Source organism: Lycium barbarum, chromosome 3 (genome assembly GCF_019175385.1).
Source record: "Lycium barbarum isolate Lr01 chromosome 3, ASM1917538v2, whole genome shotgun sequence".
NCBI classification, from domain to species: Eukaryota; Viridiplantae; Streptophyta; class Magnoliopsida; order Solanales; family Solanaceae; genus Lycium; species Lycium barbarum.
In genome coordinates this window covers 81,301,433-81,373,521 of record NC_083339.1, presented here as the reverse complement: position 1 = coordinate 81,373,521, position 72,089 = coordinate 81,301,433, and the positions used below count along the sequence as shown (strand labels likewise).

The 72,089-nt window shown below is 40.0% G+C and overlaps 1 protein-coding gene and 1 long non-coding RNA gene across 2 annotated transcripts; both read right to left on the bottom strand.

The window, feature by feature from the left end:
* Positions 1-35,644: 35,644 nt before the first annotated feature.
* On the bottom strand, positions 35,645-38,043 carry LOC132633935 (uncharacterized). The gene is made up of 3 exons (XR_009579947.1): positions 37,747-38,043; positions 36,934-36,984; positions 35,645-35,732 (listed from the first exon to the last, which is right to left on the bottom strand). It is a non-coding gene; the product is annotated as an uncharacterized LOC132633935 (long non-coding RNA).
* An 11,371-nt stretch (positions 38,044-49,414) lies between these two features.
* LOC132631600 (thioredoxin H9-like) lies at positions 49,415-60,928 on the bottom strand. The gene is made up of 5 exons (XM_060347222.1): positions 60,701-60,928; positions 60,267-60,353; positions 51,399-51,554; positions 50,262-50,384; positions 49,415-49,961 (listed from the first exon to the last, which is right to left on the bottom strand). The coding sequence occupies exons 2-5, from the start codon at positions 60,282-60,284 to the stop codon at positions 49,800-49,802; spliced, it is 459 nt and encodes a 152-aa protein (XP_060203205.1). The 5' UTR covers positions 60,285-60,353; positions 60,701-60,928; the 3' UTR covers positions 49,415-49,799.
* Positions 60,929-72,089: the final 11,161 nt, after the last annotated feature.

Sequence of the window (72,089 nt, the reverse complement as noted above, 5' to 3'; positions counted from 1 at the left end):
CTTGCTAAGCCCAGAAAGCTACGAACCTCCGTAGGAGTTGTGGGCCTTGGCCACGTCTTCACGGCCTCAATCTTTTGACTATCCACTCGAATACCATCGGCCGCAACAATATGCCCGAGGAATGCCACCGAGTTCAACCAAAACTCGCATTTGGGAAACTTTGCAAACAACTCTCGAGTTCGAAGAACTCCAAGGACAGTACGCAAATGATCCGCATGTTCTGCCTCGGATCTAGAATACACCAAGATATCGTCGATGAATACAATCACAAATAAATCCAGGAAGGGCCTGAACACATCATTCATCAAGTCCATGAACACTGCCGGTGCATTAGTTAGCCCAAACGACATTACTCGGAACTCAAAATGGCCATATCTTGTTCTGAAAGCTGTTTTAGGGATATCTTTCTCCCTAACTCTCACTTGGTGATAATCGGACCTCAAATCGATCTTTGAAAACCATTTGGCACCCTGCAATTGATCAAATAAATCATCGATCCTCGGAATAGGATATTTGTTCTTAATCGTCACTTTATTCAATTGCCGATAGTCAATGCACATTCTCAAAGAGCCATCTTTCTTTCGGACAAACAATACGGGTGCTCCCCACGGGGATGAACTAGGCCTAATGAAGCCTTTATCAAGCAAATCTTTCAATTGCTCCTTCAACTCTTTCAATTCTGCGGGTTCCATTCTATAGGGAGGAATAGATATGGGCTTAGTGTCTGGCAACACATCAATAGCAAATTCAATCTCCCGCTCGGGAGGAAGGCCTGGAAGATCTTCCGGGAATACATCCGGAAATTCATTCACTACCGGAACTGACTAAAGAGTCGGCGGCTCAGCTTCTACATCTTGAACTCGCACTAGATGATAAATACACCCTTTTGTGAACATTTTCCTTGCCTTTACATAGGAAATAAACCTACCTTTTGGTGATGTCGTATTTCCTTTCCATTCTAAAACTGGTTCTCCCGGAAATTGGCAACGAACCATTTTCATTCTACAGTCAACATTGGCATAACAAGAAGCCAACCAATCCATACCCATAATGACATCAAAATCTGTCATCTTTAGTTCATGCAAGTCAACTATAGTACGGCGGTCACATATCACAACTACACAATCTCTATATACTCGGTTAGCTATTATCGATTCACCCACGGGTGTAGACACCTCAAAAGGTTTGATCGACTCCGGCTCGACTTCAAATCGACCCGCAATATATGGAGTAACATAGGACAATGTGGAGCCTGGATCAATCAAAGCATATACATCATGAAAGAATACTGATAATATACCTGTGACCACGTCAGGAGAAGACTCAAGATCTTGGCGTCCAGCCAAAGCATAAATACGGTGCTAAGGACCGCTAGAAGTGAGGGCTCTCCCTCTGCCTCTACCATAGCCGGCTGGCGCATGTGAACCCGGCCCCGTAGGGCGTACAGATGCTGAAGATCCGGCTGCTGACCCTGATGGCTGGGTCCTATCTCTACATGTACTGAGGGGCAATCACGCATGAGATGGCCTGGTCGACCGCATGAATAGCAACCATCTGAGCCCAATCGATATCGACCCCAATGCAACTTCCCACACTGGGAACATCGTGGTGCGGGTGGCCTTTCCTGACCCGAATCATCTCTAAACTGAGACCCCGAATAACTCTGACTCGGCCCGGAATGAGTAGACCGATCAAATCTCTGGCCCGAAAACCGTGAAGGTGCACTAGTCATAGAATGGCCTGTATGCCTGGGAAACTGTTGCCTGTGCCCACATCTAAACTCACTCGTCGGACCCGAAGATCACACCCTAGGACTGAACTGCTCTGATACCACTTTCGTCACGACCCGACTAGGGGGCCCCGACGAGCACCCGGTGCTAGCCCACCCGGGCACCCCTTAGCTTACACTTATGCTTACATTTAGGTGAGCCACATAATTAGACATACATTTCCTTTCATCCATCAAACTAGTCCCATTTGGACAACAACATCTTTATATCATCATAGGCATCTATGCCACATCAATGTACATGGGCCGACGAGGCCGACAAAATGATATACAAAACATAGGCCGACAAGGCCAGACATATCTAACCACATACACGTGACTACGAGCCTCTAAGAAGAGTATAACATATCACATGAGCGGGACAGGACCCCGTTATGCCCATATTTATGTACACAAAAGAATAAGTACCCAAAAGCTACGACTCCGAATGAAATGGAGCTCTGCTATGTAATCTTTAAGAAAGCTGCTATGGGTCAAGCCTGTCTCCCTGTGCACCTGCGGGCATGACGCAGCGTCCACAAATAAAAGGACGTCAGTACGAAGAATGTACTGAGTATGTAAAGCATGATCAACATCGATATAAAAGCATAATAGACAACATATGAAGTAGCATAGGAGGGGAGACAATAATATCATCATCATGGTGTTATATCCCGTATTATATACGTTCGGAGATTTCAAGGTAGTCGTGGCAAAGTTAAGGAAATGACCATCTTCCAAAATTATTTTAACGTACAAATTGGTTATGAATATTATTTATGAATATTATTGTATGAAAATATTGAGAAAGGTTAAGGGTAAAAATGGAAATTCGCAAAATGGTTCATGGTAATATTGTAGAAAGGCTAGGGGCAAAATGGGAATTTCACAAGGTGTTCAAGAAAGTTCTTGAAGGACCAAAGTGTTCAAGAAAATTCTTGAAAGGGCCAAGTTGGCCGTGCAAGTGTGTGTGTGTGTGTATGTGGGCCCCACTCTTTTTATGGCCATGTGATGGAAATATATGGACCAAAGTGTACATGGTAAGACAAATAATTCATCTTTTATTCTTAAGAAAAATTCAAGAAAAAGGGGGGAAAATCTAGAAAAATGGAGAGAGGGGCATGTGCCCCTCACATGCTTGTGGAATTATATATATATATATATATATATATGAGTTCATCATTTAATTCAAGACATTGGAGAGAAAGCAAGAACCAAAAAAAAGGGGAGAAGGAGAAGAACCCATAGGCCTATTCGGCCATGACTCCAAAAAAACACCCCATGGAAATTGATCAAGAAAAATTTTGTTCTTCTAGTATTTCCACTAAACGGAAGGCCCTCATTAACATGGAGAGGTTGTTGGAGTAATTCAATCCTTTAATAGTGCAATATATGCCCCTAGCCGAGTGAAAAATCAAGTAGAAAAAGGTATGTATTTAATCCTCTCTTTATATGTTTTGGATAGTTGTGCATGTTGTGGTATGTGGAAATGAATGGAATTCATGGAAATATGGAAGTTGTGAATGTGACCGAGTGTGCATGGTGATTGGCTGTGTGTGTGTGTAATGTTGTGCTAGAAGAATGAATTAATTTTATGTAGTATGTTGGCCGTTGTTGTAATGTATAGAAATAGATGAAAAGTTCATGAAAATATGTATGATGTTGTGGTGGCCGAATAAGGGTTGTGATGGTAAGATAAGATAAATAAATGTTATTTAGTGTTTTGATTGTTAAAGATGTGGATTTCATGATGAAAATGAGGATTTAATGATTCGAAATGAAGTTGTTAGTGTAGAATGTTGGTGAAGTCCATGAATTTAGGAGGAAGAAATGTGTTGTCATTTCCTTGTTGCATCTTGGAGATTTCGGGTAAGGTAGCATGTTGGCTAGACCAATTTGAGTGTCATGTGAATTACTTGAAGTGATCTTGGATATCATTTGAACGGTTTTGAAATAGTACTTGAATATGTAAGAGATTATATTGGCTTGATCGCATGCGGTTAAATTGAATATAACTGTTGGTATTGTTATTGATAATGTGGCCGAGTTCCATTCTCGGATTGTTGGTTGATGATTTGGGCCGAGTTAAATTCTCGGGGATGGCCTATTTACAGGGGAGATGCTGCCGAAATTTCGGCAGATCATACGTGAATTTATTTGAAAGGCTAAGACAAGTATATGTCGATGAATCTAACGATAGTGTCGATCTTCTTGAATGTAGACTAACAAGTTGGACGAATAAGCGTAGCTAGTAAGGCGCGGCACAGGTATGTTAAGGCTCGTCCCTTTCTTTCAAAGGCATGATTCCTAGGTTATGATTTCATAAGTATTTCCATAACTTCCTTGTTTTCAAAAGTTAGAAGTTTATGATCCTATGGCATGATTCTCTTACTAGTAACCCGTAAACGTTTTCCAAAATGCCTATACTTTTCCAAAACAAAGGTTCATGATTTTGTAAGCTTTTATGACAAAAACAATGGATATGTTTTACGACGATATTGATGATATTAAGGATGAGAATATTTTTAAGAAGACCATGACAAGAATGATTTTCCAAAAATGGCTTCTGAAAGGATCGTAGAAAGTTCTGTACTTTAAACGCTCATAACTTTCTTATACTAAATTGGATTGACCCGAAACTTGTTTTTGAGTCTTCAGAGTCTGTTTACGTATGCTGTTATTCATTGCTCGTCTCGCCTTATAATACTAGTTCCTTCAAGGTGAGACATGACGATCATGATCATCCCATAATGTAATCGGAGGTTTCCGACCTTACGTCACTCCGATAAAGTTATAACGTTTGGTTGGGCTCTTACGCATGCTTATGATGGATAATAACACCGTGTCTATATGGCACGGGCATGTCACCGCTAAGGCGGGCTGCTATGTTTACACCGCGCCTAGATGGCCGGGCATGGCACCGCTAAGGCGGGCTGCTATGTTTACACCGAGCCTAGAGGGCCAGGCATGATCACCACTAGTGGGCGGCATGAGATGATTACCCCGGACGCGGGAGGCCCGGACACGGGCTAATGATGTTATGTGATTCAGACAGGTTATGTATGTATATAAAGGTAAAAGTAAGCATGCATGATTCCGCCTTAAGAGGCAGGCAGTTACAGTCGTATCTTTTCTTATACCTTCCATATGTTTTTTACTATGTTGTTGTTCATGTTCTGTCTATTTTATTATGTTATCATTTATGCCTTACATACTCAGTACATTATTCGTACTGACCCCTTTTCTTCGGGGGCTGCGTTTCATGCTGCGTAGGTACACCCAGATGAGTTGAAGCTATTATAGAAGATGTTCCAGCGAAGTTGGCGAGCTCCATTTGGCCCTAGAGTGTAGCCGAGTCAGCGTACTATGCTATGATGTCTTGTTCGAAGTTAGAGACTTTGCAGACAGAGTTGTGGGTAGTGGTTGTCAGTTCAGTAAGCGGCTCTATCAGCCGATGCGTCATTCATGTTATGATCTAAGTTTCATATAATTACATATTTTAATTGATGTGAAGAAACAAAAGAATATTTCAGAAAGCTTTATTATGTATTTCATGTTTATTTGATTTAGCGGTCCAGAAAATTATGTATGTAATAGGAGTCGGGGGGTTCGCTCGGCCCTAAGTAAGGGTCGGGTGCCCATCACACCCTAGTAAAGTCGAGGTGTGACACATGGCACTTACTTGTTTTCCATAGGGACATTCCGTTTCTATTGCGTATCCGCATACATATAACCATATCTATACTTAAGTACCCTCAAAATCATTTACATCTCATTTACATAACATATTCATATTCTTAATGATGTCATAGACATAGCACATACACATATATATACATATATACATAGCGTGCCCGGCCCTGAAGGTTCGGTGTTTCATACATACTTGGCCAACCAAGGCTCAAGGTTATATCTACCTGGCCCTACCAAGGCATCAGGGTTATCTGTACCGTCTGCAGACGTGCACGCGCGTTACGTAATCATATACATACTCTATATACATCCATTCACATATATTCTACCCGGCATTATAAGCTCGGGGTTTCATTATAGCCCTTCATAGGCACACATACATATAATAGCTCATAAGCATCTCTAACATCATTTTACTCTCATCATCATTATCGTTACGTCTGTATTATAGGCTTACTCGTCATATGAGGAACGTAGTACAATCGTAGTACACATCAAGGATCATAGGCTCAGTAGCTTTTGTGAATAGGATAATATGGAGCACATCGTGAGCTCGTAGAAGGACAAATGATTGGCCAAAGAACCATGCCTTGTGAAAGAAGGGTTAGCCTTACATACCTTTTCGTTGAACTATTTTACACTTGCACGTTCCCTTTCGAAGCTTGCGTTTATACCTTCATCAAAGTCATACTATCGTTAGAATCGACAACCAGCATAAATGGCTAAAGCTAGAGAATACATCAACAATACATTTACAATATCATAACAATAGCCTTTAGTCACCTATATTATCCATATTCTCAATTCACTTCCAATTTTCCATATTCAAGACCATAACACATGATTTCGTCCATTCACATACAATGTCTATCTCATGTTCTTAACGTCATCTATAACACATTCATACCACAACACAACAACAATCATGATTCAATTCAAACTATTTCTCAAAACGTCACTATTCATCATTCATGACCCATTTTGCTATACTCTTCTAATGTCCAAGCATTTTAACTCTCAAATACCTTAAACAACATATAAATATCATGTATCTTACCTTAGATGTTGTAGGAACGAGCCTTAGTTGATAATACTCCACTTGAGCAAAAACCCTAGTTTTCCTCCATTTGGATTTCTTGACTTGAATGGTCTTTAATGGGTTTCTTTACTCTTGATTCACTTGATTTATGTCGTTGATGGCTTATAATCCTTGAAAACTTGTGTAATAAATGTAGAGAGATGTTTTAGAGAGAAGGATGAAATGTGGAAATGATTTCATGAACTTGGCCCCTTATTTAATAACCCATCACTGATCTGTCGGGTTCATTATACGGTCCATTATACGGTCTGTATAATCATTATACGGTCCGGATAATTGACTGTGAAATGTGTCTTTCCTTCACCCTTCACTGTGAACGTTATACGGGCCGTATAAATTTGTACGGTCCGTATAACTGACCGTATAACTCCACCAGCGAGCAACCTTTTCTGTGATGGTTCTACGGTCCATTATGCGGCCCGTAAAACATTATACGGTCCGTATAATGAGCCGTATAACCCATCAGTCCACTGCACTTGTTCTCGTTGCTTCGCTTGATCTCTAAACCTTATGGAACCTTCTTAACACTTGTTTAACACTTCATTAGCAATCTAAGGGATGTTATAACTCTTTCCCAAAACGCCTTTAAGTCATCATTAACGCGTTACTCGTATTTTTCACTAGTTCATTCACTTGCGTACCAACGGAAGATTTTCCGAGGTGTAACATATTGACTTGGATCCGGGCACTCGAGTTGAGAGAGCTTAAGGAGCAGTTATAGGATTTATTGAGCAAGGGGTTCATTAGACCGAGTGTTTTCCATTAGGGTGCTCCTGTGTTATTTGTGAAGAAGAAAGATGAGACGATGAGGATGTGCATTGATTATCGCCAGCTGAACAAGGTTACTATTCGGAACAAGTTCCCTATGCCTCGTACTGATGATCTATTTGACCAGCTTCAGGGTGCCTCAGTGTTTTCGAGGATTCACTTGCGTTCAGGGTACCACAAGTTGAGGATCAGGGCGGAGGATATTCCGAAGACAGCCTTTCGGACGAGATATGACCACTATGAGTTTCTGGTGATGTCTTTTGGGCTTACTAATGCCCCGGCAGCATTTATCACTTTGATGAATGGCATCTTTAGACCATTCCTTGATTCCTTCGTGATTTTATTTATTGATGATATCTTGGTGTATTCCAAGAGTAGAGAGGAGCATGATGTCACACCCCGACCTTACTAGGGTGTGATGGGCACCCGGCCCCATATCCGAAGCCGAGCGAACCCACAGACCTTTGGGACATACATAATCTTAGTAGACTTTTTAAATCAGATAAAAATAAAACATACAATAAACTCTCAAGATATGCTTGTTCGATGCTTTCCAAATCAAACAGAATCTGTGATCATACAGAACTTAACACGTAATACAGAATGACATATCGGCTAATGGAGCCGCATGCACAACTGACATACTATACCCATGACTCTGTCTGCAAAGCCTCTAACATCAATCCAGAAAAACATACGTATAAACTCTGACTCGGCAGCACTCCAGGAGCAAATGGAGCTTGCCAACTCTGCTGGAACATCCTCTATAATGACTTCATATCATCTGGGTGTACCTGCGCGGCATGAAATGCAGCCCCTGAAGAAAGGGAGTCAGTACGGAATGTGTACTGAGTATGTAAAGCAGGAAGCATAATAAACAAAATCATAACCGAAACAGGAAGTACAGAAAATGAGTGCAATAATCAGAATATCGGAAATGCTTACTCATATAACATAGATAATGCATGTCAAAACATATGCCATATCTGGACCCATTATGGGACACGGTGAACAGAACGTGGTCGCCACCCCGTCACTGGCGCCACAACACAGCATAATTTCAGAGTAGGGAATATCTCCGTAATATATCATAACATATCAGATGGCCATATCATATCAGATATCAGAGTGTGCACATATTATATCATATCATCAAATGTTAGAATATATGTACATGGCACAGCATAACTCCACAACCCATGTACACGTGTACCTGCCCCCTCACCATCGACGCATGGCGAACAATGCAGTGGAATACGCGTGATAACATATCCTGGCCCGGGCTCAGTGAAGGAAACATTGAGGCATCCACGAATGGAGTAGTGAGAAACTAATGCATCATAAAATATTTACAAAGACTCGACAGAATAATCCGAATGATAGGTCATTTAGGAAAGAAATCAGGCGATAGTCATAGCACGTACCTTTCGGATGTCGCGGGGGATTATATCAAATTAAAGCTTTTGGGATTGTTTGAACATATAAAAATATAAAACATTTACAGAATCTCGATAGCATAACTCAGATGGCAATTCATATATATATATATATATATATCTACATATAAAAAAGGATTGAGCGACGATCATAATGTATGTCTTTCGGAGGCCACAATGGTTTATGTCAACATAATCCTCCTGAAATCGTTGTCATATTTCAAAACATATTTTGAGAGTCAATAAAATAATTAGGGCGACTGTCATATAGTGGGTAGAAGAGGAGCTAAGAGTTTCCCTTTGGATTCTATTAAAAAATAAGTCAAACGGAACAATAAGGATAAAGTCGGGAATAGTGGGCCCACCTCGGACCAAATGAGGTGGCGTACTCATATTACGTATATTAGGCTTCATGACGTCACTGATAAGAGTTTTAAGGTAGTCAGATTCAATTAGCACAAAATCTAGATGTTCAAACAATTTTTCCAACTATTTACAAAATATTTAATTCAATTCTACTGAATGAAAAAGGGGTAAATTTGGACGTAGATTCCAAAGAGTAGAGTTGTCCTCGAGGTCCGAATTCAATCCTATTACATCTAGGACATGCCAAGAGAAGAATAAGTAAAGCTTTACATACCTTATTCGCTCCTTACGCCTCTCCAAATTCAAATCCCGTTTCGTCCAAAATCTACATTTGGTCACATTTACCAAATATTAATCATAAGGTTTAAAAGTTCAATCTTAACCAATACTTGTCTATAGAAATTTGGGCAGCATCTGCCCTGTAAATATAACCATCCCCGAGAATTCAACTCAGCCAAATTATCAACGACAATACCAACAATCATGATTGCAACTCCAACAATTAATTCAAAATGTATTCTAATATTAGTAGCTCTTTTCTACATAATTTGACAACATTCCCTTTTTCATTCAAATCAACCACATACGATAAAGCTAGCACCAATGCTCACACATTTAGGTACTAATCCAAACCCACTCAAACAAGACTTAAAAACATTTCATACAATCCATACAATGTTCAAAATAGCCCACTAATATACCATTCCACCCAAAATCTTCCCAACTCCATAAGAACGACAATGACAATACCAACATCTATAAAATCATTTCCCATATCAAATTATTCCATAAAATATCCCATATGGTGTTTGTTCCATAGTTCCACCAACGGACTTAATTTTTGCAATTTACAGCACCTTTTCCATAAATAAACCAATATTAACGTTAATGGCAAGAGATTCATACCTTTATCTTGATAATAATACTATATCTTCACTCCTTCACCTTGAATCCAAGCCAATTCCGCCGCAAGACAATACTACAATCACCACCACACGTTGCTTGGACCTCGATTAATACTCCGTAGCTTTAATTTAACTCAAAATCCTCACTTTTGGTGATATGAGAACCCTTTTTCCTTTGCTGAAATTTCTGGAAGGTTTTGGACATTTTTGATGATGAAAAATGGGGTTTTGACCCCCTTTTATAATAAGTTGGGTCGGTTTTGCTGTAGCTACAGTACTGCTACAGTACTGTAGCAGTGCTGTTTCTGCGCGACAGTTCAGTTTGTAACGTCTATAATTCTCTACTCCGACGTCCTATCGATGAGGGCTTTGTTGAATTACAAACTAGACTCGACAAACTTCATTTTAGGCTTTTGAAACGCCTTAAAAATACAAATATACATGGAGATATACCCCTGCAAAGTTGACCAAAAATCTGTCCAACATTTCTCAAATTTTCGTCGAACTTATTTTCTTCAATTTGCTCGATCTCGAAATCTTCCGAAACTTTTCCTACATGATATTTATCATTTATTATACTAATAGTGGCCTTGTACTTAACTTCTTGCAATTATCTTAAATTATCCGAATATACAAAATACGGGATATAACATCCTCCTCCCCTTTAGAACATTCGTCCTCGAATGTTCAACTGGCCTCATGGGGTGTTATAATACTTCGGGAGGGTCCCTCTTATAGTTGTCCTTTTCTTCATACTCATTCCTTATCTTTATTCTTTGATTCCTCCACTGAAGCTTGAAGCCTAATATAATATGTTCTCTCCCCCCCCCCCCCCCTTTATAAGGGGTTCCTTATATGCCAACAGTCTTCGAGTATCCTCGTCCACGATAATTACCCGATTCTGTGCATAACAGATCAGAACTTCTTACCCTAAATTTTTCTTTCACTTTCTGTCTATATCATCATTCTGTCCATATTTCCATAGTCTTTCACCCATTTAATTCACATACTTGTAAGTCTTCTTAACTATGCATTAGTGCCACAGTTGTGCATCCATGTTGTCTTGAGCGTCCTGCTACTTTTGCTCTTAACACAGAATCCTTATAACTCACACACCCTTTGTCCGCACTCATCGAGTCTTTAACTATACTTATGGTGCTATGACCGGGCGGTCTTCCATACACATTCTTTGTATTTTACTCCATTTTCTCCAAAATTAAATCTTACCCAAATAGTCTCACGCTTTGCTTGTAGTCTCTCTCTCGGGAGATTCACCCGCTGAGATTTCTTACCTTTCACCTTCTTCCGACACTTTAATCTCTTTATTTCCGATTTACTCACTCACTTCCTTTTTCAAATATCATAGTATTAAGACTTTTCTATCCTTAAACTGTAGTAAAAACAGCGGATTATCTCATAACACATGCGCCATTTATTTTCTTACTACCACTCAGGTTTCGATATCCTTTACTCGATTGAGGCCTTCTTTACCGTAGCGCCGGTCGTTGGGACACACATGTCCATTGATGCAATCACAGATGAGATATCATACATATTCATATATATATATATATATATATATATATATATATATATATATATATATATATATATATATACATATAATTATTATCAACTAGCCCACAAAATACTCCCAAACGCTATTCAAGCCTATCTAAATTCCGAAGTTGTACTGCACTTTCTTTCTCCTCACCAGTCTAGTCTGTCGCGTGCTGTGTGGTCATTCATGGTCCCCAATCATCCCGCATACTCTAATTTCCCTTTTTGGTTACTCTGGCTTTTCATTTGTCTCTTATGGCTAAATCTTCGAGATTTCTTGCATACTTCCCAGAGGGTCACCCATCCTAAAATTACTCCCACCTTAGCACGCTTAACCAAGAAACTTTGGTGGAATCCGGTGCCTTAATACTGATATAATCGCATCCGCTTTCTCGTACGGCCTTTATTACATGATTTGAGGCCAGTCGAGATCTCACAGGTTCCGAGACATTTTCGTATTACGTCCTTCTTTGTACAATTACTATTTTACCCTTTTCACCTATGTGTATGATTATTACTTGTCCTGGGCTTCCAGATTACTAATGGTGGCGGATATACCTTCGTCGCCATTACCTATAAGTACTCAGGTATCCGTATGTCCAGATGTTTCTCTTACCATCTGTACATACTAATCTACAGCAAAACTGATTATTAACTTTCTCTGAATCATCCAACAAACCTTGTTCTTATTAACCTCGAATTTTTATCCATTTTTAACCCTTCGAACTGTTAATCATCTTTCTTACAATCGTTCTTCACATCGTGCCCAAATCTGTAGCTTCTCCAAAATGTCACATCCCACATATCGTCTATTTACGATGTTCCCATTCCATACTTTTTCCTGTTAGGTATACCTAGTCAAATGACCACATTTTGAATATTTGACCGAGTCTCCTTTACCATCCTTACTATTCAGAATCTGTACGCGACAAATATCAACAATACCTCACAAAGTATACACCTATATAACACATTCCAGCCACCCTGAACTTTCAATTTCAGATAACAAACAAATACTTCAAGACTTACCTTTTTGACTTTCCATGTCATCCCTTACCTTCTCCGTCGTATGTAAGGCTTATATAAGGAATTTCACTTTCCTATAACTCAACTCTATCGCACGATCTAAGATAGCAAGAAGGTCAACAATCCCTAAATGCCCCGTAGCCTCCTATTTATAAATGTGGCGCGCTTCACACCATAAACAGGACTCTACCGGACACGACTTTGCAGACGACCCCTAGGACAAACCTGCTCTGATACCACTTTGTCACACCCCGACCTTACTAGGGTGTGATGGGCACCCGGCCCCATATCCGAAGCCGAGCGAACCCACAGACCTTTGGGACATACATAATCTTAGTAGACTTTTTAAATCAGATAAAAATAAAACATACAATAAACTCTCAAGATATGCTTGTTCGATGCTTTCCAAATCAAACAGAATCTGTGATCATACAGAACTTAACACGTAATACAAAATCACATATCGGCTGATGGAGCCGCATGCACAACTGACATACTATACCCACGACTCTGTCTGTAAAGCCTCTAACATCAATCCAAAAAAACATACGTATAAACTCTGACTCGGCAGCACTCCAGGAGCAAATGGAGCTTGCCAACTCTGCTGGAACATCCTCTATAATGACTTCATATCATCTGGGTGTACCTGCGCGGCATGAAACGCAGCCCCCGAAGAAAGGGGGTCAGTACGGAATATGTACTGAGTATGTAAAGCATGAAGCATAATAAACAAAATCATAACCGGAACAGGAAGTACAGAAAATGAGTGCAATAATCAGAATAGTCAAAACATATGCCATATCCGGACCCATTATGGGACACGGTGAACAGAACGTGGTCGCCACCCCGTCACTGGCGCCACAACACAGCATAACTTCAGAGTAGGGAATATCTCCGTAACATATCATAACATATCAGATGGCCATATCATATCAGATATCAGAGTGTGCACATATCATATCATATCATATCATCAAATGTCAGAATATATGTACATGGCACAGCATAACTCCACAACCCATGTACACGTGTACCTGCCCCCTCACCATCGAGGCATGGCGAACAATGCAGTGGAATACGCGTGATAACATATCCTGGCCCGGGCTCAGTGAAGGAAACATTGAGGCATCCACGAATGGATTAGTGAGAAACTAATGCATCATAAAATATTTACAAAGACTCAACAGAATAATCCGAATGACAGGTCATTTAGGAAAGAAATCAGGTGATAGTCATAGCACGTACCTTTCGGATGTCGCGGGGGATTATATCAAATTAAAGCTTTTGGGATTGTTTGAACATATATAAATATAAAACATTTACAGAATATCGATAGCATAACTCAGATGGCAATTCATATATATATATATCTACATATAAAAAAGGATTGAGCGACGATCATAATGTATGTCTTTCGGAGGCCACAATGGTTTATGTCAACATAATCCTCCTGAAATCGTTGTCATATTTCAAAACATATTTTGAGAGTCAATAAAATAATTAGGGCGGCTGTCATATAGTGGGTAGAAGAGTAGCTAAGAGTTTCCCTTTGGATTCTATTAAAAACTAAGTCAAACGGAACAATAAGGAGAAAGTCGGGAATAGTGGGCCCACCTCGGACCAAATGAGGTGGCGTACTCATATTACGTATATTAGGCTTCATGACGTCACTGATAAGAGTTTTAAGGTAGTCGGATTCAATTTGCACAAAATCTAGATGTTCAAACAATTTTTCCAACTATTTACAAAATATTTAATTCAATTCTACTGAATGAAAAAGGGGTAAATTTGGACGTAGATTCCAAAGAGTAGAGTTGTCCCCGAGGTCCGAATTCAATCCTATCACATCTAGGACATGCCAAGAGAAGAATAAGTAAAGCTTTACATACCTTATTCGCTCCTTACGCCTCTCCAAATTCAAATCCCGTTTCGTCCAAAATCTACATTTGGTCACATTTATCAAATATTAATCATAAGGTTTAAAAGTTCAATCTTAACCAATACTTGTCTATAGAAATTTGGGCAGCATCTCCCCTGTAAATATAACCATCCCCGAGAATTCAACTCAAAATCCTCACTTTTGGTGATATGAGAACCCTTTTTCCTTTGCTGAAATTTCTGGAAGGTTTTGGACATTTTTGATGATGAAAAATGGGGTTTTGACCCCTTTTATAATCAGTTGGGTCGGTTTTGCTGTACCTACAGTACTGCTACAGTACTGTAGCGGTACTGTAGCAGTGCTGTTTCTGCGCGACAGTTCAGTTTGTAACGTCTATAATTCTCTACTCCGACATCCTATCGATGAGGGGTTTGTTGAATTACAAACTAGACTCGACAAACTTCATTTTAGGCTTTTGAAACGCCTTAAAAATACAAATATACCTGGAGATATACCCCTCCAAAGTTGACCAAAAATCTGTCCAACATTTCTCAAATTTTCGTCGAACTTATTTTCTTCAATTTGCTCGATCTCGAAATCTTCCGAAACTCTTCCTACATGATATTTATCATTTATTATACTAATAGTGGCCTTGTACTTAACTTCTTGCAATTATCTTAAATTATCCGAATATACAAAATACGGGATATAACACATGAGAGCCATCTTCGAACTGTTCTTGGGCTATTGAAGAAGCATAGTTTGTTTGCTAAGTTTTCTAAGTGTGAGTTTTGGTTGGAGTCAATGGCATTCTTGGGCCACGTAGTGTCTAAGGATGGGATTATGGTTGACCCACTGAAGATTGAGGCTGTAAGGGGTTGGGCAAGGCCCGCTACTGTTACTGAGATTTGTAGTTTTGTGGGTTTGGCCATCTATTACCGGCGCTTTGTGAAGGGTTTTGCTGCCATTGCTTCATCTTTGACCAGATTGACTCAGAAGAATGTTCCCTTTCAATGGTCAGATGATTCTGAGGAGAGCTTTTAAATAGCTAAATCTTCTTTTGACTTCAGCCCTGATCTTAGCATTACCCGTGAAGGGTAAGGATTTCACGATCTATTGTGATGCCTTCTGTATGGGTTTGGGTGTTGTGCTGATGCAGGAGGGTAGAATAATAGCTTGATATTTCAGCCCTAGGCAGGATTTTGGCTTGTGTAGAGGCGAGGTCCTCTTTATTGGACCAGATCAAGGCTCATCAGTTTGAGGATGCTCAGTTGAGCAAAATTCGAGATAGAGTTTTGAGGAGTGAGGCTAAACAGGCCGTGATTGATTCTGAAGGCATTTTGAGGATTAAGGGATGCGTGTGCATTCCTTGTGTTTGAGATTTGATTCAGTTGATTGTGTCTGAGGGTCATAGCTCTCGTTATTCCATTCATCCGGGGGCAACTAAGATGTACCGTGATTTGAGACAGCACTATTGGTGGCACCGAATGAAGAGAGATATAGTTGATTTCGTGGCTAAGTGTGGAAAATGTCAGCAGGTAAAGTATGAGCACCCGCGACCCGGTGGTGTACTTCAGAGGATACCCATTCTCGAGTGGAAGTAGGGGAGGATTGCCATGGATTTTGTGGTGGGTCTTCCAAAGACCCTGGGAAAATTTGATTCTACTTGGGAGATAGTTGATCGGTTGACTAACTCCGCTCACTTTGTTTCGGTTCAGACTTCTTATACCTCGAAAAAGTTAACCAAGTTGTACATTCGGGATATTATGAGATTGCATGGGGTCCCTATTTCTGTTATATTTGATCGGTGTACTATCTTCACTTCCCGATTCTGGAGGGCTTTTCATGAGGATCTGGGTACCCGATTGGATCTCAGTACAACTTTTCATCCCCAGACCGATGGCCAGTCCGAGCGAACCATTCAGGTGCTCAAGGATATGTTAAGAGCGTGTGTTATTGATTTTGGCGGTCATTGGGATCAGCACTTGCCATTGGCAGAGTTTGCGTACAACAACAATTATCATTTGAGTATTGGCATGACACATTTTGAGACTTTATATGGTAGGAGGTGTAGATCTCCGATTGGCTGGTTTGATGGGTTCGAGGTTCAACCTTGGGGTACGGATCTGTTGAGAGAGTCCCTTGATAGGGTGAGAGTTATTCAGGCCAAGCTTTTGGCAGCTCAGAGTCGACAGAAGATGTATGCGGACCGGAAGGTCTGAGATTTAGAGTTTGTTGTCGGTGACCAGGTTCTATTGAAGGTTTCACCCATGAAGGGTGTTATGAGGTTCGGAAAGAGGGGCAAGTTGAGCCCCAGGTATGTTGGCCCATTTAAGATTGTTGACTGTGTGGATGATGTAGCTTATGAGTTGGCATTTGCCGCCAGAGCTTAGCGGGAGTTCATCCGATTTTTCATATTTTGATGCCGAAGAAGTACCATGCTGACTGTACCTACATTGTTCGTTGGGATTCGATATTACTTGATGAGAATTTGACCTATGAGGAGGAGCCTATTGCGATATTTGATAGGCAGGTTCAGAAGTTGAGGTTGAAGGAGATTGCTTCTATGAAAGTGCAATAGAAGCATCATCCTGTTGAGGAGGCTACTTGGGAGACTGACTCCGACATGCGTAGCTGATATCCCCAGTTGTTCGCTGATATAGGTATTTCCCTGTTCTTTTCCTTTCTTCGCTCAAGGACGAGCGATGGTTTAATTAGTACCTGATGTAACGACCCATTTGGTCGTTATAGTCCTTCTGCATTTTCACCCCTTTTCGAGTTTGGTTAGCTCACTTTTGATCCGAATGGACTATTGACACGCTTCTCGAGGTGTCTAGACTCGATTCGGGCGACTTCTTGTGAATTATGGGATTTAAGTGAAAAGGAGTTGATTCAAAGTTGACTTTTGGATAAATGGACCTTTTTTGGAAATCCGTCAATTCTGAGAGGTCTGAATGGTCATTTAGAACTTGTGTGTATATCTGGTTCGGTTCCCAATACACTCGGATGCATTTTGAAACTTGGATTGGCAAATTGAAATTGAGCCATCAAGGGTTGATTCGGTCAACGAGACCTCCGTTAGGAATTTCGAGGCCATGAGTGCATTCGTAGCGTATTTTTATGTGTGTCTGTGTATGTGATTTTTGAGCAAATGACCTCGGGAATTAGTTAGAAATTTGAGTGGAAGTGTGAAAACTTGTAGAGTTTCTGGTGTCTGGTGCTGCTTTTGCGGCACCAGCACCGCGGCAGCGGTACTGCTAAAGCGGTCATCCCGCCGCTGGAGCGGTCGTTTCCATTTGGGCATGACCACTGTAGCGGTCACGGCACCGCTGAAGCGGCCTTAGCGTCGCGGAAGCGGGTGACGGGCAATTAGTTCATTAAATAAAGCATTAAAAGCCCTTAGTCTATCATTTAATACCATTTTGAAATTTGAGCTCTTGGGAACTTTTCTTGGGGATTATTGGTGAAGATTCTTGGTGGTAAGTTCTTCTAACCCTCTTGCTATTCATTGTTCCAAATCATCTTAGAATTCCTCTTTCCTTGTTCATCCCTTTGTAATGGAAGATTAAAAGTGGGTTTTGATGGATTTTCTATCTAGGCTTATTAATGGTGAAATTGATTGGGTTTATGCTAGATTATGATATATATAAGGTTGTTAATCCTATATCTCCCATTATTAGTGTTGAATTCTTGAATCTAAGAGTTGGGTTTATACCCAAAATTGGGGGTTTTACTTAAAATTCAGAACTAGATGAATCCTTGAGTTAATTTATCAATTAGTTGTTGGGGTTTTGATCACCTAGTGCTTAATTTGATATTTTACTCCCGAATGTTTTGTTTGACCTTGTGGGCCCCGTTTTGCCAAATTCTAGGGTTGGTTTTGACCTAAATTGAATGATAGCAATATAGGTATCGATCTTCACGATTTCTAATCTAGATTTTGAATATGCCTAGACTTTCTGGATCTTGAGGCTCAGCGGAAAGGGAAAGCGAAGGAGTGATTGATGGAGTTTTGCGGTTCGGCCATCCAAGTAAGTTATGGCTTACCTTAGTGAGACTTCGTGTAGCGAAGCATATATTTAGATGATATTGTCAGAGACAGCATGTAAACCTTCGAGTATGAAGTAGGTTTGGATATTGTATTAGGTTAGGCCCTGTTGTGCAATTGGGATTAGCCACCCCGTTGTGTTGTGGTTGAATTGTCCTATTGTTGTGGGCTTGATGCCACACAATGATAGCGGATATTGGAGACTGTTGAGATATCTTGTGCATGATATTGTGGTGCCCCATTTGTTGACATTTGATTTTGGGGATAGTGTCTTTATATGACTTGTGTATTCTTTCGTGATATTGTTGGCGTACCCTGTTTGGTACTTGTGATATTGATCTAATTATTCATGTTGACTCATCAATCGCACGCATTCACATCTCCCATGATATATTGTTGATACATTGTTGATACTTGATGAAACACTGTGACGAGCTGAGCTCAGTTTGCATGAGAATGATGTGAGTAGTTCGATATCCAATGGTTGTCCCGGAATCGTGGATTGTGTGCCAGTGATGTGAGTAGTTTGATATCCGATGGTTGTCCCGGAATCGTGGATTGTGTGATGTGAGAGTCCGGTGTCCGATAATTGTCCCGAATCGTGGATGAGTGAGTACATGGACTTCGCGGGTCCCCCATGGGTTGTGCTACCGGGGGGTCGATACTTCCGTCCGGAGTACATGCGTACACTGCATTGCATTGCATTGGCATTCTTACATCATTGCAATGCATTGCATCTTGGTTTATATTGTGATGATCCGGTGTTTTTCTTCTGTTGTTGATTTTGGATTGGATATATATTGAGACTTGGCATACTTGGGTTTAGATGCTTCAACCTAGGTGATGACGGATACTCGTTTTTTATTATGTTTGACTTATAATTGTTGATTTATCTGCCTATCCTGCTTTATTGTCTTAATTATGTTAGTTATACTTAGTCAGATGATAATACCTACCAGTACTGTGGTTTTGTACTGACCTGCACTTGCTACATTCTTTTATGAATGTAGAGTTCCAAGTTGGGTCTGTTTCCCTCTCCCGTGGCTAATAGTTGCCATCAGTACAGCTTCGAGTTTCCAGGGTGAACACGAGACGTTCGCTGCCTTAAAGACTCCTCTTGTTATGTCTTACTTTTCCCATTCTGAGACATAAACAGATTTGATGTATTATTATATTCCAGACCTATATATATTTTTCATTAGATGCTCTTGATGGATTAGACCAAACCCTGGGTGTATTTCCTTATTTCCGCACTAATTCTGTTATAATATCGTAAGACTTACGTGATTATTCTCTTTCGCTTAATTGATTTATTTATTTATGTCTTTACTTATCATTAGGTTGAGGGTTCGCTTACCGAGGTGAGAAAGGTAAGTGCCCGCACGACATAGTCAAAATGGATCATGGCAACAATGAGCATGAAGGACCACTTATGGGACTTGTATTCTCTACTCCCACTAAGGAAATCATTCTCCTCATTTTAAGGAATTTGGTTTTCTAGAAAAAATGTTTTCCAAATATTTGACCAACCGCACAATTTTCAGAAAATATTCTCCTCCGTACCAAATGCACCCTATGATGTTCATTGACCAACCGAAGACGGTCTAAAAACAACATAATGAGAAAGTTCATGGGTGCACATTAACGGAAAAGAAACTCTTCTACTTTTTTTTTAGATTAATCCACCTAGCAGTTGTGCTAGTGGTATTTTATTTCAAAATCAAATAGTATGAACAGAAGTTCAAAAAATAAAGAAACAAAAGAAAAAAAAAAGAAAAAAAACAAAGAAAAGCTAAGATAGGAAATCTATGAACAGGTATTCTCCTATTCTGCAATCAACTGTCAATGCTGCTATATGCTCTTGTTTTGGGAGATACCACTATCAGACACCTCAAAGCTCTCACCAGGTACTATGGAATCAATTCCCTTTGATCAATCAAACAAGAGTAGTGATGCATATCTTGTCTCTTGCTGGGAGAAACAGTCCTGCATCTCAAAGTTGTGGCAACTCCTGAACATTAATATGATTGTTATAATCACTTAAAATAGGCTTGATAGAAGACCGAGCATCACTGCTAATACCACATCTAACTAGGCCAACTTTAAATGATCATGTAGTCATACTAACTATCTAGATCAACTGCTGAGCTTCTGCCTTGATGGTCATGGTGATATGCACCTGATCATGTATGTCAAGCTCTTATTCCTTTCTTCTGAATCTAAAAGAAGGAACCATTGCTTTATCCATATTCAGTATCCTCTTTCATGTGACTATGAGTTCCTAGAAATTATGAATCTCTAAAGTACTTGCAAAATCAAACACACTGTTAGCCAAAAGATCTGCCAATACATTGCCTTCCCTTAGGACATGAGTGAACTGCACTTGGCCCATATTCCTCCATTGTGTAATCTTCTGCACCCCCAAGCTAACTTTCCAGGGAATTTCCCATTTTCCTTGAATTATGTTTAGCATAGCTAATGAGTCCGTTTCAATCACCACAGGGAAACAATTGTCTAGTAGCACAGTATTGGAGACCATTATGAATAGCTACTGCTTCTGCACATATATTGGTTGTCTCTGCTAGTCTTCTAGCTGCAGCATATATCAAATCCCCTCTGTCATCTCTAATATAGAAAGCAGCTGAACTCTGGCCAGGGTTTCCCCTAGATGCACCATCAGTATTATATTTGAACCATCCTACATTTGGACATTTCCACTGAACCATTTGACATCCTATTCCTCGTCTGTATTCTTCAAGAAACTGCACCAAATGAGGCCAATTATGTGGGACATTCACTAGCCTTGGATATACAGTTCTTACCAAATTATGAATGTTCTGATTTATGTAGTATATGACTTTACTCCTACTCATTGTACCTCCATGCAATATCTTATTTCTTCTCTTCCACGGTTGCCAACATATAAATGTTGGCATAGCCTAAAAAGTTTGCTTCACCTTTGCTGCACACTTGATGTTCCACCATTTTATCACAGCTTGATGAATCTGAATTAGAGGATCAATAATGCATGTTGCTGAGGTGAAATACGGCCATATTGAAGCTGCAAATTCACCAGTCAAAAAAAGGTGTTGCATAGTTTCCTCTTGCTGCTGAACTTGACAACATCTATATCTTAAAACAATGGCTATATGCATCCTCTTAAGCACATCATCAATATGTAGTTTGAATTCCAATAGTCTCCATAGGAAAAAAGCAGTTTTAAAAGGCACTCCTTTACTCCAAATTTTTGTGTATGTCATTGACACCTGTTCATGTTGTCTAAGTAAGTTCCAAGCACTACTTACTGTGAACTTGCCTGAATTAGTCAAAGTCCACCATGGTACGTTTGTATCTGCTGCCTGCCCTAAAATATTAATCTCTGAACTCACATGATTTACCACATGATCAGGCAGGAAAACATACATTTTATGAAAATCCCATCCTTCTATATTCATGAATTCAGCCACCTCCTTTATACTACGATCCACATTTGTTGGTGAGATTTGACTAAGAGGCCCCAATTTTGTCCAATTATCATCCCAAACATCACATGATCCATTTCTAGGCTCTCACCATATAAGCTGATCCATCTGATCTCTAGCTTCTGTCATCTTCTTCCAAACCCACCTTTCCATTGAACCCTTGTTGGCTTGAGTTTTTTACAGTATTTGTTCCACATAAATGCAGACCACAATGTATTTTTGGTCCTAAACCTCCACCATAATTTAGCAAACAAAGCCTTGGATACATCATATAAGGATCTGAATCCCAGACCTTCCTCAGCTTTAGGCAAACAAATGTGCTTCCAAGACACCCAATGCCTACTTTTGTTTCTCTTTATTACTCCAGAATAACCTTGAAAATATCCTATGAATTTCATTCATAGTATACTTTGTAGGCACCATAGGAGAGAGAACATAAACTGGCACACTTTGAAGGACATTGCTTATCAGGACTGCTTTACCACCATATGACAATAATCTACCTTTCCAACTCTGCAGCTTATCTTTCACCTTCTTGATGAGCTCATTATAGTATACTTTCTTCTTCCTAGCATGAAAAATAGGACAACCAAGATACTTGAATGGGAATTGCCCCTCTGAAAAGCATGTGATCTGCTAAACATCTTGCACTAAATAATCAACCACTTTATGATACATATAGAAAGCACTCTGGTCTGTGTTAATAAGCTGACCAGATACTGCTTCATGTTCTTTAAGAATATGCATGATCATCTTTAAGGAATTCTTCTCAGCTGAAGCAAATATGATGGTATCATCTGCATATGCTAGATGATTAATGCTAGCACTCCATTTAGGAAAGCCATATCCAACATACATGTTGTTGTCAAAAACTGAATTCAAATCCCTTGAAAGAAATTCTGCTGAAATAATGAATAAAGCTGGTGACAAAGGATCACCTTGCATTACACCACTTGTAGAATGAAAAAAGCCTTTGGATTTTCCATTTAACAATACGGAATACCAATTATTAGCAATCAGTCTCCAAATCATATCTATGAAAATTTCAGAGAATCCCATTCTTCCTAGTGCCTTGGTCAAATAAGTCCAAGATACTCTATCATATGCCTTTGCCATATCCAATTTTAACACCACATTAGCTGGTTTGCCCCTCTTTCTGATATCAGTAACTATTTCTTGAGCTAGCAGCACATTTTTAATGATGCTCCTACCCTTTACAAAATCAGCTTGGTTTGGAGAAATAAGGGTAGGAAGAACATTTTCCAATCTATCATGCAGAAGCTGGATAACACCTTGTTTATGAAGTTACTCAGACTAATAGGCCTCAAGTCTGAGTAATTCTGCACCAACTCCTTCTTAGGCAATAACACCAAATTTGTGTGAGTAATTGAATTTGGAGGGGTACAACATTGAAAGAATGAAACCACCATCCTAATCACATCTACTCCTACAATATCCCAGCATGATTGATAAAAAAAATACCTGAGAAACCATCAGGGCCACTGGCACTACTACCACTGAGCTTAAACGCAGCATTTTTCACTTCCTCATCACTGGGCACCTTGCAAAGCATGTCACTATTCTCTAGGTCTATCATGCATGGGATATGGGACAGCAAACCTTCAAAGTTATGACTCATGTCTTCTTGAGTGAACTGATTTTGATAGAACTTTATAGCTTCATCAGCCATTTGATCTTCATTGTCTAGCCAAACTCCATCTGATGCTTGAATTCTCTGAATTTGTAGCTTCTTTCTCCTTCCTTTCACAAGATTATGAAAGAATCTTTTATTCCTATCCCCATCCATAAACCAGTCAAGTCCATACTTTTGTCTCCAGTATTCTTGCTCATAGTGCAAATACCTCTTGAGTTCAGCCTGAGATTTCTGCAACACACTTCTGTTCAAGCTACTGGGATCTTCTTCAAATAGGTTTTCTTTAATTCTAACAATTTCCTCCCTGATGATCAACTGTTTGAAAATATCACCAAAAGAAACCCTACTCCATTGAGATAAAACTCCCTTCATCTTTTTCAGTTTCAGTTTAAAGTTAATGAATGGATCCTCATGAACCCAATCAGGCCAGTTCTGTCTAACAGTATCAAGGAAAGACTCATGCTCCACCCAAAATTTAAGAAATTTGAATGGCTTGTGTTGATTCTGATCTGCATCACCATAAGAACATCGAAGAGAGCATGATCAGAACCAGTTCTAGCCAAATGTTCCACCTCCACTATTCACTAAAATTCTGTCTAGTATTTCAAAAATGCAATCATTAGAGGCTCTACCATTCCACCAAGTGAAAAGGCTGCCCCTGAATTGGACTTCCTCTAATTAACATGAATTAACACAATCAACAAAATCTTCAATGTCTTGAGGAAGCATAGGTAATCCTCTTATTTTCTCCTCTTCATTTAGAACCACATTAAAATTCCCCCCCCCCCCCCCCCCCCAATCATCCATGGAAAAATCATATCATTTGCCAGACTATAAATACTATCCCACAGATTCAGTCTCTCTCCCTCATCACATTTAGCATAGACTAAAGTAGTAATCAAGTGTTTACCAAGATCTTGGAAAAACAATTTTAAAGAGATTTGTTGGGAAGTATCAGAAATAAGTTGCACTTGAATATTATCAGCTACAAAATACCAAATCTTACCATTACAGTTAGAGTTGGCAAAGTTCATCCTTAATCTCCTCCTATAATGCTGCACATGCCTAGCATGTTGGAAAGGTTCCATCAGAGCAATAAGGAAGAATGTATAATGTCTATAAAGCATTTGAAGCCTATGAAAGGCTTGTTGAGTCCTCACTGACCTAATATTCCAAATAAATGATTTCAAAATTATTTAAAATTGGACTTAGCTGCAGATCTCTTTGGCATCACCCTAATAGATGGTTGATTCTCAGTTGACACATTTTTGACATTTTTCTTCTGCCCCTTATGCTTGGAAGATTTGGAGGAAACAACTGCTGATTTATGACTCTTGTCCATTTGAAGCACCAAATTTTCTTCATCCTTGAGAATATTCTTCTTTTCTTCATCCTCTTCTAACAACTCCACATTATGTGTCACCAAGTCATGAAGAATCTTATTAGGAGAGTTCTTCTTACCTGTTGAGATTGACACCTCCACATTGTGGGATATTCCTTCCTGTAAAACATTTGGAGAAAAGTTATTCTTACCTACTGAAGATGTGTCATTAAGAGAAGACACTTCATCAACAGATAGATCCTTTATCAGCCCTTGCTCTTCCACATGGTCCTCTTGACTATCAAACTCCTCCTGAGTATATTTATCTTGCCTTGCAAGATCTTCCAGGACTTCTTGACCTTTGCTCCCATTTAATTGTGAATCCTGATTAATCATAGAGTCTTGAATGTTAATAATACCCTTATAATGATCTTCATCCTCAGTGACTACTATCTCTACACCTTGATCACCAATAACACTGTCTGTTTGAACTGCCACTGAAGGCTTATCAATATCCAATAGTTGCACCTCTTTTGATTGCTGATTAGATTCCTCCAAAGGAACTGTTGAGATCTTATCATTGTCTTCTAGATCTTCTCCATATTTATCTGCAGGAATCAATAACTGCACCCCTTGTGACTCCTGAGATGAATCCTCCAACTAAATCATAGATGTCCCAAAATTCTCATCAACAACCTACATCTCTTGAGATTTATGAGAAGAATTCTCCACTTGTATATTAACATATGTTGAAACAAGACTTGCCTCAGACTTCTCAGCAACACCTATTGTATCTTTGCCTGCTATAAACTCTCCTTCCTCTACTTCTTCCACCTCATTAGCCCAAACTTTAGAAACTTCATAATGAGAGTCTTGCTTAGTAACCTTTCCTTTATCACCAATGGCATTCTCTACAGGGTTTGGAAGGCCCTGAACACTCTTCACTGAATCTTTCATCACTACTTCATCATCATTGTGCTCCTCTTCATTGATCAAAGCTTCAAACTTGTTTTGAGTAACAATTTCTTCCCCTACAACATCACCATTGACTGAATTACCATCTGTGTTTTTTCCTGCACTATTCTCCTTTGTAGAAACTCTATTATCTTATTTAGGATTAAATTTGACACTCCCAAACACTTTCCTTGCTGGAATGAATCTAGGTGTCTTAATCTTGTTCCAATCATTAACAACAACCTTAGCACCATTATCTGCTTTGTTCATATCCTCTTTGTTCTTCTCCTTGCCATCTTCCTTAACACCATTATCAGCTGAACTTCTTTTTAATTCTGGATGAAGAGTTCTGCATCTTTCTTCATTATTCCTTTGAAGTTTACAATTCTTACAGTACTTTGGCAATACATCATATTGAATTCTAACCTCAACTACTTGAACTTCACCAGTTTTATCATCAAAGATTTCCATCCTTACTAAGTCAGGAAGATCTGCAACTAGATCCACTAAGACCTTAACCCTAGCACAACTAGGTCAAGTTTTATTAATGGTAGCCATATCTAGTTGTAATGGTTTACCTACCGCCGAAGCCAAAGAGAATAAAAATTCTTTGACAAAATACGTAGGTAACAGATGTGGAAAAGTAATCCATGCCATAGCCATTGTAGTCTCTTCATCAACTCGAAATGAAGGATCATAATTAAAGGCCTCATGGGATAATAGAATCCATCTTTTGAGTTTGAGTTTATATAGTGAACACCTTTTGAAGTCATTGTAATGAAATCTTCCAATAATTCAAATCTCATAAGAATGTGTCTATGTCTAAACAATCCAATTTTGCAATCTCTATTGATCCCACATTGCTTAGGAATTTGCACTCGAAGCTCCTCCAACTCCGGCCAACCATGAGAAAACTTACCCATCACTACATAATTGAGCTCTTCAATCAAGTTCATACGTAAAACTTCTGCTTCTATCCATCTCACCACTGGTTTTCCATCAATCATCTCCACAGGTTTGATGGGAATAGGTTCAATATCCTTGTTGGACGTCTGCATGTCTTTGTTCATCACTTTAGGGTTTACTAGGCTAGCATATGTCATTAGGGTTTTATCCTCATTCACCATAGTAATTGGTGTAGCAGCATTTGTAGAAAGGTTTAAAGGTGGAAATTGAGACGAAGAGGCGATGTCTTGGCCAACCACCGTTGGTGGCTGGCCTCCGGCCCCCGTCATTGGATTAGGGTTTCACTCTTGTCTTAGGGTTTTGCATGGATAGAGAAGAGAGCATAAGTTTATCTCTAGCTACACGTGATCGCCAAAAAGAAACTCATCTACTGTTCCACTTTCAGTAACTTATTATGGTTAAGTGCTAAATTATGATAATATATGTTAGTTAATATGGTTAAGTGAAGGAATCGCATGTAAAGATACATGTAACATATGCATTGATTGTAAAAAAAAATGTGCTCTGCTAGTGGAGATTTGGAGATGCAAATGCTAGATTGGACCTCCATTTAATATTTTGGACTACTTTAAATCCTAGACCAAGTCCTCTCAATCAAAATTAGCAGGCTGTTTAGTTACTATTGGTATATGTTTTGCCGTTTCCACCTTTGAACTTTTTCGTAGTCTACGTTTCATGTTTTCATTTGTTTCTTTTTAAATTACCCATTATATAAAGTTGGTGTCAGCATCTCCTACTATTTGCATATTGGCATACCGTTACGAAATGATTTGATTGACCATAGTTGTCTTACTTGCGAGTTGCTCATATGTCCTGACAAAAAAAGAGTCGCAGATTAACGGTTAATTTGAAAATAGTATGACTACAATGATTCTCAAAATTGAATTTTCTAAAACATGTCCATCTAGACACGCGCTACATCAAACCACTTTTAATTTTGGGACAAAAAGAGAGTCGTGTTGTAAATATTATTAATGAATTTCCATTTAATATGCTTGAGAACCAAGAATACTTGGCCACCAAGGAAACTTGGAAACCAAGAATACTTGGCATCCAAGTTGTTATCCTGTGCATGGCTATCAATTTCCTCCTATAAATAGGAGCTCATTTGTAGATTATTAAATAGACAATGAAATCTCTCTTAAGTTAAACGTTGAATAATATATCAGTCTCTTTCTATATACTTGTCTTTGGTGTATTTAATTTATAGACTTTATTTTATAGCACGTTATCGGGACGAGATTCTGTCATCTAGAGCAAATACTTTGAAAGCCTCGAAGGTATTTACTTTCTTTTTCTTAATTAATGGCAAATGTTTCTAAACGTGAATTTATTGCCTTAGATATATCTGGAAAAAGCTACCTGTCTTGGGTTCTTGATGCTGAAATTCATCTTGATGAGATAGGTCTGGTAGACACCATCAAAGATAAAAATCTGGCATTGAATCAAGACCTTGCCAAGGCAATGATATTCCTCCGCCATCACCGTGATGAGAGCTTAAAATTGGAATATCCCACTGTTAAAGATCCTCTTATGTTGTAGAATAATTTGAAAGATAGATATGACCACCTGAAGATGGTTGTGCTTCCACAAGCACGCTTTGATTGGATCCGTTTGAGGCTACAAGATTTTAAATCTATATGTGAGTATAATTTTGACATGTTTAAAATTATTTCTCAGTTGAAATTATGTGGCGAAAATATCACTGATCATGATATGTTGGAGAAAACATTCTCCACTTTTCCTGCCTCGAGTATGCTCCTGCAGCAGCAATACTGGGAAATGAGGTTCAAGAAATATGCTGAACCATTTTCACATCTTCTAGTGGTTGAACAACATAATGAACTATTAATGAAATCATGAAAATTGACCAACTGGCACTGTCCCATTCCCTAAAGTGAATGAGGCAAACTTTCACCATTCTAGGCATGGAAAAGGTCGTGGTCATGGCTGTGGTCGAGGAAGAAATTTTAATCATGATAGACGTCTTGCACCAAATAATACCCTTCCCACCAGCAGTGTAAACAGAAGGATGAAAAGCATGAAGCTCTGCAAAAGAAAAATTCAAAAAATAAATGCTACCGATGTGGAGGAAAGAGGCACTGGTCACATACCTATCGTACGCCAAAGCATCTAGTTGAGCTTTATCAAGTCTCCTCAAAAAGGCAAAAAATAATGCTGAAGCAAATTTTATTTCTCAAGAAAATGTTGAGCCCATGCATCTAGATGTAGCAGATTTCTTCGAACTCCTTGAAGGAAAAATAGATCATCTGATGGGTGAAGGATCTGTAATAAGTTAGATATTTTCATCCATATTGTTACTATTAGCAAATATAGTTTTGTTTCCATAGTTATGTAAATAAAGTTTGTGTAATGCATTGTTTAATAATAATATCTACTTTAATGTTCACTTTGTCTATTCTTTCATTTTGAAGAATATATGAAAATTCCTCAAATTTTGTTTGGATCAATGACCAATCATGAATATATTTGTGTAATTGATAGTGGAACAATGCATGTCATATTCAAATATGAGAAATACTTTTCTCACTTGCGTAGGAAAATGGGAAATGTTAGTACAATTTCTAGCAATTCGAAATTGATTGAAGGCTCAGGAAGAGCTCCTATATTTCTGCCTAAGGGAACGACACTTATTATAGACGATGCATTATTCTCTTCTAAATCCCCACGAAACTTGTTAAGTTTCAAAGATATCTGCCATACTGGGTATCATGTTGAGATATTAAATGAAATAAATAATGAATATTTTGGCATTACAAAAAATGTCTTCGGCTAGAAATATGTTTTGGAGAAATTACCAACTTCCTCTTCTGGCTTGTATTATGCAGAAATTAGTACAATTGAAACACGTTCGATCGTAAACTAGAAGTTTAATAATTCAAGTACTTTTGTACTTTGGCATGACCAAATAGGTCACCCTGGATCAATAATGATGAGACGAATTATTAAAAATTCAAATGGGCATCCACTTAAGAACCTAAAGATTCTTGAAAGTGGTGAATTTTCATGTGCCTCTTGTTATCAAGGCAAATTGATAGCTAAGGCATCAACAATGAAAGTTGACATTAAATCCCCTGCCTTTTTAAAGAATATACATGGGGATATATGTGGACCTATTCATCCACCTTGTGGGTCATTCGGTTATTTCATGGTCCTAATAGATGCATCTTCAAGATGGTCTCATGTGTCTCTTATCCTCTCGCAACCTGGCGTTTGCGAAAATATCGGCACAAATTGTCACGACCCAACCCCGTAGGCCGTGACTAGTGTCCGTGCTGGAAACCCAAACGTACCCAATAACCCAAACCAGCAGACTAGCAGATTATATAAATATAAAAGTCAGTCGACGTTACTAGTGTCACAGAGGAACATATATAGCACATGGAAGCCGATAAGGCTATCACAAATCATAGCAACCCAAAACATATACAGAACCCACATGTATGTCTACAGACCTCTACAGAACATAACAGAATCATAAGACGGGACAGGGCCCCATCGTACCCCTGAATAGCGTACATATATACAATAGCAGAAGACTGTACCAACATATAGGCTCTGGACAAAAGAGCACTCCCAATATAGCAGAATAGATGTCCTAGGCAGGCGGGTCAGCAAATCTGTCGTCTGTACCTGCGCGGCATGAAAACGCAGCCTCCGAAGGAAGGGGGTCAGTACGAAATATGTACTGAGTATGTAAAGCACGGAACGTAGTAAACAAAGTCATAATCGAAGCAGAAGATACAGAAAATGAACTGAATATCCAGATTAGCAAAATGCTGATCATATCGCATAAATAATATTCGCTGGAAACATATGTTGTACCTGGTCCCATTACGGAACAAGATCATAACCGAAACAGAACTTACAGAGAAGTGAGTGTAACATCCGAAGTATCAAATGCATATTTTCGAAACATGAGGAGTGTGTACAGAAACATATACCATATCATATCCGACCCCTGCCAAGGGACTCGGCAAACAGAACGTGGCCACCCCCCGACGCTGGTGCCACCACACATAAGGAGCAGAATAGGGGATAACCCCGTAACATAACATATCATATCAGATGGCCATATCAGATCATATCATATCAGAATGTGTGTACATGGCACAGCATACTCCACAACCCATGTACATATATACCTGCCCCCTCACATCGAGGCACGGCGAACAATGCAGTGGAAGTCGCTTGAGAACATATCCTGGTCCGGGCTCAGTGTGCGAAACATTGGGGCATCCACGAGTGGAGTAGTGAGAGACTAAATGCAATTAAATTATCATAAGTATTTTCAGAGACTCAATGAGGCATACAAATGACAAACCAATCCAATGAAGTCAGACGGGATCATAATAAGTGAGTTTCGGATGTCATAATGAATTACAGAAGCATAATATTTCTGAAATCGTTCCGAGTGCCAAAACAATTTATAAGACTTGATGAAATATTTAAAACAGTTTTTGTTTAGTAGTTAAAAGAGTAGTCAGAACATTTCTTTCAAAAACTGCTCGAAAACAAGCCTTAAGTACAATAAGGGTAAAACCGGGAATAGTGGGCCCACCTCGGGACAAGCAAGGCGGTGGGCTCAAATTACGCATTTTAAGCTTATGGGGTCACCTACGAAGGTTCTACGGACATTCTATAACCTTTCAAATAGTTTGGGGAAGGTTTGCATAATTTTCAAGAAAGCATACAAAAATGGTTCAATTCTATTGAACGAAAATGTGACAATTTCATACGCGGATTCCGATGAGCAGAATATTCTCCGATGCGTGAATCCGATCCTAGTACTTCTAGGACATGCCAAAAGAAGAATCGGGATAGCTTTACATACCTTGTATGCTCTTTACGCCTTTCCAAATTCAATTCCCGTTTCCTTCAAAATCTACAATTGGTCACAATTACCAAATATCAACTTCAAGCCTTTAAGAATTCAATCTTAATTCATACTTGTCTACGGAAATTTGGGCAGCATCTCCCCTATACATATAGCATCCCTAGAATTTAACTCGGCCAAAATAATTCAACAACAACCCAACAACAACAACAATCACTACACAACACAATATAGCATAACTAGTCCTCTTTCCAACATAGTGCAATAACTTTCATTCCAACTTCACATTTCCAAACCAATCTCAGTGTTTTTACATTCATTACTAATCAAGATCATTACAATATAATTCGGAAGCATTTCATATCATTTCTTCAAAATATTCACAAGATATACAAAATATACAAACTTTCCACCAAAGTCATAATTCATCCAAAACTTCTAATATTCAACCTACATATCCATAACATATTTCCATCTTCCAATTTCATCAACCATAATCATAATTCACATCTTAACAACTTCATTTCCATAATATCACAAAATCATTCTAAAGTGACATAATCTTCTACATTCCAACTTCAACCAAAATTCATTCAACTTTCATTCCCAATATAATTTTCACCATAACCACAACTAGAATACAACATAAAATTCAACTCATATATGTATACAACATATATACACCCATGGCTACATATATATATATACATACCCACTTTGCAAACTTCCTTATTTCCATAATTTCTACTCATTTCCACATACCACAACATAAACAAACCTTCATAACATAAGAAAAAAGAATTGATTCTTACCTTTTTCTACAAACTCATTCACTTGAACAAGTTGTCAACTTGAAGAAATAAGTGCTCCTTCTTCCAAAACAATTACACCAAGTTGTAAAGGACCATTAAATTAGTAGGAATACCACAAGAAAATAATTTTAGAGGCAAGATTTTGAGGGGTGATTTTCCTATGGCCAAACCCGAAATGGCCTTATTTTTGCTCTTCTTTGTGTTTTGTTCTTGGTTCTTGAAGTTTCTAATGAATAAATAATGCATATATGGCCCCTTATATTAATTTGGCACATGGAAATTAATCAATTTGGTGGGCTTGGACCAGGTATGGCCGGCCACCCTCTCACCTTGGGCCTAAATTTTTCTTTTCGTTTTTTTGGGCCAACTTAGTTGGTCCCGAGTTGGGCCTAGCCCACTGACATTTTGACCTTAAAACGTCCATATCTCCTTGTACCGACGTCACCTTGGAACCCACGACCTATGGATGGAAAGCTAATTCAATTATCTACAACTTCTATTTCTTGGTATTTTTCCAAATTTCAAACTTATAATACCGTTTTTGCCCTCCAAAGTCAGGTCACCCGAAAACGTTTTCTTAAAAATACTCGTTTGGAGGACTTCCACTTTGATTTGGCCCAAGGGTCCTTCTTGAGTTGTTTTTAACTTCACATATGTGATTCATATAATTTGTCACATGTCCCAAAAAAAAATCTTGACGTGTGGGCCCCACCTCAACTTACAATTAATCCGACGTTCAAAAATACGGGATGTAACATCCTCCCCCCCTTTAGAACATTCGTCCTCGAATGTTCAACTAGCCTTATGGGGTATTATAATACGTCGGAGAGGTCTCTTTCTTGCCTTCAAAATTTCCCAAACGTTACTATTACTGTCCCCCTTTACGTACTCGCCCCTTTTTTCTATTTCTGAACATCGTTGTGCTGGAACGTCCCGGCCTTAGCTGGCGACGGAACTAGTGTTAGTTTACTTGTAATATCTGTACCATGTCCTTCGCTTTGTTTCTCAAATTATGTTCAGTTAATATCTTTCATACCTCGCGACACTGGCTGCTGAGGTCCACCTGTCGGTCGGTACAGTCATGAATGGGGTGTCATATGCACACATACACATTTACTACCATTTTGCTTACAAAACAATTCTCAAACGCTTATTCAAACTTATTCTTATTCCCAGGCTGCATTGCGCTATCTTCTTCTTCTCCGGCTTATTTTGCCTTAGTCTCCCCGACTTCTTTAAGGTCTATAATCATTCCACATATTCTAATTTCCTTTAGGTTACCCCAAATTTCCCATTCGTCCCTTATTCCTATACTTGTGAAAATTTTAGTTTACTTCCCAGGGGGTCACCCATCCCGGAATTGCTCTGGCCCTAGCACGCTTAACCTTACAACTTTAATGCATTTAGGTGCGTTAAGGCCGGTATAATCACGTCAACTGCCCCGCGCGACCTTGGTCACGTAATTTAAGGCAAATCGGGATCTTAACAACTTTCAAAACACCCTCGTAGCGGGTCCCACCCCGACTTAGAGGGGATTCTTTTACTTTTCTGACTATATAGTTACCATGTCGCCCCCTGTAAATCCTCAATATTTACCTTCATGTATATATATATAAAATTCTAAACAGCCCACGAGTTTAAGTTTTTATTCCACAAATTCCATCTTCAATCCGTCGATGAAAACTGATGGAATGTTACTGTAAGGCATCTTCCGACCACCAGCAAAAGAAAACTAGAGTCCGACGAACTTCGCGGAATCTTTTAGTACTTAATTCACATAATTACCTCCATATCTATATATATATTTTTTTGAGTCGTGAGCGAACCACTCAATTCCCAACTGCCTGTCATACACTTTGTATCCTTCCAATTAGAGGAAACTTAATCGTTGGACATTTTTGCCCCTCCACATATTTTTGCCCTTCACATGGGCTGTGCTAAAGCAAAATGGGGTTGGAACATATTTCTGGTCCATTTAAATAAATTGCGAATTTGCTACTCGTATATGCTTTCTCGAGATAAAATTTTCCAAACAAAGATAATGCTTCTTACGAATGCTATGAAGGGTATCTCTTAAACTTTAATCCAACATAATGGGTTTGACCTATCGGTATCGACCCTCAAGACATGTTAAGAATTTATATCTCATTTTCCTCTTTATATTCCTAGAAAAATTTAGGCTGAGGTTCCTCTGTATTTCTTACTATCCCAAAACCTGTACACAGGAAATACCAACCATGCCTCACAGGGCCAACACATATACGTATATACATATCATATCATATCTCCTCATAGCCACACGGGGCTAACAATTTCAAATAAAAGTATAAAGATACCGAGGCTTACCTCACATGCCCAACTCAAACTGCACCTGCTACACTTTCCTGTTTGTTTTTCTTTTCAATCTTCAACTTTATGTTTCAATCGTATTTCAAACACCTTACCCAGCATACATCTTTCATACCATTACTTACCTGTGTACTGTGTAGCTTCCAATATCATCAGTCGCTGTCTTACGTCAATACCGTTCTCCAGCTGCAATCAAGGGTTAGTAAAAAAAAAAAAGGTTCATTTCCTACAGCTGGCTCTATCGCACGATCTAAGATCCAAAGAAAGGTAACACCCTAAATGTCCTGTAGCCTCCTGTTTATAGATGTGGTGCACAACACACCGATAAACAAGACTCTACTAGACACGGTCTGTAGACACTCCGAGGACGAACCGCTCTGATACCACTTTTGTCACGACCCAACCCCGTAGGCCGTGACTAGTGTCCGTGCTGGACACCCAAACGTACCCAATAACCCAAACCAGCAGACTAGCAGATTATATAAATATAAAAGTCAGTCGACGTTACTAGTGTCACAGAGGAACATATATAGCACATGGAAGCCGATAAGGCTATCACAAATCATAGCAACCCAAAACATATACAGAACCCACATGTATGTCTACAGACCTCTACAGAACATAACAGAATCATAAGACGGGACAGGGACCCATCGTACCCCTGAATAGCGTACATATATACAATAGCAGAAGACTGTACCAACATATAGGCTCTGGACAAAAGAGCACTCCCAATATAGCAGAATAGATGTCCTAGGCAGGCGGGTCAGCAAATCTGTCGTCTGTACCTGCGCGGCATGAAAACGCAGCCCCCGAAGGAAGGGGGTCAGTACGAAATATGTACTGAGTATGTAAAGCACGGAACGTAGTAAACAAAGTCATAATCGAAGCAGAAGATACAGAAAATGAACTGAATATCCAGATTAGCAAAATGCTGATCATATCGCATAAATAATATTCGCTGGAAACATATGTTGTACCTGGTCCCATTACGGAACAAGATCATAACCGAAACAGAACTTACAGAGAAGTGAGTGTAACATCCGAAGTATCAAATGCATATTTTCGAAACATGAGGAGTGTGTACAGAAACATATACCATATCATATTCGACCCCTGCCAAGGGACTCGGCAAACAGAACGTGGCCACCCCCCGACGCTGGTGCCACCACACATAAGGAGCAGAATAGGGGATAACCCCGTAACATAACATATCATATCAGATGGCCATATCAGATCATATCATATCAGAATGTGTGTACATGGCACAGCATACTCCACAACCCATGTATATATATACCTGCCCCCTCACATCGAGGCACGGCGAACAATGCAGTGGAAGTCGCTTGAGAACATATCCTGGTCCGGGCTCAGTGTGCGAAACATTGGGGCATCCACGAGTGGAGTAGTGAGAGACTAAATGCAATTAAATTATCATAAGTATTTTCAGAGACTCGATGAGGCATACCAATGACAAACCAATCCAATGAAGTCAGACGGGATCATAATAAGTGAGTTTCGGATGTCATAATGAATTACAGAAGCATAATATTTCTGAAATCGTTCCGAGTGCCAAAAAAATTTATAAGACTTGATGAAATATTTAAAACAGTTTTTGTTTAGTAGTTAAAAGAGTAGTCAGAACATTTCTTTCAAAAACTGCTCGAAAACAAGCCTTAAGTACAATAAGGGTAAAACCGGGAATAGTGGGCCCACCTCGGGACAAGCAAGGCGGTGGGCTCAAATTATGCATTTTAAGCTTATGGGGTCACCTACGAAGGTTCTACGGACATTCTATAACCTTTCAAATAGTTTGGGGAAGGTTTGCATAATTTTCAAGAAAGCATACAAAAATGGTTCAATTCTATTGAACGAAAATGTGACAATTTCATACGCGGATTCCGATGAGCAGAATATTCTCCGATGCGTGAATCCGATCCTAGTACTTCTAGGACATGCCAAAAGAAGAATCGGGATAGCTTTACATACCTTGTATGCTCTTTACGCCTTTCCAAATTCAATTCCCGTTTCCTTCAAAATCTACAATTGGTCACAATTACCAAATATCAACTTCAAGCCTTTAAGAATTCAATCTTAATTCATACTTGTCTACGGAAATTTGGGCAGCATCTCCCCTATACATATAGCATCCCTAGAATTTAACTCGGCCAAAATAATTCAACAACAACCCAACAACAACAACAATCACTACACAACACAATATAGCATAACTAGTCCTCTTTCCAACATAGTGCAATAACTTTCATTCCAACTTCACATTTCCAAACCAATCTCAGTGTTTTTACATTCATTACTAATCAAGATCATTACAATATAATTCGGAAGCATTTCATATCATTTCTTCAAAATATTCACAAGATATACAAAATATACAAACTTTCCACCAAAGTCATAATTCATCCAAAACTTCTAATATTCAACCTACATATCCATAACATATTTCCATCTTCCAATTTCATCAACCATAATCATAATTCACATCTTAACAACTTCATTTCCATAATATCACAAAATCATTCTAAAGTGACATAATCTTCTACATTCCAACTTCAACCAAAATTCATTCAACTTTCATTCCCAATATAATTTTCACCATAACCACAACTAGAATACAACATAAAATTCAACTCATATATGTATACAACATATATACACCCATGGCTACATATATATATACATACCCACTTTGCAAACTTCCTTATTTCCATAATTTCTACTCATTTCCACATACCACAACATAAACAAACCTTCATAACATAAGAAAAAAGAATTGATTCTTACCTTTTTCTACAAACTCCTTCACTTGAACAAGTTGTCAACTTGAAGAAATAAGTGCTCCTTCTTCCAAAACAATTACACCAAGTTGTAAAGGACCATTAAATTAGTAGGAATACCACAAGAAAATAATTTTAGAGGCAAGATTTTGAGGGGTGATTTTCCTATGGCCAAACCCGAAATGGCCTTATTTTTGCTCTTCTTTGTGTTTTGTTCTTGGTTCTTGAAGTTTCTAATGAATAAATAATGCATATATGGCCCCTTATATTAATTTGGCACATGGAAATTAATCAATTTGGTGGGCTTGGACCAGGTATGGCCGGCCACACTCTCACCTTGGGCCTAAATTTTTCTTTTCGTTTTTTTGGGCCAACTCGGTTGGTCCCGAGTTGGGCCTAGCCCACTGACATTTCAACCTTAAAACGTCCATATCTCCTTGTACCGACGTCACCTTGGAACCCACGACCTATGGATGGAAAGCTAATTCAATTATCTACAACTTCTATTTCTTGGTAGTTTTCCAAATTCCAAACTTATAATACCGTTTTTGCCCTCCACAGTCAGGTCACCCGAAAACGTTTTCTTAAAAATACTCGTTTGGAGGACTTCCACTTTGATTTGGCCCAAGGGTCCTTCTTGAGTTGTGTTTAACTTCACATATGTGATTCATATAATTTGTCACATGTCCCAAAAAAAAAAATCTTGACGTGTGGGCCCCACCTCAACTTACAATTAATCCGACGTTCAAAAATACGGGATGTAACATCCTCCCCCCCTTTAGAACATTCGTCCTCGAATGTTCAACTAGCCTTATGGGGTATTATAATACGTCGGAGAGGTCTCTTTCTTGCCTTCAAAATTTCCCAAACGTTACTATTACTGTCCCCCTTTACGTACTCGCCCCTTTTTTCTATTTCCGAACATCGTTGTGCTGGAACGTCCCGGCCTTAGCTGGCGACGGAACTAGTGTTAGTTTACTTGTAATATCTGTACCATGTCCTTCGCTTTGTTTCTCAAATTATGTTCAGTTAATATCTTTCATACCTCGCGACACTGGCTGCTGAGGTCCACCTGTCGGTCGGTACAGTCATGAATGGGGTGTCATATGCACACATACACATTTACTACCATTTTGCTTACAAAACAATTCTCAAACGCTTATTCAAACTTATTCTTATTCCCAGGCTGCATTGCGCTATCTTCTTCTTCTCAGGCTTATTTTGCCTTAGTCTCCCCGACTTCTTTAAGGTCTATAATCATTCCACATATTCTAATTTCCTTTAGGTTACCCCAAATTTCCCATTCGTCCCTTATTCCTATACTTGTGAAAATTTTAGTTTACTTCCCAGGGGGTCACCCATCCCGGAATTGCTCTGGCCCTAGCACGCTTAACCTTACAACTTTAATGCATTTAGGTGCGTTAAGGCCGGTATAATCACGTCAACTGCCCCGCGCGACCTTGGTCACGTAATTTAAGGCAAATCGGGATCTTAACAACTTTCAAAACACCCTCGTAGCGGGTCCCACCCCGACTTAGAGGGGATTCTTTTACTTTTCTGACTATATAGTTACCATGTCGCCCCCTGTAAATCCTCAATATTTACCTTCATGTATATATATATAAAATTCTAAACAGCCCACGAGTTTAAGTTTTATTCCACAAATTCCATCTTCAATCCGTCGATGAAAACTGATGGAATGTTACTGTAAGGCATCTTCTGACCACCAGCAAAAGAAAACTAGAGTCCGACGAACTTCGCGGAATCTTTTAGTACTTAATTCACATAATTACCTCCATATCTATATATATATATATTTGAGTCGTGAGCGAACCACTCAATTCCCAACTGCCTGTCATACAGTTTGTATCCTTCCAATTAGAGGAAACTTAATCGTTGGACATTTTTGCCCCTCCACATATTTTTGCCCTTCACATGGGCTGTGCTAAAGCAAAATGGGGTTGGAACATATTTCTGGTCCATTTAAATAAATTGCGAATTTGCTACTCGTATATGCTTTCTCGAGATAAAATTTTCCAAACAAAGATAATGCTTCTTACGAATGCTATGAAGGGTATCTCTTAAACTTTAATCCAACATAATGGGTTTGACCTATCGGTATCGACCCTCAAGACATGTTAAGAATTTATATCTCATTTTCCTCTTTATATTCCTAGAAAAATTTGGGCAGAGGTTCCTCTGTATTTCTTACTATCCCAAAACCTGTACACAGGAAATACCAACCATGCCTCACAGGGCCAACACATATACGTATATACATATCATATCATATCGCCTCATAGCCACACGGGGCTAACAATTTCAAATAAAAGTATAAAGATACCGAGGCTTACCTCACATGCCCAACTCAAACTGCACCTGCTACACTTTCCTGTTTATTTTTCTTTTCAATCTTCAACTTTATGTTTCAATCGTATTTCAAACACCTTACCCAGCATACATCTTTCATACCATTACTTACCTGTGTACTGTGTAGCTTCCAATATCATCAGTCGCTGTCTTACGTCAATACCGTTCTCCAGCTGCAATCAAGGGTTAGTAAAAAAAAAAAAGGTTCATTTCCTACAGCTGGCTCTATCGCACGATCTAAGATCCAAAGAAAGGTAACACCCTAAATGTCCTGTAACCTCCTGTTTATAGATGTGGTGCACAACACACCGATAAACAAGACTCTACTAGACACGGTCTGTAGACACTCCGAGGAAGAACCGCTCTGATACCACTTTTGTCACGACCCAACCCCGTAGGCCGTGACTAGTGTCCGTGCTAGACACCCAAACGTACCCAATAACCCAAACCAGCAGACTAGCAGATTATATAAATATAAAAGTCAGTCGACGTTACTAGTGTCACAGAGGAACATATATAGCACATGGAAGCCGATAAGGCTATCACAAATCATAGCAACCCAAAACATATACAGAACCCACATGTATGTCTACAGACCTCTACAGAACATAACAGAATCATAAGACGGGACAGGGACCCATCGTACCCCTGAATAGCGTACATATATACAATAGCAGAAGACTGTACCAACATATAGGCTCTGGACAAAAGAGCACTCCCAATATAGCAGAATAGATGTCCTAGGCAGGCGGGTCAGTAAATCTGTCGTCTGTACCTGCGCGGCATGAAAACGCAGCCCCCGAAGGAAGGGGGTCAGTACGAAATATGTACTGAGTATGTAAAGCACGGAACGTAGTAAACAAAGTCATAATCGAAGCAGAAGATACAGAAAATGAACTGAATATCCAGATTAGCAAAATGCTGATCATATCGCATAAATAATATTCGCTGGAAACATATGTTGTACCTGGTCCCATTACGGAACAAGATCATAACCGAAACAGAACTTACAGAGAAGTGAGTGTAACATCCGAAGTATCAAATGCATATTTTCGAAACATGAGGAGTGTGTACAGAAACATATACCATATCATATCCGACCCCTGCCAAGGGACTCGGCAAACAGAACGTGGCCACCCCCCGACGCTGGTGCCACCACACATAAGGAGCAGAATAGGGGATAACCCCATAACATAACATATCATATCAGATGGCCATATCAGATCATATCATATCAGAATGTGTGTACATGGCACAGCATACTCCACAACCCATGTATATATATACCTACCCCCTCACATCGAGGCACGGCGAACAATGCAGTGGAAGTCGCTTGAGAACATATCCTGGTCCGGGCTCAGTGTGCGAAACATTGGGGCATCCACGAGTGGAGTAGTGAGAGACTAAATGCAATTAAATTATCATAAGTATTTTCAGAGACTCGATGAGGCATACCAATGACAAACCAATCCAATGAAGTCAGACGGGATCATAATAAGTGAGTTTCGGATGTCATAATGAATTACAGAAGCATAATATTTCTGAAATCGTTCCGAGTGCCAAAACAATTTATAAGACTTGATGAAATATTTAAAACAGTTTTTGTTTAGTAGTTAAAAGAGTAGTCAGAACATTTCTTTCAAAAACTGCTCGAAAACAAGCCTTAAGTACAATAAGGGTAAAACCGGGAATAGTGGGCCCACCTCGGGACAAGCAAGGCGGTGGGCTCAAATTACGCATTTTAAGCTTATGGGGTCACCTACGAAGGTTCTACGGACATTCTATAACCTTTCAAATAGTTTGGGGAAGGTTTGCATAATTTTCAAGAAAGCATACAAAAATGGTTCAATTCTATTGAACGAAAATGTGACAATTTCATACGCGGATTCCGATGAGCAGAATATTCTCCGATGCGTGAATCCGATCCTAGTACTTCTAGGACATGCCAAAAGAAGAATCGGGATAGCTTTACATACCTTGTATGCTCTTTACGCCTTTCCAAATTCAATTCCCGTTTCCTTCAAAATCTACAATTGGTCACAATTACCAAATATCAACTTCAAGCCTTTAAGAATTCAATCTTAATTCATACTTGTCTACGGAAATTTGGGCAGCATCTCCCCTATACATATAGCATCCCTAGAATTTAACTCGGCCAAAATAATTCAACAACAACCCAACAACAACAACAATCACTACACAACACAATATAGCATAACTAGTCCTCTTTCCAACATAGTGCAATAACTTTCATTCCAACTTCACATTTCCAAACCAATCTCAGTGTTTTTACATTCATTACTAATCAAGATCATTACAATATAATTCGGAAGCATTTCATATCATTTCTTCAAAATATTCACAAGATATACAAAATATACAAACTTTCCACCAAAGTCATAATTCATCCAAAACTTCTAATATTCAACCTACATATCCATAACATATTTCCATCTTCCAATTTCATCAACCATAATCATAATTCACATCTTAACAACTTCATTTCCATAATATCACAAAATCATTCTAAAGTGACATAATCTTCTACATTCCAACTTCAACCAAAATTCATTCAACTTTCATTCCCAATATAATTTTCACCATAACCACAACTAGAATACAACATCAAATTCAACTCATATATGTATACAACATATATACACCCATGGCTACATATATATATACATACCCACTTTGCAAACTTCCTTATTTCCATAATTTCTACTCATTTCCACATACCACAACATAAACAAACCTTCATAACATAAGAAAAAAGAATTGATTCTTACCTTTTTCTACAAACTCCTTCACTTGAACAAGTTGTCAACTTGAAGAAATAAGTGCTCCTTCTTCCAAAACAATTACACCAAGTTGTAAAGGACCATTAAATTAGTAGGAATACCACAAGAAAATAATTTTAGAGGCAAGATTTTGAGGGGTGATTTTCCTGTGGCCAAACCCGAAATGGCCTTATTTTTGCTCTTCTTTGTGTTTGTTCTTGGTTCTTGAAGTTTCTAATGAATAAATAATGCATATATGGCCCCTTAAATTAATTTGGCACATGGAAATTAATCAATTTGGTGGGCTTGGACCAGGTATGGCCGGCCACCCTCTCACCTTGGGCCTAAATTTTTCTTTTCGTTTTTTTGGGCCAACTCGGTTGGTCCCGAGTTGGGCCTAGCCCACTGACATTTCGACCATAAAACGTCCATATCTCCTTGTACCGACGTCACCTTGGAACCCACGACCTATGGATGGAAAGCTAATTCAATTATCTACAACTTCTATTTCTTGGTATTTTTCCAAATTCCAAACCTATAATACCGTTTTTGCCCTCCAAAGTCAGGTCACCCGAAAACGTTTTCTTAAAAATACTCGTTTGGAGGACTTCCACTTTGATTTGGCCCAAGGGTCCTTCTTGTGTTGTGTTTAACTTCACATATGTGATTCATATAATTTGTCACATGTCCCAAAAAAAAAAATCTTGACGTGTGGGCCCCACCTCAACTTACAATTAATCCGACGTTCAAAAATACGGGATGTAACACAAATAATACGCTTAAGGGCACAGTTCCCAGATTATCCCATTAAGGCTATACGCCTCGAAATGCCAGAGAATTTACATCTCAAGCTTTTGATGATTATTGTTTATCAGTTGGGTAAAAGTTGAACATCCTGTAGCTCATGTTCATACCCAAAATGGTCATGCTGAGTCATTTATTAAACGCCTACAATTGATAGAAAGACCACTACTTATGAAAAGAGGGTTGCCCACTACCGTTTGGGATCATGCTGTTTTACATGCAGCATCTCCTATTCGTCTCAGACCGACTCATTATAATAAACACTTCCCGTCACAATTAGTATTTGGTCATGAACCAAATATTGCTCATCTCAAAATCTTTGATTGTGCTGTATATGTGCCGGTAGCACCATCACAATGCACTAAGATGGGCCCCCAAAGAAGGTTAGGAATATATGTTAGGTTTGAATCACCCTCTATTATTCGCTATCTTGAACCATTAATGAGAGATTTATTCACTGCTCGATTTGTAGATTGTCGATTTGATGAAACAAATTTCCCACAATTAGGGAGAGACAGAAAAGAAATTAAAAAAGGAATTGCATGGAAAGTTTCATCACTGTCCCATTTTAATCCACGTGCCCCTATATGTGAACATGAGATCAAGATGAACATTCACTTGTAGAAAATAGCAAATCAAATGCCAGAAGCATTTACTGATTTGAAAAGAATAACTACGTCACATATCCCTGCAGAAAATATGCCTATCCGAATTGATGTCCCAAAGGGACAATCTACTAGTGTCATAGCCTCTAAATCTCATACACGCCTGAAGCGTGGTAGGCCATTGGATTCCAAGGATAAAAATCCTAGAAAAAGAAACACGAAAAATGATCAGAATGACATTATGAAAGAATATCATGAAGATATTCAAAATCTTATTAATCCTGATCCTGAAGATATCTGAGAACCCGAGACTCGAGTAAGTAAAGAACTATCATTAAGTTCTTCTGGTAATGGGATAGATTTTAATCGATCGAAGATTATAGTGGATAATGTTTTTGCATACAATGTTGTACTGAATATTATGAAAGACAATGAGGATCAGGAACCTCAATCTGTCGAAGAATGTCGACGAAGATATGATTGGCCAAAATGGCAAGAGCCAGTTCAATCAGAATTGAATTCATTTGCTAAACGTGAGGTTTTTGGACAGGTAGTCCAAACGCCTAATGGCGTAAAACCAGTTGGCCATGGGTCTTTATGCGGAAAAGGAATAGAGAAATGAAATTGTGAGATACAAGGCACGCCTTGTTTCACAAGGATTCTCTCAAAGACCCAGTATCGACCATGAAGAAACATATTCACCCGCTATGGATGGCACAACATTCTGATATCTCATCAGCTTAGCCGTACATGAAAATGTTGAAATAGATCTGATAGATGTGGTTACAGCTTACCTTTACGGTGATAATGAAATTTATATGAAAATGCCTGAAGTATTTAAAATGCCTAAAGCAATTTGTTCAAAGTCTCGGGAGATGTATTCAATCAGATTGCAAAGATCATTATATGGTCTACAACAATCAGGGTGCATGTGGTATAATCGCCTTAGTGAGTACTTAATAAATGAAGGTTATATGAATGATGTCATTTGTCTATGTGTTTTTATTAGGAAAACAAAATCAGAGTTTGTTATACTTGCCTAATTGGAACTCCAAAAGGCGATTGAATAGTTAAAGAAAGAATTTGAGATGAAAGATCTTGGAAAACAAAACTCTATCTTGGTTTGTAGATTGAACATTTAGTAGACGGAATCTTTATCCATCAATCTACTTATAGCGAAAAAGTTTTAAAACTATTTTATATGGACAATGTGCATCCGTTAAGTACTCCAATGGTTGTTCGCTCACTTGAAACGAGTAAAGATCCTTTCTGACCTCAGGAAGAAAATGAAGAGCTTCTTGGTCCTGAAGTACCATATCTTAGTGCAATTGGTGCACTTATGACCTGACATAGCGTTCTCTGTTAATTTGCAGGCAAGATATAGCTCTTCTCCTACATGAATACATTGAAACGGAGTCAAGCATATATTGCAATATCTGAAGGGAACTATCGATATATAGGTCTGTTTTATGCTAAGAATGATAGTGCATATCTTATTGGTTAGGCAGATGCAGGTTATTCATCTGATCCGCATAAAGCTCGATCTCAAACAAGTTACTTTTTTACATGCGGAGGTACTGCTATATCGTGGCGATCTACAAAGCAGTCAATTATTGCTGCTTCTTCGAATCATGCTGAGATAATAGCTATTTATGAAGCAAGTGGAGAATGTGTGTGGTTGAGATCAATGTTACATTTCATCAGAGAAAGATGTGGCTTAAAAGTGTGATACAAAAATACCCACAGCATTATATGAAGACAATGCTGCATGCATAGCTCAATTAAAAAGAGGCTTCATAAAAGGAGATAGAACGAAGCACATTTCACCAAAGTTATTCTTCACACATGATCTCCAGAAGAATGGTGATATTAATGTGTAACAAATCCGTTCAAGTGACAATCTTGCAGATTTGTTCACCAAATCTTTGCCAACTTCAACTCTTGAGAAGATGATATTCAAGATTGAAATATGAAGACTCTGACATCTGAATTTTGGTCTTCGTCAGGGGGAGTGAATTACGTGTTGTAATCTTTTTCCTTAACCAAGGTTTTGCCCCATTGGATTTTCTTGGTAAATTTTTTAATGAGGCAGCTCTCAAAGTGTATTACTAAATATGTGTACTTTTTTTCCTTCATTAGGACTTTTTCCCGTGGGATTTTTTCTAATAACGTTTTAACGAGGTACATCATCTATTAATGGGCATCTAAGGGGGAGTATTGTAAATATTATTAATGAATTTCCATTTAATATGCTTGGAAACCAAGAATACTTGGCCACCAAGGAAACTTGGCAACCAAGAATACTTGGCCTCCAAGCTGTTATCTTGTGCTTGCCCATCAATTTCCTCCTATAAATAGGAGTTCATTTGTAGAATATTAAATAGACAATGAAATCTCTCTTAAGTTAAAGGTTGAATAATATATTAGTCTCTTTCTATATACTTGTCTTTGGTGTATTTAATTTATAGTCTTTATTTTATAACAAGTCGCATATTAACGATCAATTAGAAAATAATCTAACTACAATTAATTCTCAAAACTGAATTTGCTGAAACATTTCTATCTAGACACGTGCTACATCAAACCACTTTTAATTTTGGCTAGGTTAAAAAAAACGTAGTTAGATACACAAAGTATCTCGTATTAGTGCAAGGTCCGGGATAGGTCACACCTCCAGGAGGTGTAATGTAAGCAGTCTTCCCTAACCCAAGCATCAATAGCTAATTCCACAACTCAAACACAAATTTTATAAATCACACGAAGATAACTTTACCACTCGGGCTTAGGGCTGGGCATATTTCGATTCAGACCGGAAAAATCGACCGAAAACCGAATTTTTTTAATTTCGTTTCGATTTTTCGGTGTGTTCAATTCAGTTTGGTTTTCGGTTTATGCAAATTCTAATTCAGTTAAACCAAAAAATCGAATTTTAGCAAGCCATATATATATATATATATATATATATATATATATATATATTGTATGTCTCTTTATGGTCTCTCTATATGTGACGGCTTTGCTCCTGCGTGGCTGCGTTATCAGGCAAAGCAGCAGCAAAATCATAGAGAAAAATGAAGGTTTAGCCCAGTATGAAGAACGAAAAAGGGCCAAATATGTACTTTATTCTTTTTCACAGTTTCTTGGTGAAGTGTTAGATTTACTATTGTTTTGAGCATCTTGATATAATCTACACAATTTGAGGTTCTTTATTCCTATGGGGTTGTTTACTTTGTGGGATTGTGTAATTCTACTTAATAAAAATTGCATTTTATTACCATGAAGAATGAGGTCAACAAAGAGTAGAAAAGGAAATTCTTGGAGGGTGGTTGCTTTCTCTTTTTGCCTATGATTTCTTTGACCCTCTTCAGATGTACTAATAGCTAGTAGTCTAGTACTATTTCCTGTTTCTTGCGAGCTTAGCAAAAATCGCTATAGTGTTAGCTTACGTTTGTTAAAAATTGCTAGAAATTGTCCAAACTCCTACTTGTTGCTGTAGGAAAGCTTTCATATCTAAACCGAAGAATCCGAACCGAAATTGCAAAAACTGAACTGAACCGAAGTTATTTTAGTTCGGTTTCGATTCACATTTTTTACAAACCAAAAATCGAAAAATCGAACCGAATTTATGAAACCGACCGAACGCCCAACCCTACTCGAGCTTCCCTGACCTAGATTATAGAAGAATGAAAATAATGAATTCATACAACTCAACTAATTTGGTATGAGATAATGCCTTAATTGATTTTGATAGTGTGTTTTTAGGGGCAAAAGAGGGGAGCGCGTTTTGGCATGTCGGTCATCACTCATCTCTCATCGTCTGTTGTATATACGTTCTTAGAAGAATAATTCAAAACTTCCATTATAAAATATACAAGTGGATCCACGATATGATAAAAACTTCTTTGCATACAGCTTCATGCTGGAGCCTGTAGCTTCTTTTTAAAAAACACACCTCAAGTTTTTAGTTTTCTACCTGAACTATCAAGTGTGAGAGTTTTTGACCCTTAATTTCAGGTAGGAAACTAAAAAAAATGATACTTGCGGTGTGTTTTTGACCCTTAATTCTTCTTTTTATGCTTTTAATATTGGGCATTTTACATAAATGGCAAACATTTAGGGTTCAATCAAGCTACATAGTTAATGTTTCAATATTTACGTTCTGTAGCAAATCAGTCCAGCTCCCACATGTGTATTCAATTTTTATTTTTTATTTTTTTTGCTGTATTCATGAATACAACAATTTTTTTCTAACTGTATTCATAAAATAACTATCTGTATTCATAAATTGGCTTGTTGTATTCATGAATACAACTATTAAAAAACTGAATACATATACACCAATAATATAAAATACACCAAAAAATTAACAAATATGTCATATTTTTCTGTATGTATACAACAAATACAAGCGAAAAAACTGTATACAACATAGATACACCAAAAAATTAACAAGTACGTCATATTTTCCGGTATGTATACAACAAATACAAGCGAAAAATATTATATACACGGTAAATATACAACAAAAACAGTGAAAATCTAGATTTTTTCTAGATCTGACCGGAAAAAATTCCAGCTAATACAACAACATTTTTTTCATTTTTGCTTCTAACAATGCTCAGATCCGTTATAGCTCTGAGTTTTTTTTCATTTTTGCTTCCAACAATGCTTAGATCCATCGCTATTTGATGCTTTTCCGGCGTAGATCTGAGTTTTTTTTTCCCTTGTTGGCGCCGGAGAAGAAAGGAAAAAAGGGTATGGTCGGATAAGAATGGAAAAAAGGGAAGGGGCTGGCAGTGACGGTGGTGAAAGGTCACAGCATTTCGCCGGAGCTCCGGTGGCGGTGGTGGCCGGCGGCGGGGTAGTGGGGAGAAGAGGGGGGAAAGAGATAGGAGAGATGGGTTGGAAGTGAATAGTGGGATGAGTATTCTATTTTTTGTGTGTGTGTATATATATATATAGTTACTAAATGGTATTAACACACAAATATTTGCTATGAGAAGTAATTAAATTAAACTATAGCTACTAAATGTCAATACCCACTATTGTTTGTTATATCATATAGTTATTCCTTTAATATTTGAGAAATTGACATAAATAGCCACCACCAAAACAATAATCAACCATGTGTGTATTTTGGTATACCAATGTATAGTATACGTAAAGTATACACTTTTTATCATAATCGTGTATAATTGTTGTATATTTGGCTAGAGAAGGCAATTATTCTTGGCTGACCGGCCAAATATGCAACTTGCCCTTCAATATTTTTATGCTTATGGTTGGGGGTGGGGGTGGAGGAGGGGTTGAATATGGACTGCTTCCAATTCATCTTTTACATACACACGAGATGTCCCCAAATTAGTAGTGGCTCAATGTACAACTGTACAACATAGTGCCAGCAACTCAAAGTAAGAAAGGAGTCCTATTGGAGACTTGAATTCTTGACAACAAGGCTGGAAAGCAGGGATTTTTAGGACAAATCCCACCTCCAACTGCAATTACTGCGGCTGTGTCTCGCATGTTCCCTGTGCGTCTGCAATTGCGGTTATCTTCTTTTGCAGCTCTGGTTTATTGGCCCCTACGAGTTTGTCAATCTGCTCGCCTTCCTTGAGGAAAAAGAAGGTTGGAGTTGCTTTGATATCCCAGGATGAACTAAACTCCTGAACCAAGTAAAAAACAACAAACAATGAACCTGAGCTGCCAAAACTTTCAGTTTACTGTAGGAAAACAATCCAACAAAACATCTAACACACACTCCTATCATACGAAAGTTTGTATCGTATCACACCTTCAAGTCTTGTTCATTTATATACCAGACGCCAGGACTCCAGAAAATTACTTAAATAACCAGAGTTTTAATTAAATAGAAACGAAAAAACAGTAGAACCTAAAGAGTTAGATAATTAGGAAGCAGAAGGGTATAAGATTGAAATTTCTCAATTGAAATTATTGCTACTTACCGTAAGCTCATCAACATCGACTGTTAGAAACATCAGAGAAAGATATTTCTCAGACAGCTCACAGTAGTATGGAGCAATCATTCTACATGGACCACACCACGAAGCACTGAAATTCGCAATAACCTGCCAACATTTCACTTGCGTAAGAAAGGTCCAAAATGCCAAAGCCAGCAAAAATGTAAAATTTTAAGCAAGCAAACGAAGAATAGATATGTGGAAACCACTGTCACCCTTCTGTACGTGTCCGTCTCTCTTCAGTCTTCACGTGTGTGCACACAGTTAGGGGAGAGGAAAACCGTAAGTTGGTAGCATTAGAGTTAAAAGTGCCTTGAATATTGTTGTTTTATAAGAAGGATTATCTTGAATTTTAATGCAGCTAGGCCTGCTTGAGGATTAAGTTACATGCAAGTAGTTATAAGTTTTCATATGATGTTGGTATCTTGTCAATGGCGAAGCTCTTTGGTGAATCGAAGAGAGGATTTAGATCAAGGGAGTTAGATCTTAAGCATTTGGCAAAAAAGAACTTTATCTCTTCTCAAGTCCCAACATACAAATTTATGAAAAAGAGCGCAAAGTTGAAAGTTTCACAATGTCTGGCCCACACAGTAGGGCCACAATCTGATTGCTGATATCAGTCTTTAGTGGCCAAATGTACATTCTGCATAGTGCACTTAGTATATGCTTCTATTCCTCAATCAAGAACCAAATGCTTGAGTCTATCACCAAAGCAAAAAACACAGTTTTCCTAATAAATGTCTACATAAAAATTTAAGTTCCTTATTTAATCAAGCCATAAAAAATAAGTTGCCAAAAAAAATTAAGTTTCTTCAACTTTTGGAATAAAACCGATGCAATTAAAATAATTCAAGTTTCCTTTATTTTTTTAATAAACGTGGTGTCCAGGCCAGCTTGCACGCTCCTCGACTAATTTCACGGGATATCTGTCACCTCCCACCAGCAACAAGTACCAGGCAACTCTGTCCACCAAGGCGAGGACAGATGGGAAAAAATCACCCAGTGTTTCAAGTAATTCAAGTTTCCTCTAGTAATTGAGTGGCCATTTAATAAAAATTTCTCATATTACATACACAGACACAACTATAACATGGCAGAGAGAGACAGAAGTATGATACTCACAACTTTCCCCTCTTTATTTGCTTCTGCCAACTTCTGATCCCAGCTTTCTTTTGTAGTTATAAGGCACACGTTTCCACCAGCAAACTCGACGTTATGGGCAGAATCATCACCATCACTTGCGGAGCGCGACTTGATACAGGAGAAAAGGCCACGTACCTGGAAAAAGAATGTACACTATAACATAAAAACTCTTTCATACTAATACACTTCCTCACAAAATGGGCAGACATGGAATCCAATTTATTGATTAACAAAGAAATACTGTTATATAGATAAAAATATTGATCAATCTGCAAATAAGACTTTCTAGACTGCAATCAAGGTTCAACTCTTTTTTTTCTTTTTCTGTATTATATTTATATGTTGGTGGACTTTATAGTTTCAGACCAAAAGGTCTATGCTTTCTGCTTCCCATCAATCTAATTTGCTTAGTTGTTATGGGTATTAGATGTTTGAGTTATTAAAATTTCCAAGACGCTTCTTGGGTAGTGACCCCAGGGCTTTGGTCTGGTCGTAAGAGCTTAGAACGTGATGTGTGGGTTAGCGGCACCTCACAGATTCGACCCTTACTGCAAACAAAATCCTGGTATTTACGTGGACAAGGATAGGAGGGCGCACCCAATATCCACCGAGTTTCAAACTGTGTGTCATTGCTTCCTCCGGGATTTCTCGGCCATTAGGAAAAAGAGTTGCCAACACACATCTTTTCTCATAATATGCAACTATATCATTTTACAGTTTTTTTCTTTTCACCGAAGGTTGATCAGACTCATTATGCAACTCTGTTTCTGAAAGTTCCAGTTAACAAAGCACTATAAAGTTGAAATATTGAAGTTTCAAAGAACTATTGACTGAAAAGTTTGGATAAAGATGCTGTGAGATGCTAAATTAAAAGGAACACAAAATTATAGTCAAATTTCTGAAGAAGTCATAGAACAAGATTGACAGCCTCGAAATAAAATAAAGAATCGTATGATGATAAATATTGGAGTCCATCAGCATATTGCTTTATTAAAATCTGAAGTTGACTGGTACCAAATTTAGAATATCAACAATAGGAAAAATGAACCAATCTTGGATTTCTTAAGAAGAAATGAAATTAGCTTAAAATATTACTCACCTTTCTCAAATGTCACTAGGAATAAATTTGTTTTTTTATTTTTAACTAGGAATAAATCTGTTGAGCAGGTACCTAACAGAAAAAGAGAGATCAGCACTATCTGTTGAAGTTAACTGCTATATTTGAATTTCTTTTACAGTTAGAGGTGTTTGCAAGCTGCCTCGGGAGAGTAAAAATGTTCCTTACATATCCAGATGCTGAGAGACAAGATGAATTCCTTTATAATGTAGATTATTAGGAATCACAATTAACACCAATCTAGCAAGCTCATAAGACGCTGGGCAACTTAAGACTGGGCATACAATATTATTTTTGGTTGGTAGACCAGGCATGCACCACAAAGTTGGTACATCGCACTATAATTCTTTGGTTGGCTTCATCTTTGCTTTGTTTTCTGAATCCACGTTAGCTCGGGTATATCTTTGTGAACTTTCTAATTCTATCCCTATCTTGGTTGATAGCCATTTTCCTAGGTAATAATAAGACTATGGAAAAGAGTTGTGACTGCCAGCACAATAGAACATTGGACTAAAATCAAGCTTAATTAGGCATTTCTGTTCTACAACACAAATTTTAATTCACCAGCTAAACTTAGGGTCTTGCTCGGTTGTTCCCAATTTCAGCAAATAGAAAAAATAACAATTACTACGCCTCAGTCTCATACAAGTTCGACTATATTCCTCAATTACCATGATCCCCACTTCAATAAATGACACCTCAATTTTGCCTGAAGATTCAGTTGACTCTATCCTCTAAGAAAAACAAGTATTTGAAGGGTGCTAAGCATATGGAATTGAAATACTTTGTCGTTGAGGACATCAAGAAACATAGAGCGTTAATTGAACATATTAAAAACAATCTTGTAGATCCTTCACAAAAAGATTACCGCCCCAAACATTTATTGAACATGTTGAAAGAATGGACATTATTGATTGCAATGAATAACCTTACTGAATTTGAAATACTTTATTATGTTTGAGAAATTGACACTTTAAGCTCACTTATGTATATGTTTCTGTTGTTCCCTGTCTTCTCTTGTATACACGATATTGAGAATACAAATGGCAGGTTCTAGCTTAGATAAAGATATTCTAAGCATTATCGTTGGACCAATAATGTATTCCCCCTTAGATTGGTTTGAATGATTGACTAAAATTGTAAACATGAAAGAGACTACGTCGAATAACATGACATTCAACTGCCATGACTCGTATTTGTTCATAAACTTTATCACAGCAACTAATGTATTCAGTGTAAAGAAGTAGCCCCACTTGTGCACATAATGTGTGAAAGTTGTCACATGGGCCAAGTGGAAGAATGTAAGATATATATCCCACATGACTTTTTCTTTTACACATTAAAGTTGGTTTAATAATAAAAAGGACAAAAGTGTATTTATTGGAACTTGGCAATTTTATAGAAGAGTTAACTACCCATTTTTATCTAATGTGGGAAATAACGTCCCAAAACTCTGAACCTTTCATGGACAAGTGTTTAGCCGTCTCTTTACTGCACAACCAAGTCGCATTCATGCATTATGCATAAGTGTATGAATGCACTTGTGTATGAATGTTGTTTGCCTACGCAATAAAGAGAATGGCTAAACGCATGTCTGTGAAAGGGTCCGAGTTTTGAAACATTATTTCCTATGTACCATCAAAATGGGAAGTTACTTGACTCCTTTGTTAAAGTGCCCCACAAGTTCTAAACAATATACATTAGCCCTTTTAACAACCCAAATTTAATCTCACGTAGGACGTATATCTTATATTCTCCAACTCGGCACACATAACACATGCACTTAATGGTTTAATAAATATATCAAATATTATGTGCACAAGCAGAGGCAATCTTATAGGTTAAATTTGGGGCATGTGAACCCACAGTTTCTCTATAAAATTAGGTATTTTGTGTATATATTTTCTAAAATTGGTATAATGTTACCTGTTTCAGGAGATGGTTTGAGCATGTGAAGAGGAGAGACACAGATGCTCCAGTGCGGAGGTGTGAGAGGTTGGCTATGGACGGTTTCAGGAGAGTAAAGGGAGGTCGAAGAAGTATTGGGGAGAGGTGATTAGACAGGATATGGCACAGTTTCAGCTCACCGAGGACATGACCTTAGATAGGAGGTTGTGGAGGACTCAGATTAGGATAGAAGGCTAGGTGGCTTATCCTTTCACCATCGTAGTTGTAGTTTTGCTCATTTGTTTATTACCATTTGATTTCTGCATTTGATTGCTGCTTATATTTGTTGGGCCGTTGTACTTTGGTTATCTTATTTATCTATAGTAGTTAATACTCCTTTCTTTCCGGACTGTTCTACCATAACTTTCTCGCTTTTGTTATTCCTTGTTTTCATATTATTTTCGATATGCTTGGTCCTATCTGACCTTTTGTCTTGTTTTCCTCTCTTGAGCCGAGGGTCTTTCGGAAACAGCCTCTGATACAATTCGAGTGGCATCAAGACCTTTTACAAGGAGCCAAGCGAAGGAACTTCAAGCGATGCAAGCATTGTTCATGAGGAGGGACATACTTGAATACACTCTAGCACCTTCCCGGGGATTGCAAGTGTTCATGATAGCATGGGAGGATGGTTTAGAGAAGAGGTTTGAAGATGACCATACTTGCAATGTGGCCATTACTTGAAGATTTGCAAATTCAAGCTTTGTTCCCAAAAGAAGACACTCAAACAAGGCCCTAACTTCATTAAGGGTAAAAGTGTAATAGAGTAGTTGTCTTCTTTTGAGCCTTAGTATAAATAGTAGTTTCTTTCATTTAGAAGACTTAGTCTATGTTGAATATTGATATCTTGAAATTGTGAACTCTTATGAGTGTTGAGAGCTTGCTAAGCTAGAGATTGTGAATCTTGTGAGAGGATTGGTTATTAGGGTATCAAATCCCTATTGGTCATCCTAAGAGTTTGGTGCTCTTTAGTTCCTAAATTAGAGGTCAAGTTAATTCAAGAACTTTGGTTGCTAATTTGGGTCTTGAGTTGTGTCAAATTATCTATCCTTTACTTTTCTTGTCCTTTTTTCTTCATTTTCGTTTTGAATATTGTATCAATTGGTATCAGAGCTTAGTTTAGGTTTGTTCTACCAAATCTAATCTTGGGTTTTGATTTACCAAATCTACTATTTATACTAAGGCTCAAAAGAAGACAACTACTATCTATCCTTTACTTTTCTTGTCCTTTTTTCTTCATTTTCGTTTTGGATATTGTATCAGCCTCCCTACCTTTCAAGGTGGGGGTTAGGTCTGCGAACACTCTACCCTCCCCAGACCCCACATGGTGGGATTATACTGGGCTTGTTGTTGTTGTTGTTGGTGGTGGTATAATGTTACCTGTTGGAACCCATGCTACAAGAAGGCTAAATGATGCACTTGGTTGAGTATTGAGTTATTTACTTAGAGGCCTAGGGATCAATTCCCACTTAATAAATCTTTTCCTTCTTTTTTTTTTAGTGGTGCACCTATTGTCTAGAAATCCTAGATTTGCCTCTGTAAGATGCGTCTTCTTTGGCATGTGCCAATTTACTTGGTCACATGTATTTCTTGGGGCCAAAGTTTGATTTATTCTTGGAGAGCAAGTTTGTGTGTGAAGGAGAAAATCTTTTCTCTTACTACTACTTGGAGCCCAAGGATTTGCTACTATAAGTGGAAGGTTTCTCTTCCATAGTAGACACACCAATTTGAGAAGAACTTAGTGAGTTTGTGTTCTTCTATAGAGAGTATTTGTAAGAGAGTTGCGTTGGGAAACACTTGTGTGAACCCTTCTTTGGAGTGATCTTGTGAGGTTATTCTCTTGGGGGTTTTGGGATATTAGAGGATTTAATTACTCTAATTTTGTACTCTCTTTTGTTGTTTGTACTCTCTTTTGTATCCGTTGGTGTTAGTAAATTTGCTTCTCTTTTGGTTGTGGATGTAGGTCAATTTGACCGAACCACGTTAAATCTTTGTCTCCTATTATCTTTGTTATTGTCTTTATATTGACTGCTTTGTCTAATTCCGCACTATCCCAGACTCCCGATAGCCTTAATAAAAGGGCGAGATCTAGTATTATACTAAATCTCTTTGATGATGTATTACGTGAAGTAGCTTCGGAGACCACTGCTAAAGGCATGTGGAAAGACATGTATATGAAAAGGACAGTAGAGAATAGACTCTACTTGAAGCAGAAACTTTACACGTTTCGCATGGATGAAAGTACTTCCATACTCTCACATCTTGACGCTTTTGATTCCATTCTTATGGATTTGAGTAATATAGATGTTAAGATTGAGGAAGAGGATCAAGCCGTTTTGTTAATATGTTCCCTACCCCAATCCTTTAAGCATTTTAGAGATACTATACTTTATGGGAAAGAAATTATCTCTTATAGAAAAATCAAATCTATGTTGAAATCTAAAGATCAGATAGATAGAGATATTACTCATTACTGGGGGAGATAGTGGAAATCAGGCGGCTGGTTTATTTGTTAGGAGTAAATCTGATGCAAAGTCCAGATACAGCAATTTAGTGTGTCATTATTGTCATAAAAAGGGCCACATTAAGTTTGAGTGTCCTAAGTTGAAAAAAGAAAAATGAGCACGGGGATTCTGACATTGCTGAAGCAAGTGTTGCAGCTGATGAGATTGAAGGAGCTATATTCTTTGTAGCTGAAAATAATTTTAGTTCTAACGATGAGTGAATTTTAGATTCGGGTTGTTCGCATCATATGTGTCCCAACAAGGACTTGTTTTCTACATATGATTCTATTGAAGGTGGAGTTGTTTTGATGGGCAATAATGAAGCCTGCAAAATTGTTAGAAAAGGTACAGTCCCAATTAAAATGCACGATGGTGTGGTGAGAACTCTCACTAATGTTAGATATGTTCCTGAGTTGAAGAAAAATCTCATCTCTTTGGGCACTCTAGAATCTCTTGGGTGCAAATACACGAATGAAGGTGGAGGTGGAGTTCTTAAAGTTTCTCAAAATGCACTTGTGGTTATGAAGGCATGTGAGTCTGGAACATTGTACACGTTGTTGGGATCTACTATTACAGGTGTTGCTACTGTTTCGACATCAGGCGGAGATCCTTTTGATTCTGACATCATGAAATTTTGAAATTTGCCCCTTGGGGCATTTTGAAGAAGGTGGAGCAATATTTACTATATTGGCCAAAATCAGGCCAAGGTGGAGATTTGTAAGATGTGGCCTTTATTGGCATGTGCCAATTTAGTTGGTCACAAATATTTCTTGGAGCCAAAGCATGGTTATATGGTAGAGAAAATTTGACCATTTATTATTTTCTTTATTATAGAACTTGGGCTCCAAGTTTTGCTCCTATAAAAGGAGTGTTATTTCTTCATTGCAAGAATACACCAATTTGAGAAGAACTTAGTGAGTTTGTGTTCTTCTATAGAGAGTATTTGTAAGAGAATTGTGTTGGGAAACACTTGTGTGAACCCTTCTTTGGAGTGATCTTGTGAGGTTATTCTCTTGGGGGTTTTGGGATATTAGAGTATTTAATTACTCTAATTTTGTACTCTCTTTTGTTGTTTTGTACCCTCTATTGTATCTGTTGGTGTCAGTAAATTTGCTCCTTTTTTGGTTGTAGATGTAGGTCAAGTTGACCGAACCACGTTAAATACTTTGTCTCCTGTTATCTTTGTTATTGTCTTTAATTGACTGCTTTGTCTAATTTCGCACTATCCCGGACTCCCGATCCTAACAAATTGGTATCAGAGCCTAGTTAATCCGGGTTTTGTTCTAGTAGTCATTATGACGATAACGAAGATTTACGTTGAGAAATTTGACCTAAGTGCAAAATTCGGTATGTGGCAGCTGAAAATGGAAGCTATCCTGGTTCAGGATGGTTCAGATATGGTGCTGCAAGGAAAGGAGAACAAATCAGAAAAAATGACGGACGAGGAGTTTGCTAGCCTTGATAAAAGGGCGAGATCTAGTATTATACTAAATCTCTTTGATGATGTATTACGTGAAGTAGCTTCGGAGACCACTGCTAAAGGCATGTGAAAAGACATGTATATGAAAAGGACAGTAGAGAATAGACTCTACTTGAAGCAGAAGCTCTACACATTTCATATGGATGAAAGTGGGGGTGGAGTTCTTGAAGTTTCTCAAGATGTACTTGTGGTTATGAAGGCATGTGAGTCTGGAACGTTGTTGGGATCTATTATTACAGGTGTTGCTACTATCTCTACATCAGACGGAGATCCGTCTGATTCTGACATCATGAAATTCTGAAATATGCCCTTCAGGGCTTTGTGTAGAAGGTCGAACATATTTACTATATTGGCCAAAATCATGCCAAGGTGGAGATTTGTAAGATGTGGCCTTCTTTGGTATGTGCCAATTTACTTGGTCACATGTATTTCTTGGAGCCAAAGTTTGATTTATTCTTGGAGAGCAAGTTTGTGTGTGAAGGAGAAAATCTTTTCTCTTACTACTACTTGGAGCCCAAGGATTTGCTAATATAAGTGGAAGGTTTCTCTTCCATAGTAGACACACCAATTTGAGAAGAACTTAGTGAGTTTGTGTTCTTCTATAGAGAGTATTTGTAAGAGTTTTGTGTTGGGAAACACTTGTGTGAACCCTTCTTTGGAGTGATCTTGTGAGGTTATTCTCTTGGGGGTTTTGGGATATTAGAGTATTTAATTACTCTAATTTTGTACTCTCTTTTGTTTTTTGTACTCTCTTTTGTATCCGTTGGTGTTAGTAAATTTGCTTCTCTTTTGGTTGTGGATGTAGGTCAATTTGACCGAACCACGTTAAATCTTTGTCTCCTATTATCTTTGTTATTACCTTTATATTGACTGCTTTGTCTAATTCCACACTATCCCGGACTCCCGATCCTAACAGCCTCTGTGCACAAGCGTGCATGCCATCTTATAAGACCGGGCATACAGTGTGTTTTTTATTGGTAGACCGGGCATACAATATAAAGTGCTGGCACTTCGCGCTATAATTCTCTTGGTTCGGTTGATCTTTACTTGCTTTTCTCTGTTTCTTTGTTAGCTCCAGAATTTCTTTGTGTACTTTCTAGTTGTATCATTATCCTGGTTGAGAGCCAGTTTTCTAGGTAAATAAGACTACTAAAAGGGGTTGTGACAGCCAGCATAATAAAAGCATGGGAGTGAAATCAAGCTTAATTAAGCATTTCTGTTCTACAACTTCAATTTTAATTCACCAGCTAAACTTAGGGTCTTGTCCGCCACTTAAGCAAATACAAACAGTAACGAATTACAACTCTTCAGACTCATACAAGTTGGTGTCGACTATATAAATCCTAAATAACCATGTTCCCCACTTCAGTAAATGCCATTTGAACTTTGCCTGAAAATTCCAGACCATTCCTAGTCTCTTAGTTGGTTTGGAGAGGATACATCAACAATCAAATTAACTAATGAAAAACAATTAAAAAATAATAACACCTAATAAATTGTTTTCTTTCTAATATACAGCTTTATATTTTACTTGGTCTTTCCTTTTCCAAAATTTCTAACACATGCTCTGTCCTTTGTCGGACAAACACGAGAGTGAAGATAATGAAAAGGCAGAAACAGAGATGCAGAATGAACTAAGCAAAGAATTGAACAGAGCACAAATAGGAGGAGGTGACATCAATGTAAATTAAGTATATAAAGGCTGAAAGCATAAATCACAAACAGAGTAAATGCATAAACTCCACTTATCACTACTCTTTTACTTAGGAATAAATGGAAGGATCAATTGTAGAAAAAGGTACCGTATCAGAGATCCCCATTTTAAATGGACACCAAATACAACTTGCAATCTAAGCAACAGTAACCTGAAGATGATATCAATCCAAAATCTGAAAAGGAACAAATAGTGACAAGGTCAGCCATGAATTAAACAAGCTCACACCCACCCACTGAATATTACTAAAGATGACACACTTCAAGTAAACTATAAGCTGATTCGCCTAGAACTTAAAGACCCCTTTCCCCCAATTTTTATCTATTTTCAAGAAAAAAAGCACAAACACAGACTCTTGAGCGAGAAAAAATAATTAACCCAAAGCTTAGATCTTTATCATATATATTCAGGAAGATTATTGCTTAGGACAATTCATTAAGCTACAATTAGAAACATGGGGTTATAGGAAGAATAAATGATGTAGAGTTAAATAAAGAGAAGTTAGGAAAGAAAAGATTATACCTGAATTAAATGTGAAGAAAAATTAGCTGATGAAATTGCAGGAAATTCAGGCCAAACAAAGATTAAGCCTTATTTATGAAAAGATTAGGGGATTGTTTGATTTGATGTGTGCATATGTATGAGGGAAGAAGAATAATAAATGATGATGATTGACCCCTCGGCGACTGCACGCAGTTTCCTGCCAAGGTTATTCCAAACGTGTTTCTCCTTTTCTCTTCATTTTTGGCACTTTCCTAGAAAGTGGACTATTTGTTACACTATCCTGGGATGGTACACTACGGTATTTGAGAGTTCGGTGTTGTAATTTTGATTTTCGATTTCTAAAAATATTATACTATTATCATGTCAAATTAATTTGGTATGATTTGGTATTTTTAAGTTTGGTTTTTGATATTTTGCGGTACGGTAAATCAGTACCATAGTTTGTTCAACTTCGACTTATATATACTCATATTGTATACAGTAAAAAACCGGATACGGGTAAATCCGGGGCAACTATGGATCGGAGAGGGAAAAGGGGCGAGAGTTCGTACGAGGACATCACCTTCCCGGATAAGCACTTTGATCGCTGCCGAGTGGAAGCGCCATCTGACCCGGTCTCTAAGCCACCGAGGGTTCGGGATCTCTCCCCGATGTCTCATCACCGTTGGTCCGGTGTCCGTGAGTCCGTTGGTCCGATGCGACTGTTGCTAGGACGCGTCAGTGGTGTCACATCATGGTCAGCTGCCAACTGTGCGTGTGTCAGACGGTGCCGTCAGTCAAATCTCACCAAACCCGTGCAGGGGCTGTCCCCTTTTATTACTATTTTATTAAACCCACATTGGAGGAGGCCCATGGGCTCATTAGTATAAATAGAGTGCCCCCTCCTCCCTTAAGGGGGTTGATTCTTCTTTTACTTTCAAGAGCATTTGTAACACAATATATATATATATATATATATATATATATATATATATATATATATATATATATATATATATATATATATATCCGATTCTTGTTGAACCTCTTCAATCAACTCGTCATATGTGTAAGCAGCCGGTATTTATGCTCCTTGTTTGTGTATTAAAAAGCGTTCTTATCCACTCTTTGTAATCCATATTTAGGCCCAAGCACATATCCTATATCCACATACAAATTCAATTGGTTACCAAATCGGGGGTAAACAGTTTGGCGCCCACCGTGGGGCTAGGATAATAGTGGTCTTTGGCCTTAACTTCCACCGCATTCATCGAAACCAAAAACTCCCTCTCCGTCTCTGTGAAAACGGTCCAAATGGCTGACGTCGAGCAATCCGGTCATGTCAATAATGCCGAGATAGTGGCGGAAAACGAAGGGAGTGGACTGCGGGCATTGCCGAACCCCGCTGATCCGAACCCTGTTGATTCAAGGGAAGGACTTAACCGGCAAAACACCGTAGATCAAGAGAATGTCGTTCCGCCGGCAACCGATCCTCTAAACACTCACCATTCCGTTACGTTATCCCGGGATAGGGTCCGGAGAGAGCCAGACGCGCCAAACGACGGCGTTAGCTTGCGTTTGATCTTTGAAATGCTGCAGGAACAAAGGGCGGCAATCGCCGAGCAAGGGCTAGCGATTGCTCAACTGCAGAGCGGAAAGGGTGAAGCAGGGCCGGTAAAGTCAAAAGGTACGGTTGAAACCGGAAGAAACGGAGAACAAATGATCGAGAGCGACGGCTCCGGAGCTGGCTCCTCAACTGAGGTCCTAAAAATGCTCGAGACCTTGGCAAAACGGGTGGATTCGACCGAGAAGAGGGTCGAGACGTACAATTCTCGCGTGGACCAGATACCGGGGGCTCCACCTCTACTGAAAGGGCCGAATTCGAAGAGGTACATCCAAAGGCCTTTCCCGCCAAGTGCGGCCCCGAAACTGATCCCAAAGAGGTTCAAAATGCCCGACATACAGAAGTATGACGGCACCACAGACCCACACGAGCATGTGACCTCATATACTTGTGCCATAAAAGGCAATGATATGGAAGAAGATGAGATCGAGTCGGTGTTGTTAAAGAAATTTGGGGAAACCCTGTCGAAGGGGGCATTGACGTGGTATGACCATTTACCCGAACATTCGATCACTTCTTTTGAAATGCTCGCTGATGCGTTCGTAAAGGCACATGCCGGTGCGATAAAGGTGCAAGCCCGTAAGGCTGATATCTTCCGGATAACCCAAAGGGACGATGAGCTGCTACGGGAATTCGTCACCCGGTTCCAGAGGGAACGGATGGAGCTCCCTCCGGTGCCAGAAGAATGGGCCGCACAGGCCTTCACAAAAGGACTCAACATGCTAAGTTCGGTGGCCTCGGCCAAACTGAAAGAGAATTTGTTAGAATACGAGGCCGTAACTTGGGCCGACGTCCACAACAGGTATGAGTCAAAGATCCGGGTGAAGGATGATCAATTCGACTCCCTCCGGTAAGGACCAAAGTAAATAGAGGTTTCGAGGCATCGAGGAAGGGATATGAAGGCAAGTCTGAATCATTGAAAGAGAGGTTTCGGCCATATCCCTATACGGAGAAGCAAAATTTCAGGTCAGAAAAGGCAATAGAGAGTCCGAGCCATTTCTCGGGACGGGGCAGCAAGCGGGTTGAACGCCCGTCTAACAGTCGGGGACTCTTGTTCAGGAGCGACACCGGAAGTTCCGCCAGCAATAAAGTTTCTCCAAAAATTTCGGAGTACAACTTCAACGTTAGTACTTCGGGACTTGTCTCGGCTATTGGACGTATACCCGATGTAAGGTGGCCTAAACCATTGAGGACGGACCCGAGTCAGCGAGATCCAAGTGTAGTGTGCGAATATCACGGGACCCACGGTCATCGAACTGAAGATTGCCACCAATTGAGAGAGGAGGTAGCCCGGCTATTGAAAAATGGTCACCTCCGAGATCTGCTGAGCGAGCGGGCCAAAAATCACTATAAGGAAAGAGGATCTTATCAAATGACCGAGCCTGTTGAACCCCAACAAACGATCAACATGATAGTGGGGGGCACTGATGCCCCTCGAGGGCCGGTAATGAAACGGACAAAGATTTCTATTGTCCGTGAAAAGCGCACTCGAGATCATTCGACCGAGGGATCTATCTTCTTTAATGATGAAGACGCAGAGGGCATCATCCAACCCCACAATAATGCGTTGGTAATTTCTATACTGGTCTTTAAAACTAAGGTCAAACGCGTTTTGGTTGACCCGGGTAGCTCGGCCAACATCATCCGATGGAGGGTGGTTGAACAGATGGGACTGCTCGGTCAGATCGTACCAGTGGCCCGGGTATTAAGTGGGTTCAATATGGCAAGCGAAACCACAAAGGGGGAAATCTCACTGCCTGTAAATGTGGGTGGCACCATTCAGCAAACGGTGTTCTACGTGATCGAGGGGGACATGAAATATAATGCACTATTGGGCAGACCTTGGATACATAACATGAGGGCAGTACCTTCAACACTACACCAGCTATTAAAGTTCCCCACGCCGGAAGGAGTGAAAACCATCCGAGGCGAGCAGCCCGCTGCAAGGGAAATGTTCGCAGTAGAGGAAGTGGCACACCGGCCCAAGGGGCCGGAAGAGAAATGTGCAATAGGAGGAGAAGTTCCCAAATAGCAATCAAAGTGCGTCGGGTTTAATCCGGTGCATGAAGAGGAAGATTACGAGGTACCCAGATCGTTCGTCATGCCGGATGACTCGGATGCAACCCAGTCGACAGTGGAGGAGCTGGAGCAGGTCATCCTGTTCGAATATCTCCCGGAAAGAAAGGTATACCTGGGCACGGGGCTCACCCCGGAGCTCAGGCGTCAATTAATTGAATTCCTCCGTGCTAATGCCGATTGCTTTGCATGGTCGCATATAGATATGACAGGTATATCACCAGACATAGCAACTCACAAGCTCAGCCTGGACGGGAGGTTTGCTCCGGTAAAGCAGAAAAGAAGACCCATGGCGGAGGCTAAACACGCATTCGTGAAGGACAAGGTAACAAAAATTTTGAAAATAGGCTCCATACGGGAAGTGAAATACCCGGAGTGGCTGGCTAACGTTGTGGTAGTACCCAAAAAAGGTAACAAATTTCGAATGTGTGTTGATTTTAAAGATTTAAACAAGGCATGTCCGAAGGACTCGTTTCCGTTGCCCCACATCGATAGAATGATCGATGCAACGGCCGGGCACGAGATGTTGAGTTTTCTCGACGCTTACTCCGGGTATAACCAGATCCGGATGTACCCGGAGGACCAAGAGAAAACATCCTTCATCACCCGGTACGGGACCTACTGTTATAATGTCATGCCTTTTGGATTAAAAAATGCCGGTGCAACTTACCAACGCCTAGTTAATGGAATGTTCGAAGAACAAATAGGGAAAACAATGGAAGTTTACGTTGACGATATGGTTGTTAAGTCCCTGGAAACAGAGGACCATTTAAAGCATTTGCAGGAAACCTTCGATGTGCTTCGCAAATACAACATGAAGCTCAACCCGGAGAAGTGTGCCTTCGGTGTAAGATCTGGCAGATTCCTGGGTTTCATGGTGTCAAACCGAGGGATCGAAATCAACCCGGACAAGATCAAAGCCATCGAAGATATCGAGGTGGTGAACAACATAAAGGGGGTTCAGAGACTCACCGGGAGAATCGCAGCGCTAAGTCGCTTCATATCGAGATCCTCGGACAGGAGTCACCGGTTCTTCTCCTTGCTCAGGCAGAAGAACGATTTTGTCTGGACACCCGAGTGCCAAGAAGCTCTACAGGATTTGAAGAAATACTTGTCTAGCCCCCCTCTACTGCACACGCCGAAGGCGGGTGAGACACTATTTCTATATCTAGCTATCTCCAAAGTGGCGGTAAGCGGCGTTTTGGTCCGAGAAGAATCAGGTACGCAATTCCCTATCTATTATGTGAGTAGAACATTGGGGGACGCGGAGACCCGTTACCCCCATTTGGAGAAGCTGGCATTAGCACTGGTGAGCGCCTCCCGAAAGCTTAAACCTTATTTTCAAAGCCATCCCGTATGTGTAGTAACTACTTATCCTTTGAAAAACATCATGCATAAACCGGAGTTGTCGGGTAGGCTAACGAAGTGGGCTGTAGAGGTTAGCGGTTACGACCTCGAATACAGACCCCGAACGGCCATCAAATCCCAAATCTTGGCCGATTTCGTAGCAGACTTCACCCCGGCCATGGTCCCCGAGGTCGAAAAAGAATTCCTACTAACCTCTGGAAGGGCCACGGGCATTTGGTCTCTGCATACGGACGGGGCCTCGAACCTTAGAGGTTCCGGGCTTGGTATTGTCCTTAGGGCCCCGGCCGGTGATGTCATCCGACAGTCCATCAAAACTGCCAAATTGACTAACAATGAAGCCGAGTATGAGGCTATGATTGCAGGTTTGGAATTGGCTCGGAGCATGGGGGCAGAAACTATCGAGGCAAAGTGCGACTCGCTTCTGGTCGCAAACCAGGTGAATGGCACATTTGAAGTCAAGGACGAACGGATGCAGAGGTACCTCGAGAAAACCCAAGTGGTGCTTCACCGATTTAAAAAATGGACCATGCAGCATATACCAAGAGAACAGAACTGCGAGGCCGATGCATTAGCAAATTTGGGATCTGCGGTCGAAGGGGCCAAAATCAACCCCGGGTCAACGGTGCTACTATCAAACACGGCCATAGAAAGCGGACACGCCGAGATATATTCAACAGGTTTGACTTGGGATTGGCGCAACAAATACATTGATTACTTGCGTGATGATAAGCTCCCAAGCGACCCAAAGGAGTCACGTTCGTTACGAACAAAGGCAGCCCGTTGTTGCTTAGTGGATGGCCAATTATACCGACGCTCTTTCCACGGACCTTTGGCTAAATGTTTGGGCCCTGGGGAAACGGAGTATGTGATGAGAGAAGTACATGAAGGAACCTGTGGCAATCACTCCGGTGCGGAAGCTCTGGTCCGAAAGCTTATCAGAGCCGGATATTACTGGAATCAGATGGATGAAGACACGAGAAACTTTGTCCGAAAGTGTGACGGGTGTCATAGGCATGCCCCGATGGTTTACCGGCCCGGGGAGTTGCTGCATTCGGTGGTCTCACCATGGCCGTTCATGAAGTGGGGGATGGACATCGTGGGCCCGTTACCCCGGGCACCAGGTAAGGCACGCTTTATCTTATTTATGACTGACTATTTTTCTAAGTGGGTCGAAGCACAAGCCTTTGAAAAAATCAGAGAAAAGGAGGTTATCGACTTCATTTGGGATCACATCGTCTGCCGTTTTGGCATTCCGGCCGAAATAACTTGTGATAACGGTCCTCAGTTCGTGGGTAGCAAAGTCAACAGTTTTCTTGAAGGGTTGAAGATCAAGAAGATTGTGTCAACCCCATATCACCCATGTGCAAACGGACAAGCGGAATCCACAAACAAAACAATAATTCAAAACCTAAGGAAAAGGCTAGAAGCATCAAAGCACCATTGGAGAGAAGTATTACCCGAGGTGCTGTGGGCGTACCGAACCACGGCCAAGTCTAGCACGGGCGAGACCCCTTTCGCATTGGTGTACGGGGCCGAAGCCCTTATCCCCGTCGAGGTTGGCAAACTGACTTTCCGGTTCAGGTATACAACCGAAGAATTAAACGGGGAGGCCATGGCCGTAAGACTCAACCTCGCCGATGAGATGCGTGAAAGAACATTGGTCCAAATTGCGGCCCAAAAGCAGAGAACGGAAAGATACTACAATCGGAGAGCCAACTTTTGGCATTTTAGAGTTGGGGACTTGGTACTTCGAAAAGTTACTTTGCATACAAAGAACCCAAACGAGGTAAAGCTAGGACCGAACTGGGAAGGACCGTACAAGGTGACCGGTGTAACGGGCAAAGGATCATACCAGCTGGAGTCCATGGATGGGCAATGCCTGCGCAACAACTGGAACATAGCCCACCTAAAAAGATACTACTGCTAAGGTATGATCCTCTCATATATACCTTTTGATAACCATGCTGCCTTTTTTACAGGAAATCGAGGGCGGCACAAAAATAGAATTTAGGACTGAAAGCACGTGTTGCACTCTTTTCCTTAGTGCGGTTTTGTCCCAAAATGGGTTTTCCGACAAGGTTTTTAACGAGGCAACAAGTACAACGTGCTACGCGATGAAGATAAAGGGCCAGAACTCGGGTATCTGAGGTTACATCTTCCGAGTGGGGGCTTAGTAACACTCACCCGACCTCGAAACTCGGACAAGTGTTAAGGGGGCACAGTACCCACATCGGAGCATGAAACGATAAAGAGAAATAAAGAAAGAAGCTCATCATTTGCCACGACAAAAACAGAGGCCGGCCACTGGCCACCTCCTTCGATGTAAGGACCAAACGATCATAATGAATCGTGTCCCATCCAACACTGGCCACCTCCTTCGATGTAAGGACCAAACGATCATAATGAATCGTGTCCCATCCAACATTTGCCACGGCAAAAACAAAGGCCGGACACCGGCCACCTCCTCCGATGTAAGGACCAAACGATCATAATGAATCGTGTCCCATTTAGTGTTTGCTACGGCAAAGATACAAGAAATGAAAATTCTCATATGTACAAACACTTGCAATACAGAAACCATTACAATGACCGTATTTTCGGCATTGCTCAATTAATACGCCCTGTACCGGACACTATGGCCGATATTAGATAAGGCCAATGAGGTCATCGCAAACCGGCCATGAAAAACGCCGGTCCTAGAGAAGCCCCTATCATGGGCACAGAAAGGTCCGAAGCCCACAAAACATTTGGTAAGTCCCACGGGCAGAATTAATCAATGACTACAGATAATCTCTTCCGAAAAATGGACCAATAATTCAAGGTAAAAAAAAAAAAAAAAACGAGCACTCAAACGAAGACACAAGAGGAGTGCAACTTTCATGTACGCAAAGGATACTTTTATAAAGAGTACATTTACATCAAAAGAGTACGTTTACATCAAAAAATCCTATGCTACTCGGCATGGCTAGAGGCAGAATGATCGGACTCGGTTCGTTCGGAATCATCCGAGTCGGACCCGAGGGCATGGTTTGCCTCCTCCTCCATCTCTTTGGCCTGGTTTATCAGGGCCGGAAGATCAGAGAATCCGCGATCGGCTTCTTCGAGGGTGAGTCGCCGAGACTTCCACTTCTCATACTCGGCGACAATGGCAGTATGGGCCTCGGCCGTTTCCACGCCTTTCCAGGCTTCTTCCAAATTGGCCTCAACTTTAGCCAACTTAGTCTCCAGCTCGGACCGACCCGCCACTGCAATAGTCCTCATATGGACAGCAGCTTCTAGCTCGGCCTTAAGAACATCGTTGGCACTCACCGCCTCCTCCAGCTCGGCTTTTAAGCCCTCACTTATCCGAGACCGCTCCTCGGCTTTCTCTTCAAAAACTTTCATGCGTTCTTTATATAGAGCGGTATCAGATTCCAGTAGCCGGTTCCTCCCGGCTAAGCTCGCTGCATCGGCTTTCACCAAATCAAGTTCCCCCCGGAGTTGGGACACGGTGGTCTCCAGCTCATCCAACCTCGACGAAAATTGAGCTTTGTCTCGGCTAAGACAAATCTTCTCAGCCTTGAGGCTTTGGTTATAATCAGTCATGGCGGCCAACTCATTTTTCAAACGACGATTTTCGTCCTTGGCCGCATCAGCTCGGGACGAAGGTTGGCAAGAACGACGGCCCGACCCAACTCTTCATCCTTCTCTCGGAGGAGATGCTTGTATTTCTCCGTTTCTCGGCCTTGGGCATCTAGCTGGCCTCGAAGATCATCCATCTCGTGTTGGGCACGAATGAAGGCTTCGTTTGCCAGTACTACACTCTGCAAAGAAAGCAAACATAAAGAATCAAACGAAATGAGCATAAGGTCTATTGATATACAAAGATGGCCGAGAGCCTTACCCGGTTGCCCGCGTGCATCCCTTCGTTCATAAGGCACTGCCAGGTGACCCCGGTCATTTTACGCTTGTCCGAGTCGGAGACGAGAGGACGCAAATAACTGGCTACTCCTACCGGACGTGATAGAAAGCCACAATCCTCGGGGACGGTGATTACAACCGATTTGGTCCTTCTTGGTTCTACGCTCGGGGCTGGGAAGATAGTCACCAGGTTGTCTCTAGAGCCAGATTCTGACTGTCGGTGGGCCGACCTCGTGACCCGAGGAATTGGAAGATGGCCAAAACCCGCAGCTTCACCGGTAGCAGGAGGAGTAGTTGAAAACATATCTTCAAAGTCTTCAATCCTCGGGGCGGGGGTAGATGAGCTTGGCATAGACCCGATGTTCCGGGCAAGGACCGGGGGTTCCGGAGTAGAAATAGGTTCGTGGCCGGGCGATGGGCGAGCCTGAATGGGGGCTTCGGTCTCCGAAACTGGAATGGTCCTTTTATCTGTTGCAGTGACAGCCGTTTCCCCGGCTCCTTTACTCCTCTTCAGGGGAGTATCTTCCGAGGAAGTTTCACCTAAAATATCGGCAAAGTCAACCGACCGAAGAGGAGCCGGGGAAAGGATTTCTTCCGCACCTGAAGGAAGAACGGGAATCAAGATACCTTCGTTGATAGAAGGCAAGGGCGGTTCGGAGGCAGTATCCTCGGGTGTTGGGGCTGTTGACGGAGCCGGGTCGACCCTCCGAACTATGATGTCGGGCTCCGTTTCCTCTCTCTGGGGCCGGGTAACGCTTCTTGCCTTCTTTCGTTTAGACGGCTGCCCCTTTTCTGAGGGTCGTTTTCTTTTGGTGGCTTCGGCAAGAACACGAGAGGAACCCGCCGTATCGAACGCGGACGCCGGTGCAGGGGAAGCGGCCCCCGACTCCGATCTAGATGCCACCGAGCCCTTCGGCAAACCTGAACGATAAAAGACGTTGGTAGGTTAAGAAAACTGATGACCTCGAATGGCTAAAGATGCAGCAAGATCGAAGGAAAGTCAAAAGTTACCATGATTTTGAGCGATCCATCGACCGTCTGACAAGTGGGCCCAAGTTCGGTCTTCATAGGGAAGATGGTTGAGGAGCGTCGTGACCCACTCACTCAGATCTCGGATAACCGGGGGAACAAACCCATTTGCTACAAAAATAAGGAAAGGGCGGTGAGAAAACAATACCATAAGCGACTAAACAGGTAAGGGCGATGGCTCAAAGGTTCAAACTTACGTTTGTCGTTCCACTTCTCCGGAAAGGGTAGATGGGCGGCCGGGATTATGTCCTCGGTTTTTACCCGGACGTAGCGTTCTAACCACCCTCTGTCCCGATCTTCGTCCATCTTCGAGAAGAGCGGGTTCCGGCTGCGCTTGGTTAGTTTTATGACACCGCCCCGGAATATTCTTGGGGAGTACAGGCGTATTAGGTGGCCCAGTGAGAATTCTTTCTCAGTTCTGTTGGCTAGCAACCGGAGGCAAGCAACGACCCTCCAAACAATTGGGCCGATCTGAGCCAAAGTCACGCCATAGGTCCGGCACATATCCAGTATGACCGGATCAACCGGGGGATCGAGCTTAAGGGTAAAGGGATAAGTGTATACGTACAAGAACCCTTCCCGGTGATCGGTAACGGATTCGTCTGGCCCGGGTGCAAAAACCCCTACCGGGCGTGTGTCCGACCCACAGTCTGCCCGAACTGTGTTGAGTTTATCCTCGGTTATGGAGGAAGGATATCACCTCACGTCATATCCCCGGTCTGAGACGGCAGAGGGCTTTTCCGCCTTCAGGTCTTTATTGAAGTTAAATTTGGCCGGTATAACATCCGAGGCCGTAGTTTCGGGGTTACTCTTTTGTTTAGTCGGGGACACAGCCTCGGCCCTCGGGGATGAAACTGAAGGAACTTCGGTAGAAGTGGTTTCAGACATGTTGAAGGAATGGAAGGAAAAGGATTTTGGGAAACAACGCAAAGGAAACGAAGGAAATAACGATTTGAAGAAGCAAAGAGTAGTTGACAAGAATGATGAAAAATTAATCCCCCTTTCTTTTTCGTATAAACAAGAGAAGATTTGGCAACAAATTTGTAATAGAAAGGATGGATCTGGAACACAGAGGGAAGAGGAAAAGAGAGGACAGATCGAAAAAAGTGAAAAAATGAGGGAATGAGGGGCTTTATATAGGCATAAGGAAGGGAACGGTTATCGAGGACGGCCAATCGAGGATCGCCACGTGTCAAGTCATTAATGTGAAGCGACGTGAAACGACGTACAAGAGGCGGTTGACAGGAACGGACCATCCGGAATAAGACACGTGGCCGGCAAAGGGAAAGACATGACGCACCCATTCCCGCCAAAATAAGGAGATAAGGATAGGTCGTCCGGACGGTCGGATGTATGATTCATTCACTTCCCGTCACTCCGATAGATCGTTGGTCCGGGAAGCATGGGGGATATCTGTATACGGTAAAAAAC

What these genes read in the sequence shown, in the direction of transcription:
- LOC132631600 (XM_060347222.1), bottom strand. An exon ending in CAAATAAAGAGGGGAAAGTT is followed by an intron (nt 50,385 to 51,398) that starts GTGAGTATCATA and finishes AAATGTTGGCAG; the next exon opens with GTTATTGCGAATTTCAGTGC. An exon ending in TCGATGTTGATGAGCTTACG is followed by an intron (nt 49,962 to 50,261) that starts GTAAGTAGCAAT and finishes TACTTGGTTCAG; the next exon opens with GAGTTTAGTTCATCCTGGGA.